At 43.9% G+C, this 55,968-nt stretch overlaps 1 protein-coding gene and 1 long non-coding RNA gene across 11 annotated transcripts; one reads left to right on the forward strand and one right to left on the reverse strand.

The window, feature by feature from the left end:
- Positions 1-2,495: 2,495 nt before the first annotated feature.
- On the reverse strand, positions 2,496-40,746 carry rtn4 (reticulon 4). 9 transcript variants are annotated; one of them, NM_001167687.1, is made up of 10 exons: positions 40,237-40,675; positions 32,347-32,382; positions 28,318-28,374; positions 25,519-27,675; positions 13,064-13,271; positions 7,446-7,584; positions 5,708-5,777; positions 4,736-4,782; positions 4,175-4,233; positions 2,496-3,484 (listed from the first exon to the last, which is right to left on the reverse strand). In NM_001167687.1, exons 1-10 carry the CDS (start codon positions 40,610-40,612, stop codon positions 3,442-3,444), a joined length of 3,192 nt encoding a protein of 1,063 aa, NP_001161159.1. In that variant the 5' UTR covers positions 40,613-40,675; the 3' UTR covers positions 2,496-3,441. The 9 variants fall into 9 exon arrangements, with proteins under 9 accessions (NP_001161159.1, XP_012818536.1, XP_012818540.1 ...); XM_012963082.3 differs by lacking the exon at positions 32,347-32,382 and having other exon boundaries at positions 40,237-40,733; XM_012963086.3 differs by lacking the exon at positions 25,519-27,675 and having other exon boundaries at positions 40,237-40,716.
- Positions 40,747-40,908: 162 nt separating this feature from the next.
- Positions 40,909-47,042, forward strand: LOC101732612. 2 transcript variants are annotated; one of them, XR_004222854.1, is made up of 4 exons: positions 40,909-41,113; positions 43,591-43,753; positions 45,246-45,365; positions 46,744-47,042. It is a non-coding gene; the product is annotated as an uncharacterized LOC101732612 (long non-coding RNA). The 2 variants fall into 2 exon arrangements; XR_208658.2 differs by lacking the exon at positions 40,909-41,113 and adding an exon at positions 41,128-41,364.
- Positions 47,043-55,968: the final 8,926 nt, after the last annotated feature.

A 55,968-nucleotide genomic window follows, 5' to 3' on the forward strand; every position in this document is an offset into this window, starting at 1 on the left:
TTTTAAAGTTGTAAATCTGTCTGTCTCTGCTCTGGCTGCTTTGAAACAATGTAGCAGAAATATTACAAAGTCTTGGCTGGGGGAAAGCTGATTTCGCCTACATTGCTTCAATAGTCATAACCAGCAGTGAGTGCACAGAATAGCCAGGGACAGATAAGAATTATACTAACAATAACCAATGGAAATGTGTAATAAATGTGTATTGGAAAGCTGCTTGGAGTGGTTACATTTTCTTACTTCAGGCACAATTGTATTTTTGGCTTTACATCCCTTTTATTTATAAAGCTCTCACACAGCCTGGCTTGTATCTACAGGGACTCTCATATCACCACTGATAGGGCAACACCTGCCACCCACCTACAAACCCAGGTGCCCATGTTATGGGGGAAGATCATTAATGTTAGGTCGGTGCTGTACCGGTGAGCGCATTGCGTGACACTTTAGCGTATGCATAAGGCAGGGGCACCTCCTGAGCACATCTAATACATACATGTAGCAGGGCTGCACTCACCATTAATCCCCTTGGCTGGATTTCATGCAGCCCGAAATGCACCATAACCCCTCACACAGGCTAGAATGGAATACCTGCAGAACCAGTGGTTGTTTTTGTCTGTTTTTGGCCCAAAATTGTGGCCTAAAAGGTGCTCCCACCTTGCCCTCTGGCTGTTTCCTATTCAAGTCATGGGGGGCAGCAAGGGCTGTGTTTCAGCCCCATGAGCCTTAAGCAGTGTCGGACTGGGGTGCCAAGGGCCCACAAGAAAAGCTTAGGCCCACTCTCCCCTTCTCCATTCACTCACTTTCTTCAGTCTCTTAATTACTACTTTTTACGCTCTATTATCTATCATTTCCTCCATTTCTTCTGTTCCTCCTCATATAGAGAGATGATGGAGGCATACAAGGCAAATGGCTGGGTTAGCAGAAGGGCCCACTGACACCTGGGCCCACCGGGAGTTTTCCTGGTATCCTGGTGGGCCAGTCCGACACTGGCCTTAAGGCCACACGCATGGTGTAAGATCTACCTCTCAGGCCGATCTCCACTCCATGTAGCCGCACTCAGGCCAATGAATGAAGCTGCGGATAAGAGAAGCGGACTTTACACCATGTGTGACTATGGCCTTAGGGACAAGGAAAGCTCTATTCACTGTATGTAATGTAACCCCAGAGAATTTAATAACCACGTTTTTCCCCAGATTAGAACTTTTAGAAAAAAAAAATGCAGTCACTGGGAGTAGGAAGTGCAAATTAGGAACTGCCCAGGGATTCTTGGCAAACTTGAGATGGGTAGTTGTGCCACACTACTGCTTTACCCAAGCCGCTGCATTTTCTTTTCCTAAGAACGACTGAATTCACTGGGTACTCAACATATTAGCCCCCCCATGAATAAGCCTTTCCTTTCAAATCTGTATTAGAGGGGCAGTGGTTGCTTCTACTCCTCATTGTGCTACAGCCAGAATACATGGTCTCCATATGTGCCATATATAACTTGCAACCCACAGACACCTATGTACCACTGACACACTCACGTACCACCCGCAGACACCTATGTACCACTGACACACTCACGTACCACCCGCAGACACCTATGTACCACTGACACACTCACGTACCACCCGCAGACACCTATGTACCATTCACGTACCACCCGCAGACACCTATGTACCACTGACACACTCACGTACCACCCGCAGACACCTATGTACCACTGATACTCACGCACCTCCCGCAGACACCTATGTACCACTGACACACTCACGTACCACCCGCAGACACCTATGTACCACTGACACACTCACGTACCACCCGCAGACACCTATGTACCATTCACGTACCACCCGCAGACACCTATGTACCACTGACACACTCACGTACCACCCGCAGACACCTATGTACCACTGATACTCGCGCACCTCCCGCAGACACCTATGTACCACTGACACACTCACGTACCACCCGCAGACACCTATGTACCACTGACACACTCACGTACCACCCGCAGACACCTATGTACCAATGACACTCACGTACCACCCGCAGACACCTAAGTACCACTGACACACGTACCACCCGCAGACACCTATGTACCACTGACACACTCACGTACCACCCGCAGACACCTATGTACCACTGACACTCACGCACACCTATGTACCACCCGCAGACACCTGTGTACCACCGACACTCACGCAGACACGTGTACCACCCGCAGACACGTGTGTACCACCCGCAGACACGTGTGTACCACTGACACGCACACCTATGTACCACTGACACTTACACGCACCTATGTACCACCCGCAGACAGCTATGTACCACCCGCAGACACCTATGTACCACCCGCAGACACCTATGTACCACCCGCAGACACCTATGTACCACTGACACTCACGCACACCTATGTACCACCCGCAGACACACCCTTCACACGACTAACGGCAGATGAGAGCAATGTGAGTAAAGCCCTTGGGCGGCCAGGTGAGTAAATAAACAGTCGGCGCTTAAGGTCTACAAGCGTTTATTGATACTCGGTTTCTGGTTGTACATATCACAATGCATTCCAAGAGTTGCGTCGGCGCATTTCGGCAGCTGTTAGACATTTCACGTTCTTGCAACACAAAGTTTCACAAATATCTGCATCATTTGTTTCTCATTTCACAGGAAAAGTGAGTCTCCATGTGCAAAACCCAACCCAATATGTATACACGTTAATATCTTCCATTCCCCCCCAGACAATAGTGTTTCTAGGCTGTCGGACACGTATGTGCTACAGAGCTAGCGGTTAGAACGGCCTCTCTAAAATAAAAAAAAAGTGTAGTAATCATCATCATCATCATCATCACTGTGAGCAAGTGGAAGCTATAGGCTGAATGGACGACACAGATTGGCAATAGATAAAAGAGTAAAATCACAATAGCGCAAGTGGCGCCAGCGAGCAGCCTGCAGGTACCAACGTCACGGTACTGTAACCCGTTCAGTGCAGAAGGGGTTAAGGATCCATTTCCTACCCATTGGGCACTGAAAGTCTGCATGCCGGCTCTACCCAATGAGAGCACAGAGTGCAATGAGGGGGTTGTGCCCATGGAAACGCAGTAAGACTACCGCCAAAGCACAATATACAGCATGCTAATAATCCTCTGTATTACACAGTGCTGCACACAGGAGGGAGAGGGGAACAGTCTGAAACCCACACGTAGCAGCTTACAATACTCAGAATGAAACACGTGGCAGTAAAACAGTTGGTTTATTCTCCCATAAACACTGCGCCGCTGCTTCTTTTTTAAAAAAAAAAAATAATAATAAAACAAAACAAAAAAAAAAATCAGTGAAATTGCCCTGCGGCGTCAAGGTGTCCCCCAACCCCGCCAGCGTCACCCCAATGCACAGTGCTCAAATGCTGAGGCTCCTATTGATAACTGCGGCACACTTCTGGCGGGTTAGTGGCTTTTATTCAGCTTTGCGTTTCAGTCCGGGAACTTTAGAGAGGATCCTGGGAAAGAGGAAAAGAGAAAGAAAGGATGAAACACTGCGCAGCAAAGGGAGGGTTTATTCACATAAAGGGCAAGCTAAGTAGCTGGAGTGGTACGTGGGTTATTGGGGGTGCACTAAGCAGAGCGCTATGCACATACCCTGAAGGGGCTGCAGTACTGGAGGGATTGTACAGCAGCTCAGTCACTGTATAAAGCCAATGTTTATTGTGGGGTTTAAATCCGACTTATTTCCTTATGTGTCTATGTAGAATACAAGCAAGTCACCTAGTGTGGCCCCACGTGGTGTCAGGCTATGGGTGCCAAACGTATTGGTAGTTGGGTGATATCGTGGGTAGGCTACACAGTGGTGCTTGGCAGTGGCACCCATTCCCCGGCAGGCCTAAGTGAAGCGCTGAATTAGAATGGCAAAGCAGCCAGGAAACATTACAAGGGAAACGCACCCCCTGGGGGCTCATCCCGGGGCATCTTGGCTACGACTCACATATACGGCCCAGGACTGGTGGGAGCCCCAGGGGCACCTGTGTAGCATCTGCGCTTTCCGACTACAATGGGAAGGGATTGAAGAGAAACCACCCTGCACGGGACTCAAAACTCACTCTGAAGAGCAGGGCGAGGGCACGCAACATGGCGCTTATGGAACAAACATGGGGCTCAGAGCGCATCTGTAGCAGCGCTAACACAATACTTACAGGTCTGAAGTACTTTTGACATTCTTGTTTATGAGCGCTAGGTAGTGATCCACTTGAGTCTGCAAACAAAGGGATGAGATTAAAGTCTGTCGCCCAATGAAGCAGCTCTAGAAACCATGCGGCAAACATGGAGAATGATACACTGCGTATCCCACACAGCCAATGGAACACAAGTCAAATGGAAGTTTAACCCTCTCCATGCCACAGCCCTTTAACCTTATGGTGTCAACGTGACAGTACATTGACTTCAGTGCCACAGATTCTATGGTGGGTGGCACTTAAAGGGTTAATTAGGAGAAATGTTGAGGGAACATTCTTATGTAGTCATTCTCATTGCTTTTGTGTGACATTGCCAAGTAGCCTTACACTAGGGTATCAGGAGCAGCCTGCTGTTGTGCAGGAGAGAATGGCAATGATAACAAGAGCAACCCAACAATATGGCTGGGCCCTTCTGGGTAAGGGGGAGAGACAAGCAGGTGAAGTGCATTGTGGGAAGCTGGGAAGAACAGAGCACAAGTCAATGAGAGAGAAAGGAAGGGCAGTAATGGCAGAGCCTCTCACCTGATGCCTTTCATAAATGACAGGAATACTGAACAGGGAAATCAGTGCTGCAATGACAGAAAGCAATCCGTGAGCAATAATACAGGCCCAGCAATCCCAAACACTCCCCCCCCTACTGGGAACTACCAATCCCTGACACCTGAGGGGCACTACATGAATGCCCGTGTTTATGTAACAGCGCCACTCGATGGTTAAAAATGATCCTTTTTATTGTAACTGGCAGACTAACATAAGTATAGCTTAATTACCCCAGTGAGGGTGCCAATCTGAGCTCAGCTTTTATTTCCTGGAGGTGTCTGATCAAAGCTAGCTCCTGATTGGCTCCAGAGCAGTGACCCATAGCAGCCTATCAGGACCTCACTACCCCGTTTATGGATGCCGAGGGCTACAAATGAAACTTTTTATGTCTTTAAATGTAATAATATAAAGTCAAATATACAAGTGTGTCACTGAGCCGTATATAATATGTGCACTGCTGTCACTGCACGCGTGTCTCCCTATTAGCACTGTATTCTATATGCAGCACAGCCATAGCACATGTGCACTGTATCAATGGCACCATCGCTCAAATGCTACTAATATTATTGTAACCAGAGAAACAAACCAGTCAAAAAAGAAAATGTACTTATTTATTAAAGTACAGCATGGCAGTATGGGTAATGGTGCTGCTGTATCTAGGAGTCCATGCCTGTACTAGTATTTAGGGTTTCTGATGATCCCTAGCTAATACCCTACCCAGAGCCAAGTACCAGGCTGGAGGGTAAGCAGAGACTTGCAGTGCCACAGAGGCACCACTAGAGACAACACTGCCCTCTGCAGGCCACCTACAGCCTAGCTAATGCCCAACACTGCCAATAGCTGCAGCCTCAGTAGCCCCATACCCCAAGTCACATCTTCAGATAGAGGATTAGGTGAATTTCAATTTATTAACATCTTTAATCCCAAGGGCAGTTGGGTATTGCTTTCACTTACCCAGAATGAGCAGAGTGAGACCATTAAACAAGGCACCAATATAAGTGAAGACCCACATCAATACTGCAAACTGAAAATGAGAGAAGAGTTATGCAATGTATTACGCAACTAAAAAGAAGCAATATAATCAGATACACACACACTATATTATATATATATATATATACATACATACATAGAGACACACACACACACACACTATGCATGTTACACCCCAATAAACATTTCTACACACAAAAGGTCTGTGGCACTGTCCCAGGGAACTGTGGGTACCCTAAACACAAGTCAGCGATTGGTTGCCCTTCTTGCACATACAGGAAACAAAGGGTTGGGGGCAAATAAACCAATGGGGCAGAAATGTACAGAAGATGAGCTACTATTTCTAAAGATGCTGAATACATAGATATCCGTATGTGAATTAGGCACACATGTGACACTGGGTTGTGTTTTTAGCTGCCAACGCAGTGCCTGGGAGAAGACACAGGAAAAAGCGGATGAAACCTGGCTGAATTAGTCCCATGTGGCATTAGCCATAAGGGCCAGCCTCACAATTGCTTTCATGTCAAACTTGTCCAAGAATGAGTAATGTGGCAGTGTGGCCCCATATTCCATCAGTCAGGCTGGCTGAGTTTGAATGCACTTGTACAGAATGATATATATATATATATATTTCAATTAGTCCTGGGGTGCCCCACCAGCCCCCTTTGTATTTCTGTGCCATTAATGTGTCTCCCTTCTCACGTATCAGTTATTGGTTTGTATGTAACCTGTATATTCCATGTATGCATCCATTTATTTTACAGTGCCACAGAATGGTTTGGTGCCTAGGTGTTAATAATAACAGAATTAGTGACACAATAGTGCTGCTTATGGCAATATCCCAGTGATTTCCCAGCTCACTAGTTACAGAAAGCAGAGTGACCTTTAAAGTGAAGCTGAGCGCATGATATAAAACCCCGGTCAGGCTGCCGCGTCACTGCCCCACGACTGCACCGGCTCCTAGCAGAGTATTGGGTATCAAATGAGCAGCTAGGAATAGGCACTGCAGTCTGGGGGGGTCGGATGCACTGACTGTCACAGCAGTGAGACTCTCCGGCCGGCAGTGAGCAGTGACCTGGGACATACGAGCGCTCCCTTGCAACACAATTCTGCCTGCTGTCACTACAGGAATCCTGCTGACTTATCACAGGCCCTATGTGTTTATATTTTAGTTGCTGCATTACTCCATGGGTGCCTCCATGACACCTAAAGGTAAGGGGACAGCTGCAATGTTACTGGCAGAGTTGTACCGACATGTAATGGGCCACCTCTGTCTGGCGCCTTCAGGTTCCCCTGCAATGCTGCCTATGAGCTCTTCCCATACTGTACCATACCACGGGGGCACTCATAGGTAATAAATATGCATAAAATAAATACACACAGAGGTTAAGCTGGGGGTTTCTATTAAATACATATAATCTGATATAACCACAGCGTATTAATATTTCTGTTTAACCCATTAATCAGTAACGTTGACAGGTCCCATTTTATCTGAAGCAGAACCGACTGCAGAACGTTCCCAGCGCCTCAGAGCTCTATTCCTGTGCCAACTTGCCACGTAAGCGCCAATGAGCAGAGCTCCCTTTACCCCCTGTATGAGTGAGTGATTGTATGGAACGTGTATGTTGGATGTAAGTGCCCCTTCCTATAATGAGTGAACACTGCGCGGGGCGGATAGAACTCAGGTCGGACTGATTACCTTCAGGGAATCCACCAAGTCTTCTACCAGGAAGAGGCGCCTGAGCTCCTTTACTGTGCAGTTCACATGGTTCAGCGCCACATTACAGTACTTCTGAACCAGATCCTCAGGCACCGCCAGGTTGGACTCCAAGATGGATCTAAACAGAAGAGAACCCAGACATTAGAACCTCAGTAGTGAATCATGGAGCCCATACACTGTATTAGGCCAGAATATAGGGTACGGATATCATGAGAATTGAAAAGAATTCCACAGACTTATCATTCATTTCAACGGGAATTAAACCATGTGAAACGGATATTTCAGTTTCTAATGGGTTTTATGAAGGAAAGTACAAAATGAGCAGTAAATACATTTAAAAACATTTATTGGGTGGTTGTGATTTTTTTCTAAATATAATCTCTTTGGTATTTTACCAAATACCCTATTTTATTAAATCTATACACAAACATCAGACAAACCAGCATGTTCCTTTTTAACAATATAGCCTTAAGGTGCCCATACATGTTAAGATCGAGGTCGCCAAGCGAGCGGATCTTCTCCCGATACCTAAGGGTGGGTGATATCGGGAAAATGTGGGCTAATTCGATCGTTTAAAGCTCATGCAAAGACAGTGTTATGATATATTTTAAAACAGTTTAATTTCAGGTGTCAGTATCTCTTTAAGACCTGGGAGGACTGGGAAAGGATCTGGGACACCATGGCCCATGCATCGTAAATACTTCCTTGTTGGAATCATACAGGGTGCTCATTAGGTGGGATATGGTTCCTGTCCAGCAATATCAAATTTCAAGTAAATTCTTGCCCTGCTGGATGGCGACCGCACCCTTCTCTCCAGATAACAGTTCACATCGTAGTCGAATGGAAATAATGTTGTTTTACTCTCTATAGCTGGCTCTTACACAGCAGCCCCTGTCCCACCCCTGCCCTATATGTAGGGTGCAGAGATATCCTATGGAAGTATTTATATATTTTAATAAACCTTTGGATACCAAGCAACACTGGGCTTTGCTATTTACCCAACCCTTTTCTTTTTTCTTTTGTATTGTCTGGCCTTTATCACTTTTGCCCAAAGTCTGTATATGAGCCCATATATGAAGTGCAATGGAACTCAACAATAGACTTTATATATAGTTTTCCTTTTGAAAATGTACCTATTTATACTCCATTGCTTTCTCAAATCAAGTGCAGGCATTTCCTCTTGTTTTGTTGAAGAAGAAAAAAAAACTTAACGTTTTCCTTTTTTTGCCATTACATAGCATTAATTTTAAGGTTGGACTATTTTCACTGAACTCCCTTCACTAAGCAGGAACCTTGGAGCAGCTAATTGTCTGGGGCTTCCCAGTGGACTGGTTATTAGTTTTATCAGCTCCTCGGAAGTTGGGATCAGTAAAACTAGCTTCATATGCTTGCTTAGTGCTTAAAAATAAAATAAATCATAACTATTTCTTAATTAAAAAATATAGGCAAAAAGTATGTTCAGCAAAAGCCGTATTCATTGAGCTCATGATGAAAAGAGGTGCTTTGTCTCCCCATTGGGGGCCGGCGTAATGCCCACAAAACCTATGGCTGCAGCAGTCGCCAGACGCCTCACCTCCTCACTAGTGATTGTCCTGTGACAATGTTGGCTACAACATCTGGAGTAACAGGTGCCTGCCCCGCGAGGGCACTGCGTAGCTACATGTTACTGCCATTCAAGTCATAGTCATTGTCCCCTGCCAGAAGAGCTACTGTGTGCCCTGCTCTAATGTGCAACACTGCTGTAAAGCATAGCTCCTATGAGGTCACAAGTAGATGGGAGAATATCAGAGAGAATGTTTGTGCTTTAAGGACTGTCTCTTTATGTGACAGTCCCAGATTCATGTGTCTCGCAGGCCCAATGTGGAACCACAAAGCCGGTATTTGCACAACAAGCAGAAATGCCCTTTAGGCAAGAAGTGTAAGAATATTAGTGCTGGGCTACTGGGGGTGCTGCTATGGCAAGTTCCAGCGCTGGATTTAATTTGGGGAAAGGAAGAGAATTTATAAAGCAGTTTGTGCTCAGATGTATTTGGTGTATTTGCGGCTACATTTGTGCCCAATTTATTGCCCAACAGAAGCATCGCAGGCACTTACATGAGAAGCAATTTTATGCACAAACCCCCTGGGGTCTCTAAAGGCTGCCGGGGAGAACAAGCGATCCTGTCACGCTCCATGGCTGAGGTTCTGCCTACAGGATTAGCAGCAGGCCTCATGCACTGGGAATGGGATCGGGCAGCGACACTCTGTTCCAAGAGTCTGTCGGATCAAATACTCAGAACCCCATAAGTTACAGGATAAGAGGTTCTAGTTACATAATATGGCCGGTATAATCCAATACCGTTATGCCCACTAGCAGCTGGCTGATGCCAGACTGACACCCAGTCTGATGTAAACGGCACAAAAGGAGTTTTGCCCACGATTTTGCAGAAAATGGCATCAGACAAAGTGCAATCTGTCACTGCTCCCTGGGTTACAGAATGGAGACCACCCTAACAGGAGGATCCCCACGCACAAAAACACAGGCCTTATGGCTACATCAGAGTTTCTAAACTAAGCACTTATGGTGGCCATACACAGGCCAATAAAAGCTGATCTAAATCGGCAGCTTGTCAGGCTGTGTATGGGGCCCGCGGACAGATATTTGACAGAAAAATCAGCAAGATGTTAATCTGGCAGTATTAAAAATCGCCGTGGGGCGAGTAGGCTTATTGATGCACACAATGGCCTGCATCTCTTCAATGTGATCGGATAGTTTAGGCAGCCATGTGCAGTACTGGCACAGTTCCGGCTCCTCGCTGGTACCCGCTGCCCATCTCTGCAGGAAATTAGTGGAGGTGCGGTCCAGCAACCCCCTTCTCCATGGGGACAGTGCAGGATTCAATCATCATAACATCATTCATTTTATTATAAAATGTAAACGAAACAAGACCCTATTGTTAAAATACTCATTTAGGGATCAGGGACTTGATAAGAAAGTGGACATCTACTTTAATAAGCATCTAATTCACTTTTTAAAATGGTAAAAATATAAGTCATAGGTTTGTGCTGTACTATTTAGAAACCAATTAATGCCAATAAAGGGTTGCTGAGCTGAGCCTACGCCAATCAGCCTGTTATAATCTGCACTCAGTGCCAGTGTAGCACTTGCCCAATGGCCCCTCTGTGGGAAGAGCAAGGCAGGTGTCTATAAAGGCGGTGCGGGCACAGACTGGGAACCTTGGGAGTAGGAACATGTACTAATGATTTACAAGGAAATAGAGCATTGGGCAATGGGGACAGAAATAGCACAAAGTCCCATAGTGTCCAAGTCACACACTGGGCAAGATGTTCTACTGGGGGCCCTGTAAACACTGGAAAACTTAATGTAATGTGGCTGTGATAACTTGGCAGTATGGCTGCCCTCACGCGACTGGCTCTGGGCTCCCAAATAATCATTTAGCCCTCCCTTAACTGGTCCCACCCTGACACTGGCCCGGGGAGCATCTGTAGGAGCCCTCATTGGTTGTCTATTAAGGGGAAATTTATTACTCACAAGTCAGAATGACATTAACTTTGTTTAGGATTATTTTGCCAAATCTATATGTTTCTCTACTCAGCCTTATCTCACACAGGAGGGCACTGCCATACCGGCCATAACATTTACATTTTTATGGTGCCATATGGATAAGCAGCCCTCACCAGAATTTTTCTATAAAAACAGCCATTTAACTTTATGGCAGGAACACACAGGCACAGGATTAGTTACCCTTGAAGGCACTGGAATTGTAAGTCAATAAGTGAAATCTATCGCTCATCACTACTGATTTGGCTACGAGAGTGGAAGGGATAAGGCACATGGGGTGCTCTGGGCACTGGTACTGGAGGTCAATAGCCCAGTTAAAGCTCTATGGCGGCAACTGCAAACTTAGACTTAGACCCCCCCTGCTAATGGCAAACTGCCCAGGGGGCAGAATCCTTAGGGCAATGGCACACACAGTTTTTCATCCTTGAGTTGCCCACAAGATTCCGAGTTCAACCCACAAGGGAACCAGCAGGGTCCAAGCAATTACAATTCTAGTCAATGGAGGGGCAATTAACCGGGGCTTTGGTGCCCACCCACTAAGCCTGGAATCACACAGGCAGCAAAATTCTGAGAACTGCCCTCTGTGCCTCTAAGGTGCTTAAGGGACAAACATGGCCTCACAAACATGGCCTCTAAATTCCTTCATGGGTTGAAACTAAAATATGAATCTCAACTGTGATATAAAGTAACATAAGCTGAGGGCTGACACAACAAAAACCAATGGACAGAGAGCTGTAGCTAAGTTATCACAGGCAACATGGCAGCTATTGTAGCAATGAAAAAAAGAGGCAGCTTTAAACAATTTATAATGCTTCTGCTATCATCAAATGTACAACGGACTTTTTTTTGGCAGAAACTAGAACCAAAAAACGCTAAAGTTAAAACGATAATAATCATTATATCCCTTGCAAGTTACCCCTCATTATGTAGTTCCCGTTGTTAGGAGAATGTGTTTCCAAAAATACATAGCACTTAGTAAAATGAGCCTGGCCAGGATTTATGATGACAAGTGTACAATATGCAAGTCAGAAGTGAGCAGAAGAACCAATGCTGACGTGTCTGTCATGTAATGAAATCTGAGAGCTACGCCAGAGCAAGTGGCCTCCAGCAGGCCAAGCCAAGAGGGGCTTGTGGGACCCCTCACCTCCTTTTGCAATCTCCGTACCTGGATTCTGGACACCAGACCAAGTCATGTGTGGGGTTTCTAAGCTCTCTTCCTAACGAAGGGAGTCAAATTGCGGCTTGAAATAAAGGGCAATGAGCCTAAACAATATAAGCAAGTGCCATTCCTATCATTTTATGATTACCAAAAAACTAACCACACACCTAAATACCTTGGCGAGGTCACCAAACGAACATTATCTTTGCCCGATTTGTCTGCAGATACTCTGGGCAAAATCAGGCAGATCCAATCATTGCTTATCTCTTGCTCCAGCTTATGATGTAATTCCCCATAACTATGCTATCTGCAATATTGGGGATGTTAAAATAGAAGAGCAGAAACATATAGAATTTCAAGTCAACTCCATGGCAGGACATGGCACTCTGGAAGGGGGGTGGGGGAATAACAGAAGACTGAAATAACCTCCTGTTGGATATTTTAGCTGAGGACCATAGAGGGGTCAAGTTATTAAAGCTACTGGGAGTGTGTGTGTGACCTTGAGAAGAGACTTCTATAGGCTTTATTCACTTACAGTGCTCCTCACCAGCATTGGGATCTTCCTCTGTAACCCGAGTCATGTCACAGTGTAAAGGCAACACTAAAACATTCCTTCTTGGGTTTTATCATCAGAAGCAATGCTTTCACTATGTAGGGGTTAAATTAATTTCTTCATTTACAGTGTAACAAAAAGATAGAACTTCCTTTACGTAGCTATTTCCATTTATATCAATGGGACCCAGTAATACAGACTCTACATCTCTGGCATGGTGTAAACTTCTTGGCAGTAATATGGATTGTAAAACGCTGGAAGGGGAAATGGTCAAATGCCTTTTATTGACATTTCTAAGCAATAATACATGAAAGAACTCATACCTGAATGGGTGCCCTTCATCAGACTTCTGGATGGCCTGTAGAACCCCTCTGTATATCCTAAAGCTGATGGAGACTGACAGCAGGGCCAAGGCAATGTATGCAAGCACGCTCACAATGCTAAACACACTGAGAGAGAGCAGGAGGAACAAGCTCGCGCCAAACACCGCTCCGGACTTCTTAATGTCCCGCCAGTAAACTAGGTCGACAACTGAAAAGAGAAACAATTATTCAAAAATGGTTAGATTTCTGGCAAAATGTAGAGATTATTATCATATTAAGAAAAAAACATGGCTGCCCAACTGGAGGGTATGTAGGGAATGGCTCCTTGCTGCTCAGTAACATTTGTGTGCATCAGCCTTGCTATAATTCTTAGGCTAGCGCTACATGGGGCTGATTCTCGGCCTGCGGTAAAAACATATATTTTGGCATAGATATTCTAACTGCCTCTCAGGCTGTGCTTCCAGGGATATGCTGCCGAAACTGTAGAAATAACAACACCTCATAACCCAGAATAATCCCACATTTAGAGTTTTTTAGGCCAGGGAAAAAAAAAAAGATGCATAAAGCTGCCCCAGATGCCCCCATTAACTTGAATGGGAAATGCCTGACAGCACCATTACTAGCTTGTTTCAACCCAAAAAGGCTCACTAGAAGATGCCCAGGGTGGTGAAATCCTTTCAATATGTTATAAAAATGTCAAGTTTCAGTACATGTTTTGTTGCTGTAGGGCAGTGATCCCCAACCAGTGGCTCAGGGGCAACATGTTGCTCACCAACCCCTTGCATGTTGCTCTCAGTGCTCCCAAACCAGGTAGTTATTATTGAATTCCTGACTTGGGGGCAAGTTTTGGTTGAATAAAAACAAGATTCACTACCAAATAAAGCCCCTGTAAGCTGATAGGGTGCATAGAGACCCCTAATAGCCAATCACAGCCCTTATTTGGCTCCTCCATGAACTTTTATGGTGCTTGTGTTGCTCTCCAAGTCTTTTTACATTTACTGTGGCTCAGAAGTAAGAAAGGTTGGGGACCCCTGCTGAAGGCCCTACACGCCAGCTGGGTAGCCCTGCTTTAAAAGAATACATTTCACCATATAATATTTCCTTTATCTAAAGGTTAAATAGTGCTGCTGTAGCTCCCAGTGGGTTTACCATACAGGTATAAGATAACAGACTCTCTATAATGAGGAGTACCATGGCATAAGGCTAATAAAAACCATAATCAGTCAAAAAAAAAAAAAAAAAAAAAAAAAGAATTTTGTTAAAAAAAAAAAAAAAAAAAACTACCACCAATTTCAGTATATCCTTCATATCAGGTTTCCAGATAAAAGATCCCATAGCGGAACACCTAACATCTGTTACAGGGAGGCTTACAAAGATTGGCTGGGCAAACAAATAATGTGGCGTGGTCAGCGGTCACCCTCGTCTGATTGATGGCCACTGCTGGTCTCAGGCCAAAAATGGACACTGGCACGGTGGCATTTGCTGAGGAGTTTTTTTGGCTGCCAATTGTACAGCGACGGACAAGCCTTAACGTACATCACCTTTCCCACAACTTTACTCCCCATTACAAACTACTGTCAGTCACAAAGATAAATCTTGCTGATTTATGAATGATTAACACAAAGCCCTTTCCCTTTTAAAGCCTTAGGCAGAAAGCAGGTTCCCAGCACCGAACTCACTGGGTTAAAGAAGCCATTGGGTTAAAGAACCCAGAGAGTGAGTTGTGCAGTCGCTGCCGGCTTGGGTTTTACGTGCTACTAAATATGGTTAGTACTTTATACACAGAGATAAACACGCATGGGCTGGAGCTGTGAGTGCACAGGGGAACACAAACAAGCGCTGCACAAAACCGAGCTACCAGGGAGCTAAACTGGATTACGCTGCGGGCCCCCCACTCACACTGCGCTCAATCTGATCTGGGATCCTGGTAATGGGGCCTCAATAATCTGCGTACCCGGCTGCCAAGACAATGCTTTGAAAGAGCCATGGCAGCCGGATACACCGATACTTTAGCAATGCAACACATGGCACAACTATCAATCGTTCAGTAAACTGCAGCTCTCGCCACTTCATAAGGCACGGAAACTAAGGAAGAGCCAAGATTCTCAGCGACGCCTTTTTATTAGGGTTATGTAATAAAAAGTGCAGTAACCCATAAGAACCAATCAGCATGCAAAATGTACTGGTTACCTGTTAAAAAGCAAACATCTTATTGGTTGCTATGAGTTACTGCTACTGGGCAAATTTAGTGCCTTTTATTACATATGGGGGTATGTGTGTCGTTTGCCAGTGAGGGCTATGGTACCTGTGCAGTCTGGTCTCCAGCACCTTCCCCATTTACTTCCCATTCACTCCCAGTGGGACACTAACACATGCACTCCATAAGCAACGCTGTCATCTGTGCAAATCTTTGCCCAAATTGCCCACCCATGTGCTGGGTTAAAATTGGGTCGATCCGATTGCCTGGCCCCTGAGGTCACTTAGTTCAGCAGTCTTTAAACCTTTTTGGCTCAAACATTTACTAACAGCAACTGTTCTATAGTTCCAGTGATATCCAACACTGTAAATAAGCAGTCATTACTCTTCATCCTAACTGGCCTTTATGTCATACACAGGGCAATACACAGGCCAATAAAAGAGGACAACTCAGCTCCTCCTGCAGCTTACTGGTCAGTCAATACAGGTATGCCAATAGCCTGGCTAACCCACTAAACTGTTGAATGGACCCATCTGTAGAGGATCCCATCATCAGCCCAGGGGCCACACAATCAAATCAGGCAACTGACCAAACACATAGGTGGCCATATCCAAAAGATCCAATCATTTGGCACTTATTCTAAACAAGTGGCCCTACTGGTGTATAGCCAGCTTCTCTAGCTGCCCTAGATGTGCTTAGAACAGAAGAATGGCTGGTACAGAAATGATTTTACATTTAAAAAAGTTTCAAGTTTTTTCCAGATGCAGAGGAACTCAGATCCGCTCTTATGTACACAGCCCATAGCCCCATTGACAGGCCTAGCATCGGTCTGTGTGGAGCTACGCACAGCGGATATCAGTGCAAAAATACACGCATTCAGGTTTTTATGCCGATTTCTTGTCTTGCCCAGGCACTACTTTTGTAAATTTCATTTTATAAATACGGTTTGTAAATGAACAGAAATGTAACATGTAAATCCCCCCTACAGCTCTCAATAATGACACACAGTTCCAGTGACAGTTGGCATTCTAGATCACAAAGACAGTCAGTTTCAGAGACAGAATGTATTGCCTAAGACTGCCCTAATGGCTGTTCCTTCCAATAATATTCCTGTGTATATTGTGTATAGTGTGTAAGGTAGAACATCAGAAGGCACTGAGGATATCTGTGAGCACATAAAAACACAAGGCCACAGCACCCAGAACCCAAAGGGCTGTAAGCTCCATTAGCAGCTATAACAACAAACTTTCCCACCTGGAGGAACCTGATGTTGAAACTCACTCCTCTATCAAATCAATAAATTCTGTGCTAATTACCCAAAAAGCTGCGCTACAAGGTCTTATCTTTATGCACACGTGTAAATAAGGCTACGGATCCAACGAGGCACAAGTTTGTGTTGTTAGGGGTAAGTGCTTTGTTTCCGTTCCAGCAGTCATAGGGTGCCATTTCTAGCTGGACTCTCTCATTACTAGTGAACCCCCCCATCCCCCTGGTGCAAATCTGGTGCTACTCTATCACAGAATGTTGGGCCCCACATAATAACATTTCAGGGCTAGCACACATTACATGCAATACATAGACCCTAGCATATTTTTGTGACTTTAGGCCCAGACCATAGCACAAGAAGAGGCAGAGAGAGGCTGATCACAGCTATGGGTTCACCTCTGTACAGTTACTGGGGCCCAATCTGGTCTCCCCGGCTGGTGCTGGAGAAACACCCCCAGCATTTCCCAACACACATTTGCAGACTGGAGGGAAGTGGTTTCTTTTTTTGGAACTTTATTTAACATTCACAAAGATGACCGACTTACCCTTTAAACACACACAATCTATATAACCTGCATTTCCCATCTGCTGCCCCTACGCTCCCCCCACCGGCCCGCGGGCTACATGGCCCCAGCAATGCATGAAGTAACCAGCCACATAAAGGGCATCTGGGGGAGTTTGTGCAGCCACAAAGCCAGCGGAACCGACCCATTCCCATACCCATTTGTGTGACTTTGAGAGCAGGAGAGAATGCTAATAATAAAGTCGGGGAGGCCAGGGTAACATGGCCGGTGGGGGAAGAGAAGCTGCGGCAGCTGGTGTCCCTGGGTAAGTGGTATGTGGCAGCTCTATAAATAGCAGCCTAAGTATCTATGCCTTACATGCTAAAGCTCAGCCAGCAAAGCACCGGCTCCTAGCAAAGCGCCGCTCACATTCAGCAGAACAATTCCGCTCTTTTTATATCTATGGTTCCCTGTATATTAGCTCATGCCTGTTATTCACAGTTCCACACACACAGGGAGGTAAAACAAAGAAGTCAATGAGAAAGCTGCAGTCAGACAAAAGGGGCAGACAGGTTTCCCTGGGCAGCCCCCCCAGACACACACACACACACACAATTACAGAGAGCACTGACCGGCTTTGGAATCCATGTTGAGCGCGCTTGCATGTACCCAGACTGTGCACAGCTCACTGACTGGGGCTCTTTTCACTTCCTGCCGGTGCGCTCAGGAGGTCACACCGACACACAAACGTAACTGCCTGCTGTGACTCAGCCCAGGGAGGCCACGCCCCCTCAGACCCCAGACTGACAGAGAGCTGAGTTAGGGATTTCAGTCAATGGGGAGAGACAGTTCCATAGTGCAGGCAGCACAGCGGGAGGTTTGAGCTTTATTTGCAACTGAAAAGGATCTGCAAGAACCTACTCAAATGCCCATTGGCATACAAAGCCCATACAGTCTATTCATTAGCCACAGTCCCTCTGGCACAGAATACAACATGTTTACTTTAATTCAAAGCACAATTGTACTCCCCCCATGATTTACATTCAAAATGTACATTTATTAGTAAAAGGCTTTTTCATTGCAAAGCAGCAGGGTGGGAGCTGGGCACAGCAGGCACCATAACATGGCTGCACATTTCAATATAAATGGAGTGACTGCCCTGGCATACTACAGAAAGATTCAAGGGGAACTGTCATCCACCCAGACTGTAGTGGGTTTGTCTGCACAAACAAGCTTTACTCTAGGTTTCTTTATAGGCAGGTTTATTCATGTGCTGTCTCAACCCAACTCATACTGGACTCACAACATTAACATTGCTTTCAAATGGAAAAGATAGGTTGACCAACTCACAAAAAAAATCCAGCTATATAAGATGGAGCAATAACAGATGTGGTGTTTAACAACAAAAACACCCTGCATTTTCGGTTTAAAATTCGGTCCTTATAGGGACACAGGCGTACTCCAGTCCTATCAATGCATGAAGTACACTTTCAGTCCTATCTGCCTTTTCTCCACTGTTATTGCCAAGGTCCAAGGCCCCAGAGTAAACTACAATCCTGCTTTTCAGAATGAGGAGAAGAATGAGCAGAAAACAGGAGGCTTCCTTCATGCATTTCATTTCCCCTTGTATCTTATTTCCGCCCAACATTCTCAAACAGTTGCCCAGTATTCCCCTAGTGCAACACACCCAATGCCAACGTAAAGCCAGGCTGCAATATACACTGTGGGTAACACATATAAATACATGAAATCAATACACCAAGGGAATGTCGCTATTTAAATAATAGCACACAAGAGAAAAGAATAGCCTTTAAAGGGTGAACTTTTGTATGTTATAGAATTACATTACATTAACATTTATTTATAAAGCGCCAACATATTCCGCAGCGCTGTACAATAAGTGGGTTACATACATTGGACATACAGAGTAACATATAAAGCAATCAATAACCGGTACAAGAGGTGAAGAGAGCCCTGCCCAAAAGAGCTTACAATCTACAAGGAGAAAGGGTTGAGACACAAGGTGTGGGAATGGTCTAATATTGGTCTTCATGTTTTATAGTTAGAGTTATTTGCCTTCTCCTGATTCTTTCCAGCTTTCAAATACGGGTCACTGACCCCAGCAGCCAAAATCTACTGCTACAGTTTTATTGTTGGTGTTACTTATTACTTATTTTTCTATTTAGAGCCTTCTCTACATCTTGTACTTGATCCGAACTAAGGTATTAATCCTTATTGGAAGCCAAACTATCCTATTGGGTTTAATTACTGATTTTTTAGGAAACGTAAGGTATGAAGATCCACATTACAGAAAGACCCTATCTGAACACCCGAGGTCCCGCGCATTCTGTATAAGAGGTCCCATACCTGTATACATAGTAAGAGGGTAGAATAACCCTCGGCAGCCTGAGGTTACAAAGCAATAAGCATTATCCAGTTAAAGTATTATGCGGTCCCCTGATGGCAGGGCGAGATTACCAGTAATCTGAGAGGTCAGCGTTGCAGACACACAAGAATGTTGCAGCCACTGCTGCCCTTTGTCCCACACAGAGAGGGGTTTTGCAAGAGGAAACCTAACCCATGTCTTTTTCACATTCACGCGGCTGTTGGGCTATGAAACATGTAATGCACAGAGAAGAGGAAAGTATAATCCCGCATGGGGATCTTGGGCATGCCCCGCCGTGCTGGCATCCGTGCCACTCCTGCATGGGATCTCCTGGCTGCCACTTCTCACATAAGAGCTGACAGCAGCAATTTATTTCTATATGCGCACTCAGAGCTCGCGGCTAGGCTGTGACTTGTGCTTAACCTGAATGTGTCGCTCCTACACTGGCCCCACAGTATAAGCACTACAGGCAGACAATTCTATAAAGCTCAGGCTTATACTGCTCTCTGTATCCAAGCCCCACTCCAGCATGAAAGATAAAGAAGCCAGCAAACAATGGGTTACCCTTCTCTTTCCAGCTGCTCGGCAGACATGCCATCGCCAACAGGCAGGGTTGGTCCTGGTCAGAAATCAGAGAGGGGCACGTTGCATGCCACCCAAAGTGCTCCGGTAGGCACGGCTCTCCTCGGGAATGAACTCCGGACTCCTGGCAGCCTGGTTAGCCTCTGCCCTACAGCTCAGCGGGTCACCTGATTGCCTCATGGGTGTGTGGCTAGTGATGTCACCCAAGCTGTCACCAGGCTACTAATTCTTCAGCACTAATTGTTGGCTGAAATCTTCCTACCCGCCAGCGCAGTTACACCACATAAATTATAGTGAGTAAGAGCCAGTGAAGCAGCCTGGGCATGCATGAGTTAATAGTGGCAGAACTGCTCCTGGCTGAAATCACTGCTCCATAATGCACAATGTGTGGCCTTACAGCACCTCTTCAGGGGCAGCTCACATTTAATTTAACTTATAATATGATGTCAGTGATGCTCTGAGACGATTAGCAACTGGTATATAGCTTTTTTAATTACAAGTATCAGCACTGCGGTTGCTATGGTCCAAATTACTCTAGCAACCAGGCAGTGGTGTGACCGAGTCTAGAAAGCTCAGTAATGAAAAGAAACGATAACTTTGAAATCTGAAGAGGCAGAAGCTGGCAACAAATAATGTAAAAACTATTATAAAAAAAAAAAAAAAAACCCAATTGAAAACTTTGGTCTGAAAGGGGTGACATGAACTTACCCCTCAGCCTGCTTGTTTTGAATTGTATGTGTAAGTTTATTCCATAGGGCAGGGCTGTTCAACTGCAGCCCCAGGGGCCGCATACGGCCCATGAAAGGATTTTTACAGCCCCCAGTCTGCTTACACTCCACACTCCCCTGTGTGACATCATTTCAACTGAACGTGCTGCATGAGAAATGATTGGAAACGTATGATAAAGAATCCCAAATGACAATTACCCGCTACAGTAAGTCCCACAGCAACAGCCTGAGGGGGAAGGTAAAATGTCAGATGAAGTAAATCGGTTCAATGTATACACCCATTTGTTGTACAGCACTGCGGAATATGTTGGTGCTATATAAACATGGTAATTAATAATAACAAGTGCTATGCAGCCAGTGAGGATGATCTTTAAAGGGGCACAAGGGAGCCCTGTAATTAATGTCTGCCATAAGTAGCATGCCCCCCTCCACATTCCTAATTATGCATTTAGAATGACAAATGAAGACATGTGCTGCCCCCAGTCCAATATCATGTACGTGTGTGTGTATAGCGCCACCTCCTGTACTTCAGGAGCATGTCACGGCAGGAAAAAATACTGCCCCACAATGTAAACATATCTGTATGTAGTACAAAGAGAGGAGCACACCCTATACAAGTCCAAATGCCCTTGGTGCAGGTCAAAAACACAAATATAATAGAAAGAGTGCCGCACACACACACCAAAAAAAAAAAAAGTGTTTTATTGAGAAAATTACAATGTTTCGAGTACAACCAGTGCTCTTCCTCACGGAAAAACCTCAGGGGTTGTGTGTGCGCGGCACTCTTTCTAATGTATGTATGCGGCACTCTTTCGTATGTATGTATGTATGTATATATATATATATATATATATATATATACACACACACACAGGGCCGAATTTCTCATTTGGGTGCCCCGAAGCCGCCCCCTTTTGCCGCCCACCTCGGCACCCAGCTTCGCGCATGCGCACCGCACGCAATCCCCGCCCCCGTCGCGCATGCTCGCCACTTAGTTCATTCGTTTTTCGGAGCTGTGGGGAGAGGGCGCGCTAAAGTTTCTGTGCGTCCTCTCCCCATTACTCCGCATGGGGGCAAATCATTTTGGTGCGGCTGGGCGGCATACCGCCCCTAAATTTCTGCCGCCCTAGGCCCGGGCCTTTGTGGCCTCGCCACAAATCCGGGCCTGTATACACATATTTCGTGGTCACAACCTCATTGCACCCCTGCCTAATGGTTTAAAATTTAGTGGTTGAGCACAACTTTCCCTTTTTTTGCTATAGCTTATACAGGAGCAGTGGCCAGCTCCTTGTTGTAGCTTCCACCCTTCCCAGCTACAGTCAGGTGATCCCAGTGGAGCCAATAAAAGGGCAACCATATGGGGGTTTTAACCTTGAAAGCAAGAAAGTTGCAGGTAAAACTTAGTCCCTTGGCTAAATGTATATTGAAGCAGTAGAATTCTTAATGAATCGCATAAGTCAGTGTAGGAACTGGTCAAAAGGGATGACTGTGACGTAGTTGGCCAGCTTGAAGTATATTGCAATATATGGACAAACAATCCCCTACAAAAAATGATTTAAACCCTGCTGTAAAATAAAAGGATTGAGAAGCCACAGGGGCTGTCCATGGCATGTTTAAAATCATTCTACCTATAGCCTCACGCCTTTCTTCTGTGTCTTCTATCACTGTATTTCAAAACAGGGGGGTAGAGTATTCCCTATATTAAGTGCTCTACCTAGAAATGTATGTTTTAATGTTTCCTTACTTGGAACAGGGTGCAGAACAGCAGTTTGTACAGTAGATGGCACTGTGGGTTTAATGTTTATAGTACAAAGCCCTTTGTGTGATTGCCCTATAATCAGCGGTTATCTCTTATCTGCCCTTTGTAGAGCAGTTTATAGGTTTGTTTTTCCAGCACTATTTCTTCTCTGGCACAGCTGTATCTGGGGGCATTAACATGACTGAATGGCTGCAGGGCCGTCTGCACTTTATGGCATGCAGTATTTTAGCAGTAGAGATGCAGTAAAACAGAGGGTTAGTCACCATACAAACACTAACATTTACATATAATGTCATATAAAGTTGCTCTTGTAAAAAAAGAACATTTTACAAAGACCAGATTTTCTCAGGATAACATTCTGTTCTGTATCCACTGCTACCGATGCCCCACATTCCCAGCCCAAGTCTATGGCACATGAGTGGTGGCACCTTTCAGGTGGTTCAAAAGCACCACATACAGGTATGGGATCACTTATCTGGAAACCCAACATCCAGAAAGTTCCAAAATACGGAAAAGCAATCTTGCAAAAGCACTCCATTATAAACAAATCATTTTAATTTTTAAAAATGATTTCCTTTTTCTCTGTAATAATAAAACAGAACCTTGAACTTGATCCCAACTAAGATATAATTAATCCTTATTGGAGGCAATTGGATTTTTCAGTAGACTTCAGGTATGTTGATCCAAATTACAGAAATACCTTTTATCCGGAACACCCCAGGTGCTGAATATTCAGGATCACAGGTCCCACACCCGTACCACCAAGCACCCATTCAATTTGAGGCAAATTCCTCAAATCTTTTGGGCTGAAAGTACCAGGGCTATGTGTAAATTCTTGGCTGTGTGCAACTCACAGCTTTGCCAACTGTAGGCTATTAGTGATGAGATGACCTTTTTACCAGGTTTCACCATGAAAAAAACCCATAAACTCCAATGGCCACAAAAAACACACCCTTTGACTTCAATGCTTTTTGCTAATTTTTGCTGTGACAGCTATAAAGTCATACACTGACCTCTGCTTTCTTTCTATTTTATGTAACAATAACCTCAGGAGGAATCATCCTTTTCCTGTTGCAGGGCTTTCTTTGCTGCTATAAATGGTGTTTCTAACGGATTTTGCTTTGTCTGAAAGAGGCAAAGGTTACTAGTCCCAAAGGCAAAACGACAGGGTGGCACGTGTAGATTTGGAAAAAAACACCATCTGCCTGTTGCCGTTTCTCATAAAATCTGATGAAAAAGGCCATGGCAGACATACATGGAATGGCAATAGGTAGACATCCTCTGCTAAATGTTTGTCCAAGCATTTTTTTGTCACAGAGATCCACTTGTCCCCGCACAGCGTGTGTCACTCAGGCTTTAGTTTTCCTTTAACTGAAAAGCACACTAACTAAAGAAGTAGGGCAGTAATGTTGTACATTATGTTTTGGGCTTTTGTACCAGCCAAAGGCAACCACAGCCCTTTAGCAGGGAAGATCTGTGCCCCCAACCAAAATCTTTTGTCCGGCCTGATCAATGAGACAACCTATATCCAAAGCTTTTGTGATATCGGCTGCCTAGTCAGTAGATGAAACCTCATTTCATATAATATCGGTGCGGCGTGTATGTCCAGCTTTACCCTATGCACTTCTACCCCACACCCTATTTCTTTCTGTTTCTTCTCCTCTTCCGAATAGATTGTAAGCTCCTTGGGGCAGGGACCTCATGCACATTTTGTATTGTTAGCTCTAAGGGCTCTGGCACACGGGGAGATTAGTTGCCTGCGTCAAATCTCCCTTGGCGACAAGGGAGATTTGTCGCGGGCAACTAGTCTCCCTGTCTGCCACAGCCCTTAAGGATTGAATTACATATTGTTACTGTATAACATAATATAACTATACCCCTGTGTGTCCACACCTTATAAAGCACTGCGTACAACTGTGGTGCTATTATCTGCGCTGCTGAATGTGCATCATTGCGCCACCTTGTGGCATATGTCAGAATAGCACTCAGCAGAAGACTAGGCAGAAAATCAAGTAAAACAAGGGGTAAAGGTGGCCATACACGAGCAGATCCGCTCGCTTGGCGATGTCGCCAAGCGAGCGGATCTTCCCCCGATATCCCCACCTACGGGTGGGCGATATCGGGGACCATTTAGGTAAAAAAAATAATAATCCGATCGTTTGGCCCTGGGGCCAGACGATCGGATTATGTGGGCGGCAATGGGGCAGTCGGATCGGGGACCGCATCAACGAGCCGATGCGGTCCCCGATCCGACCAGATTTTCTAACCTGGCCGATCAAGATCTGGCCAATTTCAGGCCAGATATCGGTCGGCCAGGCCGCTCTGCTCTCCCCATACACGGGCCGATTAGCTGCCGAATCGGTCCAAGGGACCGATATCGGCAGCTATAGTCGGCCCGTGTATGGCCACCTTAAGAGGTTGAATGCTGTGAAAGCCATTTCTGCAAGCACAGGATCATGTATAATTAACGGAGATACCTGCCCACACACCACTAAAATTTAAAAGCAAACTACAAAAAAAGTAATTTGTTTTAAATGACTACTGTATATTAAATGATCAAAATCGTGACAGTAGCCCTTTAATGTTCACATCATGGAACCACACATTATATAACTAACACATACCATCTCTTCTGTGTATCTACAGATCAGCAATTAGTAAAATCCATTATCACCGCACGTTAGATATCAATATCCAGAACAAAAGCAGCCACCCATAGCTCATAAGGGGTATTTCACTCCCCCAGAAAGTTCTGCTCAGGATTACTCACTATGGCAACTAAGTGCATTCTACCTCATTTGCAAAGCAGCCCAAATAAAACTTATTAACGACAGGGACAACTGTTACCCCCAGGGACTGTATTAAAATTAGAAGTGAGCAGAGCAAAGGCGACAGCTACCAACTGTATGAGATGCCCTGCTTATGGCATATGCAAAATGGCCTGCAAGCTATTCTCTATTTAAAAAAAGCAGACGGAGAGGCTAAAAATGACTATAATCAAGTAAGGTGTGTAAAACAAGTAGGGAAACATTACCTGATTTTATGAAATCTGATGAGGGGACCGTAGAAGCAACAGAAGGTTCTTTGCTTTCTTTTTTGGGTAGTTTGGAAACCTCGTCTTCCTTTGAAGGGGGTTTAGCGGCTTTTTCCTCATGAACTGCTGAACCGCCCTTAGGGGTGGTATCTACCCCACCATGTGTATCAGACACGGCTTTACCAAAGTCATCAGCCTTTTGAATAGCTGGGGTACATTCTATTTTTTCTGGCAAAAAGTCAAGGTTGGATTTATTTTTTTGAACCGGCTCATCGGGTTTCTTGGCAACTTGCACTTCCTTCTTAATGTCCTCAAATTTAGAACTCAGATCTTCTGGGGATGGCATGGACTCTGGACTTTCACGGATTGGTGAATATTTTGAACTGGTTAATTTTTCAGAATAGGGGCCTTGATCAAACTCTTCCATCTGTAAATGCTTCTCCTGTATCATAGATATATCTGTATCTAGTCCCTTTGCAAAGATTTCAGATGTAGCTTTAGAAACACAAATCTCAGGCTGGAAAGAGTCTAAATAGCCTTTGGATGGAGAAGACTCTTCTGATTTTTGATCAAATCCATGTGTTTGCTCTGGAATAATAATGCTTTGTGCCTTTACACCTTCAGTTTTGATATTGAAAGCTTCTCTCTTGACAACTTCAAAATCCCATTGCTTATAGGAAGGTTCGCTGCGCTCAGAATCTGGTGAACTTTCATCCGAGGGCTCCATAAACTGCGAGTCAAACTCATTCTGCTTAAATTTTGAAAAATCTGTAAAATCGGAGGCAACAGATTCAGATGGGATAGTTCCCTTTACTAAGTCGCAAGCTATAGATATATAAGGTGTTTCTTCTACCACTGCCCTTTGTTTGAAGTCCCCTAAAGCAGCAGCAAGATCCCGATCTTCTACGACTTCAGTTACAGCTTCTTCATAAGATGGTGGCTTTTCAGATTCAGTCTTGGGCTTCTCATCTCGGGCAGAAGGTCCACTACCGACTGGAGATACATCTGGTTTAAGAGCAGCTGTTTCTAACAACAGAGCAGAAGCCAAAGGTGCTTCCATGACAATATCAGGCAAAACTGGTGAAGAGACAGAGTCGGTCTCTTCCAGGAGTGCTGGACCTTGGGCTATAGGGCTAACTTTTTCCTGCACTGAATTAGCAGCTGTCTGGACTAAATCAATATTTGATTCATAGTTTAGCTTTGGTTTTCCGGTATCATAGGCCTCACTTTCATAGGCTTCTTGTACAATATCTGGTGTGGGTCCCTCTGGTTTGGTGGAAACGTGGACTCCAGGTAAACTCTGAGTTGTAACATACTCACTTTCTTGGGCCGACTCATCATAGAACGGATTAACTGTTGCAACTTTTACACCAAAGCCCACTGAGGTCTTCTGGGCTTCAATATCTTCGATCTTTTTTTCATCTGTTTTATTTCCAGTCACATGTCTTTCCCCAAAAGAAAAAGGAATGCTGTGCTCCACAGTAGCAAACATCTCATAGTCTGTGGAACCGGGTAAAACTTCAGGTGTCAAAGGAGAAATATCATCTGAAAAGTCCTCGCTAGACTTCTCCTCGTGCTTTACCATGCTCTCTAAGTTTGGACGGTCAACATCAACTTGAAATTTTCCTACTACATCTCTCACTTCATAGCTAATATCAGCTGACTTTGAACTCATGAACGGTTTAAAGTCAACATACTGATCCTCGACTTCCTTGATATCCGTAAACTCTTCATGAGGAGGCCCAACAGACTGAAGCATACCTGAAAACATCTCTTTAGCAGACTGGGAGTACAATTTAGCGTGCTCTTCAGAGATGGTCTCCTGTCGAGATGTTGGATGCTCAACTACATAACCCTTCTCAGAAAATATCACATCTTCCTTAACTTGGTCTAAAGCTTTAGTTTCTAAGTGGTCTGTTAATAGTAAATTATCAGTGGTCCTTGATACGTTAAATATGTTATCGATGTGTTCTTGCAAAGCTTCAGTGGCAGCTAAGCCAGCAGGCAAAGCGACAGTGTCCACATGCTCTTTAGAGGAATCAGTAGACAGAGAAGGCAAAGAAGAAAGGGAAGCAGTAGACTGAAGCAGCACAGATGCAAGTTCCTCTTGGCCAGTGGATACAGTGCTAGAAGGCTCTTGCAAGTCCGTTACTTTGTCTGTGACCACGAACAGAAAGGAAAGTTATCAGTAGCAGACAGAAGACATAAGCATTTACTGCACAGATAAAGCAATAGATTTATTAGGCTGTGTAGCTGTTGTTAAATAGAAATGCAGGCGGAGAAACAACCGAGCCACTCGCTCCTGTGTGCAGGCATTCAGTGTATTTTGTAGTGAAAAAATGCACATTTTCACCCCAAGATTCATTGTGTGCGTCTGCATAAAGGTCCATGTGGTGCCTGATAAAGGGGTTGTTCACTGTTAAATTATCTTAGTATGAAGTAGAGAATGCTATTCTGAGACAATCTGCAATTGGAAGCTTGGAATTTCTCTCTAAAACATACTAAAAGTTAACTCAAAGTTGAACAACCCCTACAAACAATACTCATGACATAGTAAGAACATGGATGCTTCAAATGATCCCAAAACTCGGTGCTCCGTTTCCTGAGGGTAAGTGTTGTGCACAGGGCAGACAGACACAGTGACACTCTAACCAATAATAAGTAAAGGAGCAAGTGAGAGAGACAGACAGACAGACACGGCCACAGTGACACTCTAACCACTAATGAGTGAAGGAGCAAGTGAGAGAGACAGACAGAGGGTTAATGCAGAGACAGAGCAGGAGAGCAGAAAGAACTTGCCTGCAGAGGGGTGCATCAGAGGCGCAGATGCAGCAGGAAGAGGGAAAAGGTTCTCATCTGAAAAACAAATACACAGAGGCCTTAGAGAAATGTCGCTGATTAGATCAGAAGCAAAAGGAAAACTAGCAATCTTACATTCCCTGAGATTTCATTAAGAGACAGAGCATTAAGAGAGATATACGAGAGCATAAGTATAACATATATATATATATCTCAGACAGAGACTGCTGGCTTAGCCCTTCCTTTTGGCAGCCCAGAACATGCTCCATGCAGCCACAACATACTAGCATGCCATGCAAGTGCCAATCACGCTGCTCAGTAATAGGACCAAGCCAGAATGCACCAAAGGGGCGCACCATTAATGCTGGGGCAGAAGGATAACATTTCGATTATGGAGAGGGGGTGCCTAACAAATTGGCACCCCCAGTGAATTTAGCTTTCACTCCAAAACTATTCAAAGGACCACATTAAAGGGGAACGCCACCCAAACACAACTTACGTTTTTTGAAAAATAAACATAATTTCAAGCAATTTTGTAATATACATCAAATAAAAATATCCAGGCTTTACATGTTTAATGTAATACTATGGTTTGGAACAGTTTCCTAAGCCCCGCCCCCTGTTGATCTGGCTGACTGCTTTGAGCCAATTCCCTGAACACATGATGTCAATAAGGAAAGGAACATCACAGTGCAATGCACTGTGGGTTATGTAGTTCCTTTCTGCATGCTGTCTGTAAAATGTGGAGATTATGTTATAATTTGTAACATTGATGTTTTAGTCCCTCCTCCCCTGCCAGGATTTCAAATCATGTAGAAAGAGAAAAGTTGTTCATAGTATGATTTCCATATACAAATGGTATTTATTCATACTTTTATTTTTAAGGAACAGATTACAGTGATAGGTACATTAGGGGTTTCTGTGTTGAGTGAGGCTCTTTAACAAATTTTGATTCTAAAGCTAGAGTTCCCCTTTAGGGAAATTTAAATTAAATGTAAGGTTTTAAACTTACCAATTAAATTTACAGCAAAAGGGCATCTACTGAACTAATGGATTCTGTTCCCCATAATACAGAGAACATAGCACAGTAATACATTTCCCTAATGATGTTAAAAGGAGTTTTAAATCTTAAGCAAAATAACTGGACGCCCACATGGAACCCAAGAATATTTTGTGTCATCTAAAAATGAATGTTCTGTCACAGCAAAGAAGCCACTAACTGCAGGGCCAGTTTCCATGGCTATAGCTGTAGATCATATAGACATCATCTGCCAGGAACTCAGCCAAGTCGATTCACGTGCAACAGCAATGAGATTCTCTACCAAGTAAGAGCGGCAACAACTAAATTTAGGCATTAGGGCAGGAGGATAGTGGGTGATGCAGAAGGCATATTCATCAGTACAGCAGTATGGGCGGAATGCACAGTAACCAGCAGGACCAGCGACAGAACTACAGGAGCAGCTGCTGCCGATGATGCATTTTGATCCTGTTTGAGCTGTTTCAGACATGTGGTGCCTATAAAGCCAATGGTTTCCATGTTGCAGCAGTCTGGCAGAGCTTTAAACAAACGTCTTTACGGGAAGATATAATAGAGCAAAGATGAACTTTGAGCCTTAATAGACTACAGGATAAACCCATAATACACTGCCAAGTACTCAAAAGTATGCAAAATGCTCTAAACAGGTATGGGATCTGTTATACTAAAACCTGTTATCCAGAAAGCTCAGAATTACAAAAAGGCCATCTCCCATAGATTTCAATATTAGCAAATAATTCTAACTTTTTAAAAAAAGATATCCCTTTTCTCTGTAATAATAAAACCTTGATCCCAACTAAGGTATAATTAATCCTTATTGGAGGAAACACAATCTTGTTGTTTATGTAATTTTGAGGTATTTAAGTATGGATATACAGATTACAGAAAGACCCCTTAACTGGGAAACCCCAGGTCCTGAGCATTCTGGATAACAGGTCCCATATCTGAACTTTCATTTCATTGCACTGCTGTACATAGCCAAAGTAACATTAGCCCAATTACAAACAAGAAAATGGATTCCAGAATTTTCCTGCTTGTCTCCTCATTTCTAGCAAATAACACACTTTTGTCATTGTCACCATAAGTCTCTGCTCTGCTAGTGCCCGCAGTTCAGAGAATGACAGCTGCTTTATTACATACGGTAGTAATAAACATACAGTAATCTTTAGAGGATAAGTCATTTCTCAAGTTCATAAAACAAATGTACCCACTGAAAGTCTCTTAAATAACTCTGTCTGTTATTATTAACATGTATCTATTAAAGCGCCAACATATTCTGCAGCACTGTACAATAAGTTCAGATCTCTAGCTGTAAGTCCCCTTTCATGCCTGTATTCAGCGCAATGAGGCACCTACTACAGCAAGTCTGCACCCCTCCAGGCAATTTTGATCAAAACAGCAAAGATAATGAAAATGACTGAATATCAGCAACATGGGAGCCACGAAGAGTTTAGTCAACTGTGACATCTGTTTGAATGTGCCACCGCTTGCCCAATCCCTGGGTGCTTCCTTTGTTTGCCAGCACTCTGAATGTTTAAATATCTGAAGATCTTAAAGTGACCATACACGGGGCAAAAAAATCTGCAGATGGACCAAGTCGGCAGCTTATCATCTGTGTATGGGGCTGTCCGATGGGACTGCCTGACCAATATCTGGCCAAAAATCAGCCAGACGTCAATCAGGCAGGTTTGATTTTCCCACTGGACTGAGGACCAGATCTGCACGTTGATGCAGTATGGCAGTCTGTATAGTGGTAATTATGATCCGATAGTTTTGCCCAAGTTGGTGGGTGTATAAGGGAAATGCGTGGCCACCTTTAGAAAAAGTGAGCTTAGAAATACCAGCTTGCTAGAGGAATAATGAAGAATAATGAAGGAAATGAGAGATGTGTAAAAGAGAAAGAGAAGAGCAATACATAATAGGAAAAAGAGAGAGAAGAACAGAAAAAAGTGAGTAAGAACAAGAGTACAGTGACAAAAAAAGTGCAAAGTGGGATGTTAGAGAACGGAAGATCATAAAAGGAATAAGGGGAAATGAGGAGCATTATAAAAACGGATAACAAAAAGGGGGAGAAAAAAGGAAAGTGTATATAAAAATTTAAAGTAGAGGAAAGTAGCACAGAAAAAAAAGAAAGGAGAAACAAATCAGGGAAACAGAAAATGTGAGGAAGAGGACAGAAGAGAGGGGGAGCAAATAAAGAGAGAGCTGAAATGGGAAAATCAAGGGGAAGAGGGATAATGTGGAAGAAGAAGCAAGAAACAAAAGTGGGACAGAATAGCAAAGCAAACATATTGGGGGTTCTTGCTCAGTGTATGCTATGATAAAGTAGTGTCTGTATGAAAGAACCATTCCTTATGTTGGCTGACCCCTATTTGCAACCCCTTTCTGCCCTGCATATATAATACGGTCGAGAGCGCTGGTCTAACGGATGGGCCCATTCTGCTGCAATCCTGCTCCGATTGTGAGTGCGCTCACAGGCCCAGGCAACTGCCACTGAAGCACATGGGGAGCAAGTCCAAGTTAGTCCAGTGCTTTCTTTACACAATGGGGATTACATACATAATTATTTGCACAAAATTTACTGTCTGATATTCTGAATTTAGTAGTTATTAAGGGATTATTCAGTAATAAATAAAATAAAAAAAAATTAAAAGACAGGCAAGAAATCTTTATGGATAATGGGCCAGATTCAGTTCAGCGAGAAAAAGTTCTCTTGTGGTTTTTATCAGGTAGAAACTCAAGGACGGGATTCAGTACAAGGAGGAAAAAGTTTAATTCTAATTTTTTCCCCATAGATTAATAGTTTTCACATGAGATATGTTTGTCTGAACTAAATCTCTGATTTAATAGTTTTGGTGTAATAAACCTTTTTCTTGCTGAATAAAATCTGGCCCAATATTTGAAATGATTGGGAGGTATTTGGTGCATCGCATTGTAACAAAATTGATGTAGAAATTGTGCTTGATCTGTACACAACACGTTGCATAGATTACCTTCCTTAGGAAGCCTCTGGGCTAAAAATGTATAGGCTGTAAATAAAACAGAACATACATGTCAGTCATCTGCCATACAAGAAGAATGAAAGGAGATCTCTATGGACTAAGCATGTAACCTGGGGTCTATAGCAAAACTTGCCTTGATTTGTGCCTGCTGAGTGAACCCGATACTACAGAAACCCTAGAGTTGCCTGGGCGCAACACACACAGCTCTAACTATGTTAGCTAAAAGAATTTAAGGGCAATGTCCAGGTGAATTTCATTTCCATCTTAAAATTTCTAAAAAATGTCTCAGAAAATATCAGTAGATATTAAAATATGACCTTACTTGTTAGAAGGTAGTCGCCAGCGTGTAAATGGCCTTCTATCCAATCACAATTAACTTGATTTTGTCAACCGACCTTCATACCATGCAACTGTTAGGATATCTATCCAATGTAACAACTCAACTGAGTGAGAGAAATAGGGCCACATTCACATAATTTGTACAAAGTCACAGATGGATACTGCCCCCTCTTCATAAACAACACATACACTGAAAAAAATTGCCTTAAAAGAGATACTGCTACTTTAAAATACATTAGAGCTAGTTAAAGGGGCAGTATACACCCTTTTGAAAGTATATAAACCTTATGCTAAACCAACTTTATTGCCTATTCTTTTGATTTAAAAATATATATATATGGTTTTTATTATTTTTGCACTTCAGTAAAGGAGATTCATTGTGGGCGACTAGTCATAGCCCTTAGGGCAGGGATCCCCAACCTTTTATACTCGTGAGCCACATTCTAATTGAAAAAGTGTTGGAGAGCAACACAAGCATGAAAAAGTTCTTGGGGGTGCCAATAAGAGCAATAATTGGCTATTTAACAGCCCCTATGTGGACTGGCATCCTACAGAAGGCTCTGTTTGGCATTATACTTGGTTTTTATGCAGCCAAATATAGCCTTCTTACCAGAATTTCAAAAATGAGCACCACTTTGAGGTCACTGGGACCAACATCCAAGGGGTTGGGGAGCAACACGTTGCTCACGAGCCACTGGTTGGGGATCACTGCCTTAGGGTTTGTTTGGAGCTGTGGTGTTAGTGTCATAAGCAATTTTGGGTACCTGGAGTCAGCAAAAATGTACCAACGCCGACCCCTAATAAATTTAAATTGTAACAAAAAGATAATATGATACAATGTCCTATTTAACAGATAATAGTCATAATAAAGTAATTCTCCGCTGTAAGAATAAAGCCCAGTGCGTAGTTGTTTCACTAGTCTTGTTTCACCAGCTGAGCTATTAGAACCTCATTGTTTTCATTTTTTCTCTTTTGTTTAAACTTTAGGTTTAAGGAATGTTTGCAGTTTCTTTAATAAATAAAATAAAGAGCCACAGTGTCCTTAGTTATAGATTTAGACCCAAACTTGAACAGTATCCTCAAGTTGGCAGTGCCAGGCTTGTATAGCCAATAGGGTAGTGTGTCAGTAGTTCTCTGGTTTGTTCCCAAAAGAAGACGCCATCTTCTTATTAGGTTAAAATTGCTGAGCTTTGGCAGTAATGAAATGCTTTGTATATTGTGGTCTTTCAAAAAACATACATTAGTATATTTAAGGAAGAGCAACACCAAAAAAATGTCAATGTTTTAAAGTAATTAAAATATAATATACTGTTGCCCTGTACTGGTAAAGTTTCATGTTTGCTTTAGAAAGACTTGTATAGTTTATATAAATAAGCTGTGTAGCCATGGAGCAGCCATTCAAGCTGGGAAAAAAGGAGAAAATGTACAGGTTACATAGCAGCAGATAGCAGATAAGCTTTGTAGGCTGCCATTGTATTCTATGTAACCTGTGCCTTTTCTCCTTTTTTCCCCAATTTGAATAGCTAGCCCTATGGCTACACGGCAGCTTTGTTCATTTGTTCAGTGCAGGGTAACAGAACATTATATTACTCTTATAGTCTTTCAGTTTTGTTGTTACTGTTTCTTTAAAAACAGAGCAGTTGGAGTCATAAGTACAATAAACTGAGGAGACAAGGATTTATGTACCAACTCCACAGCACTGGTTTATACAGAGATCTTTACCTTTAATTAATTACAGAAAACATCCCTGTTAATAGGAAGAGGGAGATTTTCCACTAGCATTTAAAAAGAAATTAGTAAAATATGATTTAAAAAAAAAAAAAAAAAAAAAAAGAATAGGAAGAGTACATGTCCTATCTATTGCACTCGTTTTTAGCAAAGGTGTATGCTGCCCTTTAAGAATCCTGTGTTCTTGGGATACTGCTGGGTGGAGTAGGAACTGCCTTTGTTTTATATTCTAGATTTTCCATCCGAGGGATATTTTTCCATAACAGCTTGTCACATTAACACCTCTTGGGAGTTTATTATTCGCAATGTTGCACTTACCCATAATAAACTGGATCCACGAGTGAGTGCCACACAGAGGCAGTGTGAGTGCCAGGGAATACCAGAGGTAGGAGGTGTTTATAGTTGTGCAGAGTGCCAGTCACTAGATGGCACACAGAAGTTCTTATTTATTTGTATTTATTTATTTCTTGTTTCTATAGCACCAACACATTTTCACAGCACTTTATAGGGATTATTCATCATTCACATCAGCCCCTGCACCAGAGGAGCTCACAATCTAAGGTCCCTATTGCATTTACACATATATAATGGTCAATTTAGTCAGAAGCCTGTGGAGTGTGGAAGTAAACCCATGCAGACATGGGGAGAACATACAAACTCCTTGCAGATAGTGCCCTGTCTGGGATTGAACCCAGGAGCCCAGCGCTGCAAAGCACAAGTGCTACTCACTCTGCCACCCTGCTAAATTCTGACACATTGACATGACACTTTCACTGAATTACCCTAACTGAAAAAAGCCCTGACTATTGAAAATTAGAAAATAAATCCTGTACAAAGCTGACCACCCCCACCCTCAATCTTCTGTACATACAAAAACTCTCAGGGCTTCCAGCACTTACCCAGTGAGCCCCAAACAGATTTAGCAAGTAGCCAGTTCCGCTTGTTCATGAGTCACACTGCAGCCCAGAGTATAGTTCACTAAAAGGTACCAAAGGTCCAATGCAACTGCCAAAGGCAACCTGGCACCGTGGGATTACTCACAGCCAATATGGAATTAAAAGCATTAGACCTGGAGCTAACAACACAATAACTCTTCATGGGGCAGAACTTAAACAGTTAAAAAAGGGGCTAGCTGACCTTTAAATTAACTTTTAGCATGATATAGAGAGAGGTAATCAGAGATAATTTGTACATGGTCTTCATTTTTTATTGTTTCTAAATGATTTAGCTTTTTGTTCAGCAGCTCTCCAGTCTGTAAAATTAGCATGTCTGGTTGCTAGGGTCCAATTTACCCTAGCAACCAAGCAGTGGTTTGAATAAGAGTGGAAGATGACTATGAGGGGGAGGGGGATCTGGACAGAAAGATAAGCAATAAAAAGTAACAACAACAATAACATTGTAGCCTCACACAGCTGTAGCTAGTGGACAAATCTGAAAACTGGAAAGGAGCAGAAGATAACAGCAATTCAAAAACTATTTTTTTTTTTAAAAAAATGGAAATCAAGCTGCTAAGAAAAGCACATTCTATGACATGCTCAAAGTTAAAGGTGAACTCCCCCTATAACAGTAGCAGTGTGTTGCTACTTTCTGCAGGACAAAGGATAATAAATGTGCTTTACTGGCCCGGGTGCAGATCTACAGAGCTCTGAGTTGAGTTTATGAGAAGTAAGCACCAGATGACTGAGTCCAAGCAGGACTCACAGTAACAAACATGGCTCCTTGAGAAGAGAAATGAAAAGCCTATAGAGAAGTGCTTGCTACAAATAAAAAAAACTTCAGCGCTCAAAAGCATTTGGGGAACACCTCCATTTATCCTTTATTTTTCCAATACAGCCCAGCTATCACCAGACTACAATTCCCAGAATCCTCCACTATATAACAAAGAGTGGAAGCAGGCTGGGTGCACGCCAATTCTACTAATCTCCCGCAGTACTCCAGTTCCCTGGTGCCAATCCTGAAGCAGGCTGGGCGCACCCCAATTCTACTAATCACCAACAGTGCTCCAGTTCCCAGGTGCCAATCCTGAAGCAGGCTGGGCGCACCCCAATTCTACTAATCACCAACAGTGCTCTAGTTCCCAGGTGCCAATCCTGAAGCAGGCTGGGTGCACCCCAATTCTACTAATCACCCACAGTGCTCCAGTTCCCTGGTGCCAATCCTGAAGCAGGCTGGGTGCACCCCAATTCTACTAATCACCAACAGTGCTCTAGTTCCCAGGTGCCAATCCTGAAGCAGGCTGGGTGCACCCCAATTCTACTTATCACCAACAGTGCTCCAGTTCCCAGGTGCCAATCCTGAAGCAGGCTGGGTGCACCCCAATTCTACTAATCACCCACAGTGCTCCAGTTCCCTGGTGCCAATCCTGAAGCAGGCTGGGTGCACCCCAATTCTACTAATCACCCACAGTGCTCCAGTTCCCTGGTGCCAATCCTGAAGCAGGCTGGGTGCACCCCAATTCTACTAATCACCAACAGTGCTCTAGTTCCCAGGTGCCAATCCTGAAGCAGGCTGGGTGCACCCCAATTCTACTTATCACCAACAGTGCTCCAGTTCCCAGGTGCCAATCCTGAAGCAGGCTGGGTGCACCCCAATTCTACTAATCACCAACAGTGCTCTAGTTCCCAGGTGCCAATCCTGAAGCAGGCTGGGTGCACCCCAATTCTACTAATCACCAACAGTGCTCTAGTTCCCAGGTGCCAATCCTGAAGCAGGCTGGGTGCATCCCAATTCTACTTATCACCCACAGTGCTCTAGTTCCCAGGTGCCAATCCTGAAGCAGGCTGGGTGCACCCCAATTCTACTTATCACCAACAGTGCTCCAGTTCCCAGGTGCCAATCCTGAAGCAGGCTGGGTGCACCCCAATTCTACTAATCTCCCGCAGTGCTCTAGTTCCCAGGTGCCAATCCTGAAGCAGGCTGGGTGCACCCCAATTCTACTTATCACCAACAGTGCTCCAGTTCCCAGGTGCCAATCCTGAAGCAGGCTGGGTGCATCCCAATTCTACTAATCTCCCGCAGTGCTCCAGTTCCCAGGTGCCAATCCTGAAGCAGGCTGGGTGCACCCCAATTCTACTAATCTCCCGCAGTGCTCCAGTTCCCAGGTGCCAATCCTAAGCAGGCTGGGTGCACCCCAATTCTACTAATCACCAACAGTGCTTTAGTTTCCAGGTGCCAATCCTGAAGCAGGCTGGGTGCAACCCAATTCTACTAATCACCAACAGTGCTCTAGTTCCCAGGTGCCAATCCTAAGCAGGCTGGGTGGTCACAATCTGCTCTGTGGTTACTCCTGCTTGCAAGGATAATGCCAGTATTAACAAGGAGCTTATAATGGGCAGAAATCCCTTCTCCTGGGCTCCCGTTCAGCTACAAAGCACTCTCTGTAGGAATATTTAGCTTTGTTTGGCAAGGGTTATTATTCCAGGAAAACTACTATAGCCAAATTCAATCTGAAATCCAGTATTTTAACCCCTTGTTAGTAGGTGGGCCCTACCCTGTATAAACAAGGATGCAGTTTGATGGATGGGGTGCTAGAGGTACATAAACATACTACATGCCTGAGTGCCACTTTGCTCTGGGCAGACTTATCAGATCCTTTCATTAGCTGGGACACACCAGATTTTTACTACAATCATTTGGCGCTGATTCTGACTAACTACCTATCACCAATGAAACCAATTATGAAATCCATCTGCGCTCGATATGGGGGGTGGGCTGACAGAGGAAAAAAAAAAAAAAAAAAAGACGCCATAATCTTGTGAAGAAGCAAAGTGATGGAAGAGCCTGACACCAGTCACACCCCCTAAACCCATGACTTCCTCCGAAATGAATCAGGTTTCTCTGAGCAGCTGGTACCAGCCGGACCCCACCCCATCTGCAGATGCCCGGCACGCACTCGCTTCCCACACTCCTGCCCCACAGCCGGGCACAGAGGGAAAGATAAATACTCCGACATTACGGCAGTAATGGGGCTATCAGGTGCAAATACCATTAGGGCCTTCACACACAATAAGGGCCCTAAGCCTAGTAACACTATTCACATACAATACATGCAAGTCACCATTCATAATCACAAAAAAAGGGGGACAAAAGCTTGGTAAATAAAGAAGAATAATATACATTCACCCTAAATGGGGACACATGCCCTTCACAAGAAGCAATGACAAAGCATCTGGTAAATGTATATAATGCTTCCCATTGCATTTTATTGGTAAGGAATGCGAGGGAGCAGTCACACTAAACGCAGGCCCAACATGCTGCTCTGTACGTCTGAGGCAACCATCATTGTTCAAGCTACGCAGCACTTTATAATACAAGACTAAATGTAAGGTGTTGTGGGTACTGGAAATTAAAATTCTCATCTTTCATCCTTTGGCTGAGGATTCTGGGAAGTGTAGTTTAAAAAAAAAAAAATCTGCAAGGCTAAAAATCTGGCATGCCTAAGCTTAGGGAATGTAGTTGCTTGGCACTCCCTTGAAATCTCTTTCCATGCCATAATGCCATTATTATAACAGCCTTCCATCATTCTTTTCTTATAGTTGGTGCCCTCTACATGTACCCACTGCCACCTTCCGTAGCTTGCCACTGGGCTCTCAGCATTTACAAAACTGTATTAAAATGGAGAGTTACCAGGCAGATTAAACACAGCACATCAGGGGAACTGCGAAAGCCCTATTACTGGAGGCAGGTAAATCCATACATTATATACATATGTTATATTCTACCTCCATCCCCCACATAAGGAATGAGGTCTCCCTAGAGTCCATACAAGCTGCATTAACCCCTGCAAAGCCACACGCAGGCCCTGTAACCCTATACAGCCTTCTGATTTTAAAAGGGGCCTCTGCCACACATCCCTTACTGAGGGCCTGACATTCTCACACAGCTGCTCTACACAGTGCTTTTTGGTCCAAAAACTACAACTCCCATCACCTCTTGGGATCCAAAGCATGGGAGTCATAATCCAACCACAGCTGGAGATTGCAAGTCAGAGATGCCTGCGTTACTGCAGGATGGCCAACTGGTTAAACTATAAGCCCCAAAACATGGCCAGACAGGCAGCTACTGGGAGGCCACAAATGTAGCACCCCTGCCCTAAACCTAATGAGCTCACCCAGCCTATAGGGGCCCTCAGATGGTGTATAAGCACAGATGGGCAACCTTTATCGCTCCACGTCATAGGACCATTAGCCCCCAGTACATTACAGTGATGGAGGTGGGTTGAGAGTTGCAGATCTACACGCTGTGAGCTGAAGCCCAGTGGATCCCATTTAGCCCACCCTGGCTGACACTCACCCACAGATCCGGAGGGATCCCATTTAGCCCACCCTGGCTGGCTAGGGCTGACACTCACCCACAGATCCGGAGGGATCCCATTTAGCCCACCCTGGCTGGCTAGGGCTGACACTCACCCACAGATCCGGAGGGATCCCATTTAGCCCACCCTGGCTGACTAGGGCTGACACTCACCCACAGATCCGGAGGAATCCCATTTAGCCCACCCTGGCTGGCTAGGGCTGACACTCACCCACAGATCCGGAGGGATCCCATTTAGCCCACCCTGGCTGACTAGGGCTGACACTCACCCACAGATCCGGAGGGATCCCATTTAGCCCACCCTGGCTGGCTAGGGCTGACACTCACCCACAGATCCGGAGGGATCCCATTTAGCCCACCCTGGCTGACTAGGGCTGACACTCACCCACAGATCCGGAGGGATCCCATTTAGCCCACCCTGGCTGGCTAGGGCTGACACTCACCCACAGATCCGGAGGGATCCCATTTAGCCCACCCTGGCTGGCTAGGGCTGACACTCACCCACAGATCCGGAGGGATCCCTGTATGGCGCTGCCGGCCTCTCTGGCTCCTCCATGGGGGCACTGGGCACGGCGGGGGAATGTGGTGCCACGCTGCCTATGGTGCCAGGCTCCTCATCTACCGGCGAGGGTTCCAGGCTGTCCTTCCAGGTCGGCTTGTCATCCTCCTCTTCCTCCTCCTCCTCAATGTCCCGGGCTGGGTAGGGTACAGTGAATGGCTTCTGGGAGAACTGGCCCGCTCCCCCGGTAAGATCCAGTACGTCATCCAAATCGTCCCATTGCCTCCTCTCCGGGTCGGGCTGCTGCCTCCTCTCGCCCGTCTCGTACGGATCACCACCAGGTCGGCTGGATGAAATCTCTGAGGATTGCTCTTCCATGGCGGGAGATAGGACTGGCTACACCCGGCAGCGGCAGAACTGAGAAGCTGCGCCTAATGTCGCCGGCTGAGAGAGAAGTGCGCCACCCGTCTGAGCGGCAGAAAGGAGGAGACGAGGCGGCGATAACAATACAGAGAGGGGATGGGGGGAGCGAGCTCGGGCACGGCGCCACGCCCTAGTGACTCACACTCAGCCAGTGCCAGTAACAAACATGGCCGCTGGCACACAGGCCGCCTCTCTCACTGACATTTGCTTCAACCAATCGCAACTTGGAAAACGAGTCTGCAGGTGGAACACAGTGTAAATAGACCGCCCATCTCAAGTAAAGGTGGAGGTTGCTGCAGAAACCAATAGTTCTGCCCTCTGAGCGACAACAAGTCTAACCAATAGCTGCTAGTTTAGAAGCGCATCTAGGAAGCTACAGACATGCTAAAAAAGGAACAAACGTTGCCGTTCTGGAGGCGAGTTAGAAAGTCTCTGAAATAGCATGCTGTTACCGGGGTAACTAGATTCCTGCCAATAAGAAGGGTCGCTTTAATGACTGATAACTCTGTATGCAATAGGAACAAGGGAATAAAGCAAGTGGGCGTGGCGAGGCAATCCAGCGGCCGGGGCACGGTGGTCCTGATGGGAGCATGTTATCGCTTGGCCGTGCCTTCCTGTGGCGGGGAGAGGCGCGCTACTGAGTCTGGCGACTCACGGACTCGTTATCCTACATTTACATAAGTGTTTATATTCCGACTGCGCTCTCGGTACATAGCGAGTATAATACAGATTAATGGCGTCTCACTATATAATTGTGCTGCAAGTTGAACAGATGTTCGCAGTGGGCCATAGTGAGGGGCAGAGGCGACTTACGATACCACAGTACCCAGCAGGGCGTGGCCTCCCCTATCTCCTTATTTAGTGTCAATATGAGGCGTCTGAGCGGTGGGCCATACCAATCATATAGGGGCATAAGGGTCTCCTACGTTTAATTGGATAATCAGTGTGTTTAGCCAATGAAAACGCACTTGCCCACCCCCTGACCACTTGCAATGCTCTTATACCCCAAAGTGTCAATTCTAGGCCAATTCGTGGTGGCACCTTCTGCCCTGGGGTAGGGAAAAGTGCCTTTGCCCAGGACCAGAGAAGGGCCCTGAGAGAGGCAATGGTCTGATCCATGTGCCACTGATGGGGGTGGTCAGCATTGGCTGAATGGTGGTCAGGTTTGAGTATAAATAGGCATAGCAAGGCATACAATTTAGTTTGCTGTTCCTTTTTCTTTGGGCCCCATTCTGCTTAAAGGAACGGTAACACCAAAAAATGAAAGAGCTTTAAAGTAATAAAAATATAATGCACTGTTGCCCTGCACTGGTAAAACTGGTGTGTTTGCTACAGTAACACTACTTTAATTTATATAATAAGCTGCTGTGTAGCCACGGGGGCAGCCATTTAAGCTGGAAAAAAGGAGAAAAGGCACAGGTTACATAGCAGATAACAGATAAGTTCTGTAGAATACAATAGTGTTTTATCTGTTATCTGCTAAGTGCCTGTGCCTTTTCCCCTTTGAATGGCTGCCCCCATGGCTACATAGCAGCTTATTTATATAAATTATAGTAGACTTTCTGAATTAAACACACAACTTTTACCAGTGCAGGGCAGCAGCACATTATATTTTAGTTACTTTTATACACTTTCATTTTTTGGTGTTACTGTTCCTTTAAGGTCCCCATACATGGGCCGATAGTAGCTGCTGATATCAGTCCCTTGGACCGATTCAGAAGCTAATCGGCCCGTGTATGGGCACTTCCGACGGGCCTGCCCGACCGATATCTGGCCTGAAATCGGGCAGGTTAGAAAATCTAGTCGCATCTGGGACCGCATCGGCTCGTTGATGAACTTTACCTATGCCCGTTGTTATAATACATTTGTTTGGCCCCAGGGCCAAACGATCGAATTACCCTGGACTCTCCCGATATCGCCCACCTGTAGGTGGGGGATATTGGGAGAAGATCCGCTCGCTTGGTGACATCGCCAGGTGAGCGGATCTGCGAGTGTATGGGGACCTTTAGAGGTAGGTCTTGGTATGGGGCCCCATGATTTCTGATGACAGCCCTATCAACTAACATGACAGGAGGTGGGGGGCAAATGGTTATAATTTATTGAAGAACATCATATGCTGCTTTTCAATAGTAATAATAGTTTATATATCATGGATGTCCAACCTGTGTCCTATGACTGCATCTAAGTATCAGAATTTTACTGGCATCCATTGAATGGCCCTGATTTCTATCATTTTTTTCCTTAGATCAAGAATAACAATAATAAAGGTCCCCACAATAGCATAATGTTAGTCTGAATTACACAGACCTGTTCTTATGCCAATGGCTGGTTACTGTGGATTGTTTGTGCTTTTGTGTCTACGGTAGTAAAGGAGGCTCAGAATTGCATGAGGTTGCTTAGTCCCTTTGTGCATTGTGGCATATAATGTCATTTAGTGATGTCAGACACAGGAAGACAGTGCTCATTTCCTAAGGCCACAGGAAGCTTATAAAGGAATGCTTAGATCACAAGTAGGCAGAACTACAAATCTCAACACAATCCCCATGCCTGGGTATTGGGGGTGGGGGATAATCATTCAGAAGGCGAGGAGGAGAGATTGCTTAACCTTTATTTAGACATTATGATACCAGAGGCCTGTGACTGTGCAACTTCCTACTAAAAAGAGAAGCAGCAATGAGCCTGCAGCCTGTGAGTCTCAGCTCTGACACATGCCCATTTCACATTTCTCTGTTCCTGATGCCAAGACTTATAGATTCTGTCTTAAACCAAGAGCAGTAATGGATATGTTAACATTAAGTGATTAATCAATGCCCTGAATAATAAAGTAGAAATTATATTTCATAGTAATGTATCATTGGATATGTTTGTATCTTGGGAGTTGAGGGGTTTATTATAACATTTCAGCAGAAAATAAGTGTTTCTTATCTTTTCAGTGCCTTAAATCAGGCAACCCATTCACAATAAAGCTGGACACAGGCCAACATTAACCAACATTTCAGCCACTCCAGAATGTGAAGGTTAGCCTATCCAGAATGATGTGCATGTGTAACACGTGTACCTGTTAATTCCACCCCCCAGGCGAATCCAGTCACTAAGGTAAGGAAGTGCCACAGCACCATGCTACTTAGTCCCTAGCACTGAATAATACTTGTACAGGTATCGGACCCCTTATCCGGAAACCCGTTATCCAGAAAGCTCCGAATTACGGAATGCCCGACTCCCATAGACTCCATTTTAATCAAATAATTCAGAATTTTAAAACTGATTTCCTTTTTCTATGTAGAAATAAAACAGAACCTTGTAATTGATTCCAACTAAGATATAAATAATCCTTATTGGATGCAAAACAATCCTATTTGGTTTAATTAATGTTTTATTGATTTTTTAGTAGACTTAAGGTATTGAGATCCAAATTACGGAAAGACCCCTTATCCGGAATACCCTTGGTCCCGAGCATTCTGGATAATGGGTCCTATACCTGTACATGTGCAGTAGAGTAAAATGAGAAATGTATACTATACTGATTTTACATTCTTTGTTAGTGCATTTGTTTTCTTGGCCTTGGCCCAAGGTAAAACTTAAGATGGGCATACATGGCCCAATCTACACTTGACTGGCTGGCCCACGGGCCAAAGGGACAGAGAGCGAATGAGAGGCTACACACTGCATGGCCACCTATTCGTCTGATTCAGTTCATACAATCAGTACAGCAGGAAGGGAAGAGTTGTGGCTGCACTTCACTTCCTCATCTGCTGCTGCACTCAACAACACAAGGGGGGTCATTTATCAACACTGGGCAAATTTGCCTGTAGGCAGGGCCCCTCCTGCCATGAGGCAAGGTGAATGCTACTAAATGGCAGAAATACCCTACCGTAGACAATACTGACAGCATTGTCTGTTTCTGTAGCCATGACAAGTAGCTGCTACTAGTAGCTCCAAGTTTCTTCACCCTAAGATGTGAGGGCAATAGCATTCTCTGCACTAGCGATGAGACCTGTTCTGACGCTAAAGTTGTAAGCACAGAGCGGGAGAAAGGGGGGCGGCGTTGGGACTGCTACCTCCGGAGCCCCAGAATCACTGCTGCCTGTGAGCAGTAACCCATGGTAACCAATCAAATTGTTGCATTCATTGTTCTACCTGCAGCTGGCTGAAAAAAGCCACTTGCTGATTGGTTGCTATGGGTCACTGCGCATGGGTGCCCAGTGTTGATAAATGAGCCCCACATTTTCAAACCTGCCTGATCCCTGGACCAACCAATACCCATAGTACATGGATATTAGTGGGGATCAGCAGACTACCATACACAGAGAGATTATAAACTAAGTTTTACATGATTTATGGCCACCTTTAGCATTTTATTTTGGCACCACCCATGAGTTAGCCTTTCCTTGTCCTTTAAAAGACAAGAACAGAAATATCATTGGGTTGTGTCTGTCAGGCACCCCCCCCCCCATCATTACAACTGCACTGTTAACCTTTTTTTCTGTAGCACAGAACCTAGGAACAAGGTCAGAGACTATAATCACTAGATGGTTTCTGCCAAGTAGACCCCCGCCCCTCTGTGATTTTCACTTTTCTCGTGTATTAGGACGAAGACAGATGGGGAGTTTTGCCGCCCGTGTGAAATCTCTTTTTCTGCAGGTAGAAAATACCTGCCCTCCCAGATCTGTTGGAATTACTTCATCTAAATCACTTCCAGTGATCTCAGGTAATTGCACAAAATGTTTTCGTCTGCATTTCCTCCTTGTCCCCTGAGGGAGAGGAGATTTCCCCTAGGGTGACAATGCACCCTACAAAGTGCCCTATTGTTTTGAGCAACTGTCGTGAGCGACCGCAGCTATTCCAACTCCACACTGCAACCAAATTCACAAGTGCAGTGAAATACATGTGTGCACCTCCTGTCTTTAGAGTATGAGCATCTATACTGCATTTTAGACCATAGCTGTGAAGATGAAGTATCAACCTTTGGCTCAGAACACAGAATGTAAGTTTGGCTTTCGCTATATCAGTCACACATGTTGCATTTGTTTTGTACAAAAAACAGGAAAAAGTGAGATGTATATCTGATTTCCATGCATAACGGTGAACGTTACAGCATTTCCTTGTGTGCTTTGCATGATTATCCTGTTATTTGCATGCCAGCAGAGCAGCTGAAGCCAACATTACAGTAACAATAGCAAAGTAAAATTTAACAATAAGCAGCACAGTTCAGTTGTAATTGCATAGAACATGTTGGCTTTCTGCAGCCCTCCTACTGAAGAGGCAGCGCTGATAACTAAAATTAAACTGACATTTTGGCTTCCTGGAAGTTTTTGTTCTTAAGCCATCTATACATTGGAAACTATCCAATAGTTTGGTCCAGGGCTAACAATTAGATTAAAGGGGGCTTATATTCATTTGGTAGAGGATGTCTTCTAATGCTGGAATGGTGGGACTTACATTCATTTGGTAGAGGATGTCTTCTAATGCTGGATTGGTGGGACTTACATTCATTTGGTAGAGGATGTCTTCTAATGCTGGATTGGTAGGACCTATATTCATTTGGTAGAGGATGTCTTCTAATGCTGGAATGGTGGGACTTACATTCATTTGGTAGAGGATGTCTTCTAATGCTGGAATGGTGGGACTTACATTCATTTGGTAGAGGATGTCTTCTAATGCTGGATTGGTGGGACCTATATTCATTTGGTAGAGGATGTCTTCTAATGCTGGATTGGTGGGACCTATATTCATTTGGTAGAGGATGTCTTCTAATGCTGGATTGGTGGGAAATTGTCTGATGGTGTTTTATTACTAAATTACAAATGCAGCATTAATATAGAATAAATTCTACTGAATAATAAGATTCTTACTACAGATGATCACCTACCCCTCTTCAATAAAACATATGATTATAGGGCCCATTTATGAATGGCTAGGCACAAGGGCAAGAGCGTTAAGGGTTTACAGCCCTATGCACTTATCACTTCCCTTATGCGCTTATGTTTCAGATTCTGTTCTTCTTTTTGGGAACCAAAATGTGTAACTGCACAACATATGCATTTCAATGAACCTGAAAATCCTTTCTCCGTTCTCTGTTTCCACAGCAATAACATCTGATGTTGCACACGCGGGTGCCATGCCTGTGCCAGCCTTCCTCACTCCAGTTCCCAGAGGACTTCTGGTAGTTATCTGCTTTGCGGCAGGTGTGATCTAATTCCCATATAGCCAGCTGTGCCATGTTCTGCAGGGATAACCTTAAATCCTGGTTTGTTGACCTGATTAGTAGTTCCAGAGGACACAGGCACTGATTCACCTCCTTACAGAATGTGTTAGTTTTACTCTTCATGTCTCCTTGTTACCCCTGAAAGGTGACTTGAGCAATAAAAATCAATTTAATACCAGATTTCTTGTGACCCACTTCTTTCCGATATAATCTCTGCTCTGCTTTTTGTGTGTGTGTGTTCTGACCTTCTACCACTCTCTCACCCTTTTCTTTCCCTATCAGCATTTTCATTTCCATCAGTTTCACCTTCCCACTGGTACCAGCAGTTGGAGTCCTTAATCCAGTGTACAAAAGAAAGATCTACCTGCACACAAGTTAATACCCAAATATTCTCTAAGGGCTCTGGCACACGGGGGAGATTAGTCGCCCGCGATTAACTCCCTGTTCGCGGGCGACTAATCTCCCCGAGTTGCCTACCCCTGCCATCCCACCGGCGAACATGTAAGTCGCCGGCGGGATGGCAGACGCGGCGGCGCGATTTCGCGCAAATCGCCCCGCCGATTCATTATATAAATAATGAATAATGTACCCCTGTTGTAAAATATAAGGATATAATAAGTCACCAAGACTTATAGGACCAAGACCATGACCATATAAAAGCACAAGACCAAAGGCTGAGTACTTTTTATGCAGGACATATCCTCATCATTATTTATTATAACACATATGCTTACTTGCCTTCTATAGGTGGCTATACACGCTACAATTACGATCTTTTACACCACCATCTGTCATGGGAAAGATCATTCGTCCACTCTACTAACATTAAGAGCAATTGCAACCATCAGATATGCAGGTAAAAACAAAGGAATTCTTTACCTGATGATTTAGCATTAACGTTACACCTTCAAAGGCGCCGGATACAAATTTTCAGTCCTTTGTTTTGTACAATAATATTAGTGCATGTATGGCTTCCTTATGCTATAGACCTTGAGATATATGACATTAAAGACTCTTGTTCTCTGTGATTGCCCTTAGGCTGTTCCACCTCTGGCACATTCTGTACATCTGAATGATACCAGCTGCAGTATTGTATTTTCCAGTCAGGTCACATCACCTGCAGTGATATAGCTAGTACTGGGCTCAATAGGCAAATGTAGTTAGGGGCTGCTATCACCCATGATATTCACACATATATTACATACATGTGTGGCAAGAGCATTTCTAGTCATGTCATTTAGGTACCTGCATGGGGACAGAATTGAAGACCAGTGCAATCAAACAAATCAATCTAACTTGTACATAACTGTTCAAATCTAATTGCTGATTGGTTGCTATGGGCAACATTACCGGTGATGCTGGTTTACACACTATAATAAATATACCCCATAGTGCCTTGAAACAACAGTAGTTCCCAAACTTTGGGCATGGGATCCCAAAATAGTTACAAGGGGGCCCAGCCTGAAGGTTAGTCTGGAAAAGATTTGGGGAGAATGCTTTCTGCTCTTCTAGATACACCTGATAAAAGTCGGGCCTCTATTGAAATGAAAAAGCCCAGGAACCACTACTCTGTATATAATATTCTAAAGATCTATAGATAAGCTCAGCAGAAGCTTCCCAGGAATGAAAGTAATAGTGAAATGTCTACTTAGCAAAAGAAGCCTTCCAAAGTATCTCTGTTTAAAACAGAACCAGCAGGAATAGTGTGTGGTGCTTGAGGGGACAATAATGTTGAAAGGTACAATTACACAGCTTGGGGAAAATAACAATAGACCCATCTGGGGGACCCAATGTATAGGGAACCAGTTGGGAGGCTAGTAACCTCTAGTTGCACATTGCAACATACTGTACATAGCAGTGTAAGACAGAAAATAAAAGCTGCATTTCTCCATACTATGAAGGAAGCTGACAGTGCTGTGTGCAGCCTTTAATATGTATAGTATACACTTTGCCCTACCAGTTATAAAATCGACTCACTAAATACATGTTCACAGTCGACATTTGATAGGCAGAAATACTGCCTTTGAAGTGCAATCCTGTTCATACAATGTGTAATTAGTTTTAAAATAACTCTGGGGAACTGTACATCCCAACAGGTCACCCTGGAAAGAATGCCAGTGCTATCATATCGATGGAATGAGTTTGTTCGGGATTTCATTAGGTGCATTCCTTATTCAAGTACGTCTTGTGACACTCATTGCTTACAAAGCAGCCATGTTGGTGAACTAGAACGTATTCAACAAACTAAAGCAATATCACAGTATGGAGAGTAAAGCTCCATTCTTTAACTTCAGTTCTGCATCAAGGAAATATATGTTTAAGCTTTATGGAAAGTAAACATAATTTCAAGCAACTTTGCAATATACACAGGGCCGCTGCTGGCCAAATGGGTGCCGTAAGCAGAAATTTACTTTTGTGCCCCCTCCCACAAATATTACGGAAGTAAAAATAAAATAGACATATATAGATAAATAGACAGTAGCCCCCACACACAGTGCCCCCAATTGCCTCATAGACAGTAGCCCCCACACACAGTGCCCCAAATAGAAAGTGCCCCCATACACAGTACCCCAATTGCCCCCATAAACAGTGCCCCCAATTGCCCCATAGACAGTACCCCCATAGACAGTAGCCCCCACACACAGTGCCCCCAATTGCCTCATACACAGTACCCCCCATAGACAGTAGCCCCCACATACAGTGCCCCCAGTTGCCCCCATAGAAAGTACCCCCAAAAGACCAAGTCATCGTCGGCGGCTCCTTCTCTCTTATGCCGCAGCAACAGGCACTTCTGTAAGGTTGCGCCTCGTCGCTGACGTGTGATGTCATACGCATGGGCGCAACCTTATAAAAGGGCCTGTCGCTGCACGCCGCCAACGATGACTTGGTCTGTTGGTGCCTTACGCAGACTGCATACACTGCGTATAGGGAGCGGCGGTACTGAATATACATCAATTAAAAAATATGCAGCCTTTTCATTATTTTTAATATAATAATAAGGTTTGAAACAGTTCCCCAAGCTTGGCCCCCTGTTCCCCTGCTGATCTGGCTGACTACTTTGAGACTCAAATAAAATGTAACAGTAGTCGCCTGTCCTCAGCCTGCCTTCAGCCTGCATCCTCCCAATCCCACAATTCCCTGCACACATAGGGGCTGATTTACTAAGACACGATTTCGAATCCGAATTGGAAAAATTCCGATTGGAAACGAACATTTTGCGACTTTTTCGTATTTTTTGCGACTTTTTCGTATTTTTTGCGATTTTTTTCGGCGTCTTTACGATTTTTGCGAAAGTTGCGCAAAGTCGCGATTTTTTCGTAGCGTTAACACTTGCGCGCAAAGTCGCGCCTTTTTCGTAGCGTTAAAACTTAAAAGGTGCGACGTTTCGCGCAAGTTTTAACGCTACGAAAAAATTGCGACTTTGCGCAACTTTCGTAATGGCTACGAAAAACTCGCGTTTTTACGCAAAAATCGTAAAGACGCCGAAAAAATCGCAAAAAATACGAAAAGATCGCAAAATTACTGATCATTACGAAAAAAACGCATTCGGCCCGTTCGTGGGTTAGTAAATGTGCCCCATAATGTCAATAATGAAAGGAACATCACAGCGCATGCATTGTGGGTTATGTAGTTATCAATGTTTTAGTGCCTCCTTCCTTACCAGCATGTGAAATGTATGTTTTTAGTTTATTTGTGCAGTAGACGAGCATATACAGTATTCTTGTGTGCACAGAAAAATATTTGAATGTTCTCCCCGAGTCTGCATAAGTGTTTTCTGGGGTTTTCCTCTCACACCCCCAAAAACATACAGTCAGGTTAATTAGCTCCTGATACAATTGGCCTTACTGTCCATGAATGTAAGAGGGACTTTAGATTGTAAGCTCCACTTGGGCAGGGACTACTGTGAATTAGGTATAATCTCTTTATAGGGCTGCAAAAATGCGTTGGCTCTATGTGTCGGAAATAAAGAATGGTCCCCCTTCTTACACGTACAGAGCAGTGACAAGTGGGCCTTAATGCCAAAACCAAGGTCTGTCTCTTACTGCTCAATGTGCAGCAATTGTTTGCTTTATTGCATTAATATTAGGAGCAGTAGCAGGCAGACAAGGGTTTTTTTGGACTATTGCTATTTTCTGCCCGATGGCAGTGGTGGTCAAAGCACCCCATATACCATTATCCTAAGGGCTATGTCTTACTTTAATCACTGGGGGTATCTAAAAGCCACCCACCCCCCTATGATTTTATCTTCCATTCCCCTTTAAGGAGGATGGATTCCTTGTAGCATTTATGTTTCCAGGGAATATATATGCTTATCTATAACCCATTTATTGCAACTAAAAGCCTGAATATTTAAGCAATTTGACATACACTCCAGCCTTTTAGTAATGCACAATTAAATCCCTTCCCTACATTCTTAACTCAATAAATTATTTTGACTTTATGCCAGACCATATGCACTCTAGGAAATCATGAGCAAAAAGAAACCTCCAGCTAAATTAAGACTTGTAGGCATGAAATGTGCATTATATAGTCCAGACTCCAAAGCACCAACAAAAGATGGTTATACCTTTCACCCATTTCCTCAAATGCACCTGTGTGCCTTGTTGCCATATTTTTATCTTCTAAAAACCTGCCTAGAAATTGGAGATCCTGCAGATGATCCAAGGAAAAACATGGAATAATAATACATTCCCATGAATCCTTCTATACAGATAGAATTATAATACAGAGCCACAAATTCCTCACCTTATTAACTGTATGTGGAAGCAGGAAATCAATCCTTATATGCTCCGTTGGTCAGCTATGCATGCAGAATGGTTTTATAGTATGGATACAGCCATTGGTCCATATCAACCCAAGGTACAGGACCATTGCTTCAGTCTTGTTAGATGTCAGCTGTCCATGATAATGGAGCACTGGCTTCCAAGTTAAAAGACAATATCAATAATTAAACAAGGCATTCTGTAAGATTATAGATACATACATCAGTGATTAAACAAACTATTGTAAATATTCCCAGATATGCTGATAGCACACAGGACATATTCTCTGCCTTTCTCTCTCATTTTCTGGCAGAGAAGTGCATTATTAGCACTGTTGCACGTTTACCATTTAAGTAAACAGGAGGTAACAGTGGTTTCCCCACTGACTGAAAATACACCTGTACTCAGGTGATGTATTTGTATCTTAGCATTGTTTATAGTTAGGCTGATTTTTTTTTTGTCTAAATATCCCACCTAAGAAATGATAATGTACCTGATAACGTACCTGTGTACAATGTATCTGAATTATGGTGAAAATATTAATAGGCCACTCTCTTTACTGATTTAGATTTTAACTCATTTAGATTCAAAGCTTTAGTTCTGTAAAACTGTAATTACAAATGTACCAGTCAGAAATGAGTCAGTCGTATTGTTCATCTTATTATCATCACAGGGAAGCTATTACTGTTTTATTAAGAGCTACCCAAAGTCATTTCTCTCCCTACTGTGGGTCAGACTTTAGGGTGCCCCAGTCCCATTCCTACCCATGGTTATCTCTTATTTCTCTCCCTACTGTGGTCCCTGTGGTGCTGAAGGTATTTAAGTCAATATGCACTCTTTGCACTTCCCTATAGCTGTGCTCAGCGCCGCTCAGCCCTTCCTGCCATTCTGAGTTGGACGCTACTGCGTCTATTGACATAGGGGATCCCTGGAACTACCACCACCTTCTGGCCAGGAGGTAGCTCCCCTTTTTCCTTTGTGCCCAGTGTCAATAGCACACTTGTCATTCACATGCTGAACACCAGTTGCCATTTTGTCAAATCAGAAGTGATTGTGATAGGTGCAGCACAATTGTAGAAGCAATGGCACCGGAATTTTGGGAAAAAAACACTGCATTGTGGAGAAAAACATGGCGATTGTATTCAAAATTACACTTTGTTGACTGCAGTGCGGACATACCTGAGCCCTATTGTCTATAAGGTACTTACTGTAGCACATGGAGTCTGTTCTGCACATATAAATACTGCCTTTGTCTGGAAAAACTAATCTCAATACTTTCCTTTCTGAATGCAGCATAAGCCATGGATTTAGGTTAATATTATGTAACAGTGTTCATAATTACTATTTTTAGCCAAATTCTCTTGAAAGCTGGACAAATTCGCTATATGTGTCTGAATTCAGTGGCTGAGGGCAATGAGAATTTGTCTTGGCTATTGGCCACAAATCTATGTGATTTGTTCATTATTTGCTTACTTGGTTAAAGGTTTGCTGTGTCTCTTTGACATCTTGCATTTCCTTCAAGAATTAAACCATGTTTTTTCTTTGTCAAATAGTACAGATTTGGTAACTGTTATCCAGAATGTTCAGGACTTTGGGTTTTCTGGATAAGGGGTCTTTTTATACTTTGGATATTCATACCTTAAGTCTACTAAAAAATATTTAAACATTAATTAAACCCAATGGGATTGGTTTGCCTCCAATAAGCATTAATTATATCTTAGTGGAGATCAAAGCTCAAAGGAGATATAAGGTACAGGTATGGGATCCGTTATCTGGAAACCCGTTCTCCAGAAAGCTCAGAATTATGGGAAGACCATCTCCCATAGGCTCCATTATAAGCAAATAATTCTAATTTTTAAAAATGGTTTTCTTTTTCTCTGTATTATTAAAATGATACCTTCTACTTTGTGCTAACCAAACCACAATTAATCCTTATTGTATGCAGAACACTCCTATTGGGTTTACTTAATTTTTAAATAATTTTTAGTAGACATAAAGTATGGAGATCCAAATTACAGAAAGATCCCTTATCTGGAAAACCCCAGGTCCCGAAGATTCTGGATAATGTGTCCAATACTGTACCTGTACTGTTTTATTATTACAGTAAGGAAATCATTTGTAAAAATTTTGATTATTGATTCAAATGCATTTGAGTATTGGAGATAGCCTTCCTGTAATTTGGTGCTTTCTGGATAATGGGTTTCTGGATAACGGATCCCAATACCTGTACAACCTCTTTATTAACTAATAGGACTAATAAAGAAGCTCAGCAATATAGACAATAAAGAAGCCCAATATAGGTTGATAACTTGGACTTTTCAGATCAACTTGAAAGCTTATTGGCCATGTATCGGGCAGGAGCACACTTAATGAGAAGGTAAAAATCACCCAGGTGTGGCTATAATGATATTTATTTAGGTGTGTTTGCCACATGCGCTTGGCTTCCATTATTGTTGTGCCGGCAGCAAACTGTAGGCAGTTCTCACTTTTATTTTGGATTGGCCAGTCTGCTCTTACTTAGGAGGGATTATTTGGGAGGATCATTCAGTCCACATAAGATTACAATTAGGCTAAAAAGTACTTTGAATAATTTGGGAGGTTGGGCCCTGATAAAATGCCATATTGGCATTAATGCAAGGGGAGCTAACGTATAGTACAGATAGCAACAGTGTGTTTATAAACAATGTTTGGATAAATAAATATAATTAGGCATCTTCATATACTGGGTATATGGTAAACCAGAATTAGGGTCGGCAGAATAGGCACCTGGAGGGGAGGCAGTAGGTATTTGCTGGGACGAAAGTTCCTGTGGCGGATTAAAACACTGACCAACTAAAGGTGGCCATATACGTACCAATAACGATCTTAAAGATCTTTGTTCCCTCCATTGGTATTCAGGGATGAATCGTCAGATATGACTCACTGAAACTCAGGGCCGCTGCTGGCCAAATGGGTGCCCTAAGCAGAAATTTACTTTTGTGCCCCCTCCCCCAAATATTATGGAAGTGCCCCCAATAGAAAGTGCCCCCATACACAGTGCCCCAATTGCCCCCATAAACAGTGCCCCAATTGCCCCCATAAACAGTGCCCCCAATTGTCCCATAGACAGTACCCCCCATAGACAGTAGCCCCCACACACAGTGCCCCCAATAGAAAGTTCCCCCATACACAGTGCCCCAATTGCCCCCATAAACAGTGCCCCCAATAAAAAGTTCCCCCATACACAGTGCCCCAATTGCCTCCATAAACAGTGCCCCCAATAGAAAGTGCCCCCATACACAGTGCCCCAATTTCCCCCATAAACAGTGCCCTCAATAGAAAGTGCCCCCATACACAGTGCAGGGGACTTACTGCTCCAAAATGCCTTTCCACTGGAAATAATAGGAGTCGCCAGTGGAAAGGTTACGCATTGTTTCGGCTTTCAGAAGTCGTGCAAAGTTGCCTGCATGGGGAAACTGTGTGTGGCTTTGGAAAGCAGAAGCAATGCGAAGGCCTTTCTAACAGCGACTCCTATTGTTGCTGGTGAAAAGACATTTTGGAGTGGTTAGATCTCTACTACTGCGGTTGGCTAACTCGCTCCGTGGGACATTGGCCTAAAGCTGGGCATACATGCATTGATTATCATTTCGTACAATATTCGATGCGTGTATGGCATGTATTTGGTGCGTGTATGGCATGTGTTCGGTGCGTGTATGGCATGTATTCGGTGCGTGTATGGCATGTGTTCGGTGCGTGTATGGCATGTGTTCGGTGCGTGTATGGCATGTGTTCGGTGCGTGTATGGCATGTGTTCGGTGCGTGTATGGCATGTGTTCGGTGCGTGTATGGCATGTATTCGGTGCCTGTATGACAGATCGACAAGACGAACGATATCCCAAAGGCTGTGGATATTGGTTGTCTCGTTGATCGGCCGGGTTAAAAGATTTTGAGCGGGTGCCATTGAAGGTAGATTTCCTATTGTGTGTACCTCCACATCTGATGATTCAGCCCTAAACGTCATTGGGGGAAACTAATGACCGATGGTTGCAGGAATGATCGCTATTGCTACGTGTATGGCCACCTTAACGGTTACTTTGGGAGTCAACAAGAAGCTGTTATCAGATTCCTGACAGAGAAACTTGCAAAGTAAACAGGAAGTTATGTGCTAAGAGATAATTGTTTTTCTTTTTTTTCTCTTTTGTAAACTATAATATGCTGTGAAATTAACATGTAACGCCCATTTAAATATAGCTATGGGATGATTCAATTGAGAAAGCACAAAGACAACAAGCTGAAGACAACAAGCTAAATAACAGGTTTTTCTATGACAGGAGAGGTTGGTCGAAGCTTTACATCTTGCTTTA

The sequence above is a fragment of the Xenopus tropicalis genome, chromosome 5, assembly GCF_000004195.4.
Source record: "Xenopus tropicalis strain Nigerian chromosome 5, UCB_Xtro_10.0, whole genome shotgun sequence".
NCBI classification, from domain to species: Eukaryota; Metazoa; Chordata; class Amphibia; order Anura; family Pipidae; genus Xenopus; species Xenopus tropicalis.

Coding starts and splice junctions, on each gene's coding strand:
- rtn4 (NM_001167687.1), bottom strand. CDS start 40,612: ATGGAAGAGCAATCCTCAGAGATTTCATCCAGCCGACCTGGTGGTGAT. Junction 7,585..13,063: donor GATGAAGGGCACCCATTCAG/GTATGAGTTCTT, acceptor TCTTCTGTTTAG/ATCCATCTTGGAGTCCAACC. Junction 3,485..4,174: donor GTCAAAAGTACTTCAGACCT/GTAAGTATTGTG, acceptor CCTCTTTCCCAG/GATCCTCTCTAAAGTTCCCG.